Raw genomic sequence first — 72,089 nt, forward strand, 5'->3', positions numbered from 1 at the left:
TAATACTTCAAGCATACTAACTAAGCAATCATGTCTTCTCGAAATAACATGGCTAAAGAAAGCTATCCCTACAAAATCATATAGTATGGCTATGCTCCATCTTCACCACACAAAATATTTAATCATGCACAACCCCGATGACAAGCCAAGCAATTGTTTCATACTTTTGATGTTCTCAAACTTTTTCAATCTTCACGCAATACATGAGCGTGAGCCATGGATATAGCGCTATAGGTGGAATAGAATGGTGTTTGTGGAGAAGACAAAAAGGGAGAAGATAGTCTCACATCGACTAGGCGTATCAACGGGCTATGGAGATGCCCATAAATAGATATCAATGTGAGTGAGTAGGGATTGCCATGCAACGGATGCACTAGAGCTATAAATGTATGAAAGCTCAAAAAGAAACTAAGTGGGTGTGCATCCAACTTGCTTGCTAATGAAGACCTAGGGAAATTTGAGGAAGCCCATCACTGGAATATACAAGCCAAGTTCTATAATGAAAAATTCCCACTAGTATATGAAAGTGATAACATGAGAGACTCTCTACTATGAAGATCATGGTGCTACTTTGAAGCACAAGTGTGGTAAAAGGATAGTAACATTGTCCCTTCTCTCTTTTTCTCTCATTTTTTTATCATTTTTTATTTTTTATATTTGGGCCTTCTCTTTTTTTATGGCCTCTTTTATTTTTTTATTTGGGCTTCTTTGGCCTCTTTTATTTATTTTCGTCCGGAGTCTCATCCCGACTTATGGGGGAATCATAGTCTCCATCATCCTTTCCTCACTGGGACAATGCTCTAATAATGATGATCATCACACTTTTATTTTCTTACAATTCAAGAATTACAACTCGATACTTAGAACAAAATATGACTATATGAATGCCTCCGGTGGTGTACCGGGATGTGCAATGATGCATGAGTGACATGTATGGAAGAATTATGAACGGTGGCTTTGCCACAAATACGATGTCAACTACATGATCATGCAAAGCAATATGACAATGATGAAGCGTGTCATAATAACTGAACTGTGGAAAGATGCATGGCAATATATCTCGAAATGGCTATGGAAATGCCATAATAGGTAGGTATGGTGGCTGTTTTGAGGAAGGTATATGGTGGGTGTATGATACCGGCGAAAGGTGCGCGGTACTAGAGAAGCTAGCAATGGTGGAAGGGTGAGAGTGCATATAATCCATGGACTCAACATTAGTCATAAAGAACTCACATACTTATTGCAAAAATCTATTAGTCATTGAAACAAAAGTACTACGCGCATGCTCCTAGGGGGATAGATTGGTAGGAAAAGACCATTGCTCGTCCCCGACCGCCACTCATCAGGAAGACAATCAATAAATAAATCATGCTCTGACTTCGCCACATAACAGTTCACCATGCGTGCATGCTACGGGAATCACAAACTTCAACACAAGTATCTCTCAAACTCACAACTACTCAACTAGAATGACTCTAATATCGCCATCCTCATATCTCAAAACAATCATCAAGTATCAAACTTCTCTTAGTATTCAACACACTCATAAGAGAATTTTATTATTCTTGAATACCTAGCATATTAGGATTTTAAGCAAATTACCATGCTATTTAAGACTCTCAAAATAATATAAGTGAAGCATGAGAGTTCATCTATTTCTTCAAAATAAAACTACCACCATGCTCTAAAAGATATAAGTGAAGCACTAGAGCAAATGACATACTACTCCGAAAGATATAAGTGAAGATCAATGAGTAGTCGAATAATTATGCAACTATGTGAAGACTCTCTAACATTTAAGAATTTCAGATCTTGGTATTCTATTCAAACAGCAAGAAAAGCAAAAGAAAATGACATCTAAGAATAGCAAACATCATGTGAAGAAGCAAAAACTTAGGATCAACCGATACTAACCGATAGTTGTTGAAGAAGAAAGGTGGGATGCCAACCGGGGCATCCCCAAGCTTAGACGCTTGAGACTTCTTGAAATATTATCTTGGGATGCCTTGGGCATCCCCAAGCTTGACCTTTTGTGTCTCCTTAATTCCTCTCATATCACGGTCTCCCTAAATCTCAAAAGCTTCATCCACACAAAACTCAACAAGGACTCGTGAGATAAGTTAGTATAAAATATTGCAAAAACCTTATCATACTCTACTGTAGCAAATCACTAAAATTATTATGCAACATTGCATAATATATGCCTATGCATATTTAATAGTCCTATCATCAAATAGAATCATTAAAGAAGCAAACATATGCAAACAATGCAAACATAACAGCAATCTGCCTAAACAGGATAGTCTGTAAAGAATGCTGCAACATCCATACTTCCCTAACTCCAAAAATTATGAAAGAAAATTCCAACTGTAGTAAATTTATCATATCTTAATATGCAAAAGGTTTCGACATTTATCACATTCTGACTTTTCTAGGGAATTATTGCAACTGCGGTAAACTTTCTGTTTTCAAACAGCAACATGTATACTTGTAACATAGGCATAGTAAAGGCTATCAATGCTACTTTTATTGAAATAAAAGATGCAAAACATTATTCTAAATAACAGCAATCAAATCCTAACAAAATAAATTGACGCTCCAAGCAAAACACATATCATGTGGCGAATAAAAATATAGCTCCAAGTAAAGTTACTGATGAACGAAGACGAAAGAGGGGATGCCTTCCAGGGCATCCCCAAGCTTAGGCTCTTGGCTATCCTTGAATATTACCTTGGGGTGCCTCGGGAATCCCCAAGCTTAGGCTCTTTCCACTCCTTATTCCATAGACCATCGAATCCTTACCCAAAACATGAAAACTTCACAACACAAAACTTAACAGAAAACTCATAAGCTCCATTAGTACAAGAAAATAAATCACCACATCAAGGTACTGTAATGAACTCATTCTTTATTTATATTGGTGTTAAACCTACTGTATTCCAACTTCTCTATGGTTTATAAACTATTTTACTAGCCATAGATTCATCAAAATAAGTAAACAACGCATGAAAAACAGAATCTGTCAAAAACAGAATAGTCTGTAGTAATCTAGATCAAACATATACTTCTGGAACTCATAAAATTCTCAAATAAATTTGTGTACATGAGTAATTTGTATATTAATCATCTGCAAAAATATTAACTAAATAGCACTCTCCAAATAAAAATGGCAGCAATTCTCGTGAGCGCTAAAGTTTCTGTTTTTGACAGCATGATCAACAAGACTTTCCCCAAGTCTTCCCAAAGGTTCTACTTGGCACAAACACTAATTAAAAGCATAAAACCACATATAAACAGAGGATAGAGGATTTATTTATTACTAAACAGGAAAAAAATAAAATTGGGTTGCCTCCCAACAAGCGCTATCGTTTAACGCCCCTAGCTAGGCATGATGATTTCAACGATGCTCACATAAAGGATAAGAATTGAAACATAAAGAGAGCATCATGAAGAATATGACTAGCACATTTAAGTCTAACTCTCTTCCTATGCATAGGGATTTTGTGAGCAAACAACTTGTGGGAACAAGAATCAACTTGCATAGGAAGGTAAAATAAGCATAACTTCAAAATTTTAAGCACATAGAGAGGAAACTTGATATTATTGTAATTCCTACAAGCATATATTCCTCCCTCATAATAATTTTCAGTAGCATCATGAATGAATTCAACAATATAACCAGCACCTAAAGCATTCTTTTCATGATCTATAAGCATAGAAAATTTATTACTCTCCACATTAGCAAAATTCTTCTCATGAATAATAGTGGGAGCAAACTCAACAAAATAATTATCATGTGAGGCATAATCCAATTGAAAAGTAAAATCATGATGACAAGTTTCATGGATATCATTATTCTTTATAGCATACAAGTCATCACAATAATCATCATAGATAGCAACTTTGTTCTCATAATCAATTGGAACCTCTTACGAAATAGTGGATTCAACACAAAATAAAGTCATGACCTCTCCAATTCCAATTTCATCAATATAATCATCATAAATAGGAGGCATGCTTTCATCATAATAAATTTGCTCATCAAAACTTGGGGGACAAAAAATATCATCTTTATCAAATATAGCTTCCCCAAGCTTGTGGCTTTGCATATCATTAGCATCATAGATATTCAAGGAATTCGTACTAACAACATTGCAATCATGCTCATCATTCAAATATTTAGTGCCAAACATTTTATAGATTTCTTCTTCTAGCACTTGAGTACAATTTTCCTTTCCATCATACTCACGAAAGATATTAAAAAGGTGAAGCATATGAGACAAACTTAATTCCATTTTTGTAATTTTCTTTTATAAACTAAACTAGTGATAAAACAAGAAACTAAAAGACTCGATTGAAAGATCTAAAGATATACCTTCAAGCACTCACCTCCTCGGCAACGGTGCCAGAAAAGAGCTTGATGTCTACTACACAACCTTCTTCTTTTAGACGTTGTTGGGACTCCAAGTGCAGAGGTTTGTAGGACAGTAGCAAATTTCCCTCAAGTGGATGACTTGAGGTTTATCAATCCGTAGGAGGCATAGGATGAAGATGGTCTCTCTCAAGCAACCCTGCAACCAAATAACAAAGAGTCTCTTGTGTCCCCAACACACCCAATACAATGGTAAATTGTATAGGTGCACTAGTTCAGCGAAGAGATGGTGAAACAAGTGGTATGTGGATGGTAGATAATACTTTTTGTAATCTGAAATAATAAAAACAGCAAGGTAGCAAGTGATAAAAGTAAGCGTAAATGGTATTGCAATGATGGTAAACAAGGCCTAGGGTTCATACTTTCGCTAGTGTAAGTTCCCTCAACAATACTAACATAATTGGATCACATAACTATCCCTCAACATGCAACAAAGAGTCACTCCAAAGTCACTAATAGCGGAGAACGAACGAGGAGATTATGGTAGGGTACGAAACCACCTCAAAGTTATTCTTTCCAATCAATCCGTTGGGCTATTCCTATAAGTATCACAAACAGCCCTGGAGTTCATACTAGAATAACACCTTATGACACAAATCAATCAAAACCCTAATGTCACCTAGATACTCAAATGTCACCTCAAGTATCCGTGGGTATGATTATACGATATGCATCACACAATCTCAGATTCATCTATTCAACCAACACAAAGGACCTCAAAGAGTGCCCCAAAGTTCTACCGGAGAATCATGATGAAAACGTGTGCCAACCCCTATGCATAGGTTCATGAACCCGCAAGTTGGTCACCAAAACATACATCAAGTGGCACACGGTATCCCATTGTCACCACAGATATCCACGGCAAGACATACATCAAGTGTTCTCAAGTCTTTAAAGACTCAATCCGATAAGATTACTTCAAGGGGAAAACTCAATCCATTACAAGAGAGTAGAGGGGGAGGAGAAACATAAGATTCAACTATAATAGCAAAGCTCGCGATACATCAAGATCGTGCCAAATCAGGAACACGAGAGAGAGAGAGAGAGAGAGAGATCAAACACATAGCTACTGGTACATACCCTCAGCCCCGAGGGAGAACTACTCCCTCCTCATCATGGAGAGCATCGGGATGATGAAGATGGCCACCGGAGAGGGATTGCCCCCTCCGGCAGGGTGCCGGAACGGGTCTAGATTGGTTTTCGGTGGCTACGGAGGCTTCTGGCGGCGGAACTCCCGATCTATGTCGCGTTCTAGAAGTTTTAGGGTACGTGGATATATATGGGTGCAGGGAGGACGTCAGAGGAGCCACGGGGGCCCCACGAGACAGGGGGCGCGCCCTAGGGGGGTGGGCGTGCCCCCCACCCTCATGAGCACCTCGTTCCTTCCTTGACGTGGGGTCCAAGTCCATCAGGTGTGTTTCCTTCCAAAATTAACTTCTCTAGTTGATTTCGTTCCGTTTCGACTCCGTCTGAAATTCCTTTTCTTCAAAACACTGAAATAGGCATAAAACAGCAAATCTGGGCCGGGCCTCTGGTTAATAGGTTAGTCCCAAAAGTAATATAAAAGTGGATAATAAATCCCAATATTGCCCAAAACAATAGATAATATAGCATGGAGCAATCAAAAATTATAGATACGCTGGAGACGTATCAATGCGCTAGCATTCGTTCATGTCACGCGGCTCAACAGACATGCGTGCAAGTCACCGTTCCCGCGGTCCAATCTGCGTCAACTCGTCAGGACCGCACGAATTGCCCAATAAGCGAGCACAGGCAACCGTCCCCCATAGTCCGGTTTACATCAACATACGGCGGACTCGCCCGTCCATGCCGACTTACAACGCTGGTGCCATCTCTCCCTGTCCGCGTCGGCGTACAATGCCACGGTCGACTCATTTGTTGTCCGGGCGAATCAGGTGTTATCCCTCCTATGCATTTTATCAACACATACTTTGTTTGAGAACAATTACTTTGATATGTGGTACTTCTTCGCAGGATCATTAGTTATTACAAAGGTGTCGCAAAGGGCGTACACCAAGTTATTTTTGCACTAAGCTTGTCCGTACCGTGTTGTTCGACGGATATGTACGCAAGTCGCGGCCTCTACTACATCAGCACACGCGGATAACTCCCGTCTGCGTCGGCTTACACGCTGCTGCTGACTCTCCCCGTCCACACCGGCTTACAACGTCGTGGCCAATTCATCTGTCTGCTCACATGGCCGACTTGCTCATGATTGATTTCAGCCTCACCGTGGTGATCATCAACTCCACGGTGGATATTTTCTGGCCTAATGTATCAGGTGAAATCCATCCATTATATTTTTTATATTATATATTGTTTTTTTTTAAAAAGAGCAATTACTCTGGCTTGCAAGTTTTCCAATGCAGGACAAATTGTCTACTGCAAAAAGGGATTATCATATCACTGAGCTAATAGATAACCCATGCCGGTTTATATCACGGTTAATATGGAGAATCTCAAGCCAACTCCTCGAGTCGTCTTGAGACTCGGGGGCTACAATAACATGACTCGGGAACTCCAGGTCATTGGAGGGAATGATAACCCGGTTCCGGAGGCTACCACCATATTGATGAAAATACAAAGGCCGTTAGAGAATTGCCAGTTCAAAATAAATATTCCGGTTTAAAATCCGGTTCAAGAGACATCTCTCTCCCTTAAAACTTTGAAGCTCTCAAATCCGGTTCAAACATCCGGCTCAAGGTAAATTTGTCTCTTACAAAACTTTAAAGCTCTCAATATCCGGTTTAAGAATTTCCGGTTCAAAAAGAATTAATCTCTCGCAAGTTCGAGTTTTCAGAAAAAAATTACAGGGACCAAAGAGAGTTTGTTGCACAGCACAACTCAAACATAGGCACCCGACGAGCACAACTCGGAAATATATCACTTGGGGGCTTCCGGCTTATTGAGCTAAGCTATGATTACCCTTTGATCTGGCTCATAGCCACAGTTACAGGTCATTTGGGGGCTTCCTGTTCAAACATAGGTCGTATTCGAACCAAAGAGAACATAGCTGCCGTAACCCTTTTGATCGGCGCAAAGCCAAACTCACTAGGGGGCTTCTTGATTGTATCCAAATCATAACTTAACCCCTTTTGGGTCCGACTTGGATCGTATTCGAATCAGGGTCGTTAAAAACCTCTCAAGATCATTTGGGGTCTTCCTGTTCAAACATAGGTCATATTCAAACCAAAGAGAACATAGTTGTCGGTACCCTCTTGATCGGCGCAATGCCAAAGCCACTGGGGGCTACATGATCATATTCGAATCCTAGCTTAACCCCTTTGAAACGGTTTATTGATCGTATTCGAATCAGAAACCTCAATTTTTTATTTGGTTTAAGTTTTTTCAAACAATCTTTTGGGTTTTGATACTTTTTGCTCATATCTGAAGCATATAAGTGTGGTTTCGTTGAAACCCGGCTTGGCTTTGGACGATAAGTCGCCAGCATGTGACAATCATCATATATTTTGAAGTATTGGCTTCTAAGGATTGGGTTATCACCCTTACTACACACAGGTCATGTAAACCGGCAGTACAAATTAAATATCACAATGGTTATATGTGGGATATTATGATCTGCCCTGCGGTAAACCGCCAGGGGATCGTGTGATTTACTTATGTGTAGGATAAGACTACATTTGAGTAGTTACCCGCCCTGGATTTTGACGTTAAGTCGCCAGGGCATACGTTGTTTAAACTCTGTGCAAGATTTCCAGAGCTATGACTTATATAAATGATTAAGTTCCAGCCCATCATCAAAGATTGAAATTGGTGTCTCAAAAGGGTTATCAATTCTTGATTTTCTCAAAGGCTATAAGCCGTCGGGTTATAAAAATTCCAGCTTACAATGGAGGCATATTAAATCGCCATTGGCCAAGAGCCACCGGGTATTTAAACTCCAGATTTACTTGTCAACAGATAAGGTATTCAAAGTCGCTTTGGCGCAATGGCCATTATTTTACCAATGGATATGATTTATTCTACAATGGAAAGGATAGTCCCGAGTTGCTGCAGGCTTACAACCCAACACTTGGGGGCTACCTTATTCAGTTTGAGATTATATCAAATATGCAAGTCCCATGTCACTGCCAGCATGCACCATGGCACTTGGGGGGCTAATGCAAAGACAGTTTTACTGGCCTTAATGAAGACCCGACTCATCACATCATAATGAGCCGGCCCTTGGGGCTACCAATTGCTCCTGTCAACAATTCAAGACTTGGGGGCTACAGGTAATATGGATATAAGGGAGAAAAATCTTCAAATTCTTAGTTTTGAGTAAACCAGATTGACCCGGCATCACCAATAACTATGACCCGGCGTCAGCAACAGTTATGACCCGGTGTTATCAATATTTACAAACCGGATATTTTGGCAATGATAAACCGACAAGTTCTACAAGCCGGCTGAAAGTCAGATGAGTTTTTCAAGACCAATATTTTTTAAGCCGGTGCTTTGGAAGCCGATTCAAGTGGATTATTTATTACAATATTTCTCTATAAGATACCAATGTCTGCAATTTGGCTCCGAAGCTGGCCTAGTGACCCAGATTTCTCAAAAGAAGTATCTGGATTTTTGCATTGGCAAGGTTTGGACATATCTGTTAAAAGAGATTTGCTATAAGATCTTTGAGTATGCATCCAGGAGGAAATGACAAGGACTTAAAGATGATCAGGTGCCGGTTCAGGAAAATATTCTACCCAGAGTACAACCTATCAAGTTTGTTCTTGTGTTTATTTTACAGGATCAGTTTAACATGGATAAATCCAAATTAAACTGGGGGCTAATGTCGGGGATATACCCCGTGGTATGACCCAGCCGGAATCATGACCTAGCCGAACTTGGCAACTCACCAGAGACCTGGTTGGAGCTTGACGATTCACTGGCGATCCACCCGGACATGGCGGTTTACATGTAACCCGTCTGGACATTATGACTCACTGGAGACCCAGCGGGCGGATCAGACGGACGACAAGGCCTAAGGCCCAGCAGGCCGGCTTATACTCTGGTGGGCTAGCTTAAGAGGAAAGGGATGACGAATATTTCCTTTACGAGGAAGCAAGACCCGGACTTGTATTCAACTTGTGAGAAAGGATAGACTAGTCCTAGCCCTACTAGGAGTCCACATGTAACCCGCCCCTTCAACATATATAAGGAGGGGTAGGGCTCCCCAAAGAAGGAGAAAAATAATAATCTTTAGGGCTAGACACAAAGAGCCGGCCTACCGACGACTCCCTCATGATCATAATGAGACCTAGCCACAAACAGCATGTAGGGTTATTACCGGATGATGTTTCCCGGGGCCCGAAGCTGTCTAAACCCTTGTCTTGTGTTGCGTCTCTCGATTCCGCTCGACCCCTCTCAAGCTACCACATAGATGCGTTGGCCTCGCGACTAAGTCCTGACACTAAGGACATCTGCCGTGACAATTCCACGACAAGATTTATCATGTAATCGAGTTAGTTTTGTTAGGGTTTGATCCCTGGTATCCACTATATTCTGAGATTGATGTTGATATGACTTTGCTATGCTTAATGCTTGTCACTAGGGCCCGCGTGCCATGATTTTAGATCTGAACCTATTATGTTTTCATCAATATATGAGTGTTCTTGATCCTATCTTGCAAGTCTATAGTCACCTATTATGTGTTATGATCCGTTAACCCCGAAGTGACAATAATCGGGATACTTACCGGTGATGACCGTAGTTTGAGGAGTTCATGTATTCACTATGTGCTAATGCTTTGTTCCGGTTCTCTATTAAAAGGAGGCCTTAATATCCCTTAGTTTCCATTAGGACCCCGCTGCCACGGGAGGGTAGGACAAAAGATGTCATGCAAGTTCTTTTCCATAAGCACGTATGACTATATTCGGAATACATGCCTACATTACATTGATGAACTGGAGCTAGTTCTGTGTCACCCTATGTTATGACTGTTACATGATGAACCACATCCGGGATAATTACACATCATTGATCTGATGCATACGAGCTTTCCATATACTGGTTTACGCTTATTTACTTTCCTGTTGCTATTGTTACAATCACTACAAAATACCAAAAACATTACTTTGCTTTCGTTACTCTTTTGTAATCGTTACCATCACTATCATATTACTTTGATACTAAACACTTTGCTGCAGATACTAAGTTTCCAGGTGTGGTTGAATTGACAACTCAGCTGCTAATACTTGAGAATATTCTTTGGCTCCCCTTGTGTCGAATCAATAAATTTGGGTTGAATACTCTACCCTCGAAAGCTGTTGCGATCCCCTATACTTGTGGGTTATCACATACTAACTAAGAAATTATGTCTCTTCAAAATAACATGGCCAAAGAAAGTTATCCCTACAAAATCATATAGTCTGGCTATGCTCCATCTTCACCACACAAAGTATTTAAATCATGCACAACCCCGATGACAAGCCAAGCAATTGTTTCATACTTTTAGTGTTCTCAAACTTTTTCAATCTTCACGCAATACATGAGCGTGAGCCATGGATATAGCACTATAGGTGGAACAGAATGGTGGTTGTGGAGAAGACAAAAAGGGAGAAGATAGTCTCACATCAACTAGGCGTATCAACGGGCTATGGATATGCCCATTAATAGATATCAATGTGAGTGAGTAGGGATTGCCATGCAACGGATGCACTAGAGCTATAAGTATATGAAAGCTCAACAAAAAGAACTAAGTGGGTGTGCATCCAACTTGCTTGCTCACGAAGACCTAGGGCATTTTGAGGAAGCCCGTCGTTGCAATATACAAACCAAGTTCTAAAATGAAAAATTACCACTAGTATATGAAAGTGATAGCATAGGAGACTCTCTATCATGAAGATCATGGTGCTACTTCGAAGCACAAGTGTGGAAAAAAGATAGTAGTATTGCCCCTTTTTATTTATTCTTTTTTTGGGGCCTTCTTTTATTTATCTGGCCTTTCTCCCTTTTTATTGGGACAATACTCTATGAATGATGATCATCACACTTCTATTTATTTACAACTCAATGATTACAACTCGATACTAGAACAAAGTATGACTCTATATGAATGCCTCCGGCGGCATACCCGGATAGCAATGATGCATGAGTGACTTATATGAAAGAATTATGAACGGTGGCTTTTCCACGACTAAAATGTCAACAACATGATCATGCAAAGCAATATGACAATGATGGAGCGTGTCATAATAACAGAACTGTGGAAAGTTGCATGGCAATATATCTCGGAATGGCTATGGAAATGCCATGATAGGTAGGTATGGTGGCTGTTTTGAGGAAGGTATATGGTGGGTGTATGATACCGGCGAAAGGTGTGCGGTATTAGAGAGGCTAGCAATGGTGGAAGGGTGAGAGTGTGTATAATCCATGGACTCAACATTAGTCATAAAAAACTCACGTACTTATTGCAAAAATCTATTAGTTATCGAAGCAAAGTACTACGCGCATGCTCCTAGGGGGATAGATTGGTAGGAAAAGACCATCGCTCGTCCCCGACCGCCACTCATAAGGAGGACAATCAATAAATACATCATGCTCCGATTCTTAACATAACGGTTCACCATACGTGCATGCTACAGGAATCACAAACTTCAACACAATCATTTCTCAAATTCACAACTACTCAACTAGCACAACTCTAATATCACCATCTCCATATCTCAAAACAATTATCAAGTTTCAAACTTCGCATAGTATTCAACACACTCATAAGAATATTTTTAATTAATCTTGAATGCCTAAAATGATTAAATCAAATTACCATGCTGTTTTGTAGGACTCTCAAAATAATCTAAGTGAAGCATGAGAGAACAAAAGTTTCTATAAAACAATTCCACCATCGTGCTCTATGTGACTCAAAAGATATAAGTGAAGCACATAGAGTATTCTATCAATTTCTGAATCATGTGTCTCTCTCTCAAAAAAGGTGTGTGCAGCAAGTATGATTGTGGAAACCTAACAAATAAATACTCAAATAATACAAGACGCTCCAAGCAAAACACATATCATGTGGTAAATAAAAATATAGCTCCAAGTAAAGTTATCGATAGAAGTAAACGAAAGAGAGGATGCCTTCCGGGGCATCCCCAAGCTTTCGCTTTAAGGTGTCCTTAGATTATCTTGGGATGCCATGGGCATCCCCAAGCATAGGCTCTTGCCACTCCTTGTTCCATAATCCATCAAATCTTTTAACCAAACCTTGAAAACTTCACAACACAAAACTTAAAGTAGAAAATCTCGTGAGCTCCGTTAGCGAAAGAAAACAAAACACCACTTCAAGGTACTGTAATGAACTTATTATTTATTTATATTGGTTTTAAACCTAATGTATTCCAACTTCTCTATGATTTATAAACTATTTTACTAGCCATAGATTCATCAAAATAAGCAAACAACACACGGAAAATAGAATCTGTCAAAAACAGAACAGTCTGTAGTAATCTGCAGCTAATGCAAGTTTTGGAACCCCAAAAATTCTAAAATAAATTTCTGGACCTGAGGAATTTATATATTAATCATCTGCAAAAATAATTAACTAAATATCACTTTCCAAATAAAAATGGCAGCAGTTCTCGTGAGCGCTAAAGTTTCTGTTTTTTACAGCAAGATTAAAAAGACTTTCCCCAAGTCTTCACGACGGTTCTACTTGGCACAAACACTAATTAAACACAAAAAACAACCAAAACAGTGGCTATATAAATTATTTATTACTAAACAGGAGAAAAAATCAAGGAATAAAAAATAAAATGGGTTGCCTCCCAACAAGCGCTATCGTTTAACGCCCCTAGCTAGGCATAAAAGCAAGGATATATCTAGGTGTTGCCATCCTTGGAAGGCAATCCATAAATGGCTCTCATAATAGATTCATAAGGTAATTTAGTTTTCTTTCTATAGAAGTGTTCCATGCCTTTCCTTAACGTAAATTGGAATCTAATATTCCCTTCCTTCATATCAATACTTGCACCAATCGTTCTAAGGAAAGGTCTACCAAGAATAATAGGACATGAAGGATTGCAATCTATGTCAAGAACAATAAAATCTATGGGCACATAATTCCTATTTGCAACAAAACATCATTAATTCTTCCCATAGGTTTCTTAATAGTGGAATCCGCAAGGTGCAAGTTTAAAGAGCAATCATCAAAATCACGGAAACCTAGCAAATCACACAAAGTCTTTGGAAACGTGGAAACACTAGCACCTAAAACACACAAAGCATAGCATTCATGATCTTTAATCTTAATTTGAATAGTAGTTTCCCACTCGTCATAAAGTTTTCTAGGGACAGAAACTTCCAACTCAAATTTTTCTTCATAAGATTGCATCAAAGCATCAACGATATGTTTGGTAAAGGCTTTATTTTGACTATAAGCATGAGGAGAATTTAGCATGGATTGTAACAAGGAAATACAATCTATTAAAGAGCAATTATCATAATTAAATTCCTTTAAATCCAAAATAGTGGGTTCATTAATATTTAAAGTTTTGACTTCTTCAATCCCACTTTTAACAATTTTAGCATCAAGATCTAAAGACTCCGAATTTTTGGAACGCCTTCTAGGTAAAGGTGGATCATATTCAGTCCCATCATTATCAAGATTCATATTGCAAAACAAATATTTAATAGGGGACACATCAATAACTTTTAGATCTTCATCTTTATTATGATGGAAACTAGAAGAACACGCTTTTATAAAGCAATCTTTCTTAGCACGCATCCTAGCGGTTCTTTCTTTGCACTCATCAATGAAAATTCTCATAGATTTGAGAGACTCATTGATATCATGCTTAGGAGGAATAGATCTAAGTTTCAAAGAATCAACATCAAGAGAAATTCTATCAACGTTCCTAGCCAACTCATCAATCTTAAGCAACTTTTCTTCAATCAAAGCATTGAAATTCTTTTGCGAGGTAATAAATTCTTTAATATTAGATTCAAAATCAGAGGGTATCTTATTAAAATTTCCATAAGAATTGTTGTAAGAATTACCATAATTATTAGAGGAATTACTAGGATACGACCTAGGATTAAAGTTTCCTCTATACGCGTTGTTACCAAAATTATTCCCACCAACAAAATTCACATCCAAAGATTCATTATTATTCTCAATCAAAGTAGACAAAGGCATATCATTAGGATCAGAAGAAACACTTTTATTAGCAAATAATATCATAAGTTCATCCATCTTTCCACTCAAAACATTAATTTCTTCTATCGCATGCACTTTCTTATTAGTAGATCTTTCAATGTGCCATTGAGAATAATTAACCATAATATTATATAAGAGTTTAGTAGCTTCTCCTAAAGTGATTTCCATAAAAGTGCCTGCCGTGGCCGAATCTAAAAGATTTCTAGAAGCAAAATTCAATCCGGCATAAATTTTTTGTACAATCATCCACAAATTCAAACCATGTGTAGGGCAATTACGTATCATTAATTTCATCCTCTCCCAAGCTTGTGCAACATGTTCATGATCAAGTTGCTTAAAGTTCATGATATCGTTTCTAAGAGAGATGATCTTAGCGGGAGGAAAATACTTAGAGATAAAAGCATCTTTGCACTTATTCCATGAATCAATACTATTTTAGGCAAAGACGAAAACCAAGCTTTAGCACGATCTCTAAGCGAAAAAGGAAATAGCTTCAATTTAACAATATCATTATCCATATCTTTCTTCTTTTGCATATTGCACAGATCAACAAAGTTGTTTAGATGGGTAGCGGCATCTTCACTACGAAGGCCGGAAAACGGATCTTTCATGACAAGATTCAGCAAAGCAGCATTAATTTCACAAGATTCAGCATCGGTAAGAGGAGCAATCGGAGTGCTAATAAAATCAATGTTGTTGGTATTGGTAAAGTCACACAATTTGGTATTATCTTGAGCCATCGTGACAAGCAAGCAATCCGACACACAAGCAAACAAGAGACGGGCAAAAGGAGGCAAATAGAGAAAGAGAGGGAGGATGAAGAGAGAGAGGGCGAATAAAATGGCAAGGGTGAAGTGGGGGAGAGGAAAACGAGAGGCAAATGGAAAATAATGTAATGCGGGAGATAAGGGTTTGTGATGGGTACTTGGTATGTTGACTTTTGCATAGACTCACCGGCAACGGCGCCAGAAGTCCTTCTTGCTACCTCTTGAGCACTGCGTTGGTTTTCCCTTGAAGAGGAAGGGGTGATGCAGCAAAGTAGCGTAAGTATTTCCCTTAGTTTTTGAGAACCAAGGTATCAATCCAGTAGGAGGCCATGCACGAGTCCCTCGCACCTACACAAACAAATAAACTCCTCGCAACCAACACGATAAAGGGGTTGTCAATCCCTTCATGGCCACCTACGAGAGTGAGATCTAATAGATATGATAAGATAATATTTTTGGTATTTTTATGATATAGGGAGATAAAGATGTAAGTAAAATAAATGGCAAAGGAAATAACTAAGTATTGGAAGATTAATATGATGGAAGATATACCCGGGGGCCATAGGTTTCACTAGAGGCTTCTCTCGAGAGCATAAGTATTACGGCGGGTAAACAAATTACTGTTGAGCAATTGACAGAATTGAGCATAGTTATGAGAATATCTAGGTATGATCATGTATATAGGCATCACGTCCGAGACAAGTAGACCGACTCCTGCCTGCATCTACTACTATTACTCCACACATCGACCGCTATCCAGCATGCATCTAGAGTATTAAGTTCAAGAGAACAGAGTAACGCTTTAAGCAAGATGACATGATGTAGAGGGATAAACTCATGCAATATGATATAAACCCCATCTTGTTATCCTCGATGGCAACAATACAATATCTGCCTTGCTGCCCCTACTGTCACTGGGAAAGGACACCGCAAGATTGAACCCAAAGCTAAGCACTTCTCCCATTGCAAGAAAGATCAATCTAGTAGGCCAAACCAAACTGATAATTCGAAGAGACTTGCAAAGATAACCAATCATACATAAAAGAATTCAGAGAAGATTCAAATATTGTTCATAGATAAACTTGATCATAAACCCACAATTCATCGATCTCAACAAACACACCGCAAAAGAAGATTACATTGAATAAATCTCCACAAGAGAGGGGGAGAACTTTGTATTGAGATCCAAAAAGAGAGAAGAAGTCATCTAGCTAATAACTATGGACCCGTAGGTCTAAAGTAAACTACTCACACTTCATCGAAGAGTCTATGGTGTTGATGTAGAAGCCCTCCGTGATCGATGCCCCCTCTGGCGGAGCTCCGGGAAAGGCCCCAAGATGGGATCTCGTGGATACAGAAAGTTACGGCGGTGGAATTAGGGTTTTGGCTCTGTATCTGTAAGTTTGGGGGTACATAGGTATATATAGGAGGAAGGAGTACGTCGGTGGAGCAACGTGGGCCCCACGAGGGTGGAGGGCGCGCCTAGAGGGGTAGGTGCGCCCCCTACCTCGTGCCTTCCTGGTTGATGTCTTGATGTAGGGTCCAAGTCCTCTGGATCACGTTTGTTCCGAAAATCACGTTCCCGAAGGTTTCATTCTGTTTGGACTCCGTTTGATATTCTTTTTCTGCAAAACTCTGAAATAGGCAAAAAAAGCAATTCTAAGCTGGGCCTCCGGTTAATAGGTTAGTCCCAAAAATAATATAAAAATGTATAATAAAGCCCAATAATGTCCAAAACGGGATATAATATAGCATGGAACAATCAAAAATTATAGATACGTTGGAGACGTATCAATCTTCAGGAGACCATTGTATTGAGAATCAATTGAGAGAGAGATAGGAAGCCATCTAGCTACTAACTACAGACTCGAAGGTCTACAAAGAACTACTCACGCATCATCGAAGAGGCACCAATGGAAAGTGGTGGACCCCTCCCGGCGGAGCCAGGATTTTGGTATAGGGGGGCCAAGTCAAGTTCATAACTATTTTTCTAGACCGAAAAGATAATTATTGAGATATCAACGGGACAAAAAATATATTAAAAAGACCAAGTTGTGGAGAGTTATTGGGCCCTAGCAGGGCCCGGTAACACTTGGGCGCCCCTAGCTTGTTACGGGCGGTCGAATTGGAGGGGAACTCCCCATCCTCTTAGCGACCCTTCCCCCTTGTGGCACCTCCTCCCTCTTCTCCAACCAATATATACTTGAGGATTTGGCCCTTGGGAGACACAAGTTTTGGAGCCTCCTCTAGTTGTCTACGTCTAGTTTTAGTTGATCCAGTTAGAGCTAGATCTAATCCTCTCTAATCCTCGTAATTATAAGCCCAGTGTGGTTCTAATCTCCCGCTCTAATTCTCTGGCATAGATTAGCTCTGGATAACGAAGCGCTGCCGGATCATGACGACCGTACACTTGTAAACTATGGAGAGGTCGTGCTTTCGGTCTTTAGTTTGAGGGACCGTTCGTGAACGGTTCGAGGGACTTCAAGTATGATCTACACCGACTCTTCTTTCGCTGCAACTCAAAGTTGGTAACGATCAGACCTAAACCGTTATTGCATCTTCATAGTGTTCCTAATTTGATCGTAGGACATTTTTTTGTTTTCTACTACGTTTCCCAACATGAATCATGATGCAAAATGGATGCCACTCCGCCCCTGGCCCCATGCCCCTGCCTCCGCATGGGACTGACCCGCTGGGGCTTCCACTCTGCGGAGGTCAACTAGGCTGAGGGCTACGACTCTGTGCTCCGCTTCCAGCTTGGCGTGGTCATCCAGGGCGAGGACTTTGCCAAGGCTGCATCCCTCATGCATGCACTCCATGGATTCGTGTTGGAGAAGTTGTCCTGCATGAACAAGGACTCCGACTTTGACCCAAAGCGAAGACAGATGGCAGGAGGAGGTTGGAGGTCGAGGAGGTTGGGGGTGGCACCAGAGAAGATTAGGGGTGAATGGGAAGTGGAAGGCGAACAGGGCGGCGACAAGCCGAAGAGAAAGACCGGTCACGCCTGGCGGCGGGAAAGTGTCGTACACGTCCATTTTTCCCTTCTTTGCGTCTACACTCTATGCCTCCCCCTACGTCTCCAAGTCCAATAGAAATGAACGTGTGATACATGTTCAATCTTTCTTTCTTTTAAATCCCAACCATTAGTTTTTATAATTTACATAAAAATTAACGGATATAAAGGTGTGACGAAGGAGAATCAAGAAATCTTCCTTACTTAAAATGGGCAGATACATCACAAGCTAACGCATTCGGACATTGTCCCAGTAAATTATGAAATAAACTATTTCTGAAAGAACAATAATCAGTGGCTGTGTTATTTCACCTCTGGAGCGGCCTGCACCGTCAGATACACTCACTTTAGCAAAAACTTCAACATAGACGGTCTAGATCGAACCCCGACCATTACAGTCGCTCTGGGCCCTACTGATCAGTCCTCGCCGAGTCACCGAAGTCGCTGGACGAAAAGATCCGACCCGTTACCACCGGCCGCAGCACCGCACTCAAACAAAACACCGACCCTTCTCGTGCTCTGGCACTCCCCCCTTCCCTCCCAGATCTGCACGACCACCGCTACTCTTCCCCAGCTCCGGCGATCGCCGGAGCCCAATTGCGGCAGCGGCGCGATGGACCTCCTCATCGCGCAGATCACCACCGATCTCCGCTCCTCGGACGCTCTCCGGCAGTCGTCAGCGCTCCTGCAGGCCCTGCAGCAGTGCGCCGCCGGCCGCGACGTCTCCGCGCTAGCCCGCACCGCCGCCACCGAGATCCTAGCGGCGCCCTCCTCGGCCGTCTGCAAGCGCGTTGCGCTCGACCTTCTCCGTGCGCTGCCCCTGCCCCCCGATCTCCTCGACCCGCTCCTGCTCTCCTCCCTACGCTCCGACCTCTCCTTCCCGGATCCCGACGTCGCCGCCTCCTCCATCGCCTCATTCCCGTCGCTCCCCTCGCACCTACTCCCAACCCTCCTCTCCTCCGCGCACGCCGACATCGCTGCCGCTCTCTCCTCGCCCGCCGAGTCACTCCGCCTTGCCGCCGTTACCTCCCTCTCCTCCCTCCTCCCGCGCGATGACCTCGCGCTCATGTGCTCCACCAACCCCTCGCTCATGGGGCACGCCACCACCTGGTGGGGCCGTCTGACCGAGCTGGCCTTAGACTCCGCAGACGCAGTGGCAGCCGCAGCGTTCGAGGCACTTGCTCGGTTGTTCCAGGAGCTGGACGCGCGGCGTATGAGCCGGCTTGCTGGGGACAAGCTCGTTGATGGAGAGGGCGCGCTCGCTGTGCGTGCCCAGTGGGCAGCTGACGCCATCAACTTCATCTGGTCCCGGCGAAATATGCTCATTGCTCGATCCATGGTTATGCCCGTTGAGAGCTTCCGGGTCACTGTGTACCCTCTTGTGCATGCAGCAAAAATGGTTGCATCTGGCGCGGTGAACACGCTGCGGCAGATTGCCAAACCGGGAGACACTACAATAGCCGATACCGTGGAGGCGAGTGCGGAGAAGTTGGTGGGGGTGTCTGACATTGTCTCGCACTTGCTTCCTTTCCTTAGCTCGCTGGAACCGCCACTGGTGTTTGAGGTGGGGATCAATATGCTCTCGCTCGCAGATGCGCCCGGAGGCAAGCCGGAGTGGGCTTCAGCTGCCATTATTGCAATCCTAACACTATGGGACCGACAAGAGTTCTCATCGATGAGGGAGACGATCGTCAGGGCTGTTGTGGCGAATCTCCATTTGCTGGATCTTGGAATGCAGGTACTAAATCAATCGACTTATAAGAGCAATTCACCTTAGTCTTATCAACTCAATGATTGTTGTTTGCTAATTTCCTGTGGTAAATCTACTGGTTGTGTCTTGTGCCCAATGTCAACGAGGCTACTGGATCAAGGATTCTGGAAGTGGGCATTAGCAGTGGTAGCCAAGTTTGTATGAAGTAATTTAGGAGGCTTCTATTTTCGTGTCAATACATGGATTTATCTGTCATCAATTAGACATGACATAAATTGCAGTTGAAACATGGGTAGCCTTTCAGCCAAATAAGCTATTGTTTTAACCAGAGTCTGTCAAGTAATTCCAGTAACACGCAATTCTACTAGTTAGTGCTGTTTTTAGTGCAAGCCTGAAACCATACTGATCCCAAGTTTTAAAACTACAGTATTATAAATCTTGAGTGTCAGTACCATGAAGAGTTATTAGTTATTAGATTCATAAATTCTGATCTCAAAGCTGACATTCTTGTATGAACCAAACAAATTTAGTCTTATCCCATATGATCTCCTATTTCAGTCTTATGCCAAAAATCCAAAAATCTATTTTCTTGTTGTTAGACCGGTGAATCAAACGGCGCTTTAGTTGGTTGTATTTCCGTGTGCTGATTGTTGTCTGTTTATTTGGACAAAAAGTGATTTTCTGAAATGCTAGTATATGTATTTATTAATTATAATTTTCATCATTTGATGCCATCTCTTAAATGAAGGGGAGCCTTGGCGCAGTGGTAAAGCTGCTGCCTTGTGACCATGAGGTCATGGGTTCAAGTCCTGGAAACAGCCTCTTACAGAAATGTAGGGAAAGGCTGCGTACTATAGACCCAAAGTGGTCGGACCCTTCCCTGGACCCTGCGCAAGCGGGAGCTACATGCACCAGGTTGCCCTTTTTTTTTGATGCCATCTCTTAAATACGGCAAGTAAAAATCTTGCTAGTGTATCACAACTAGTTTGTTGGTGTGTTCCGTAGCATGAGCATTACCTTATGATTTACATCGTTATAGGTACTATATATCACAAATCAAAGTTTATTTATTAACCTTATCGGCTAAGCATTGATTTACATTGTCATGATAGATCAGTTACTAAGCAACTTAAGCCCATAGGTGATACAATATTGTTTGCTCGCTATCCATTCAAATTAAGCAGAGAAGTATTGGGCCTTTGAAAACATTCACATTACTTAGCATATAATCATCAATATTTATAACTCGTGGAGCCAATGTAAAATGGTTATGCATCATTACTTTGATACCTGGTTTAGTAGTATACTATTGGCATCTTGTTTACCAATTAATGCTACTATGTTCGGAATGTAATTCTGGCAACTAGTTGCCCATGCACCCCATATTCTCCGTTTTTCCGGGTTTCTAAAATGTAAAATAATTCATTTGATTGGAGTCATGCCATATCATGTGCTAGCAGATCTGTACCACTTTCTTCCTTCCGTGCATAACTTGTAAAGAAGATAGCGAGAGGGACAATTTCAGTTTAGTGAACAAGTGTTGTGAAAATTTGTGTTCAAGATGGATTTACAAAAGCATGTTCTGTGATGCAGGTGTCTCTGTTCAAAAGGCTGCTTCAGATGCTGAAAAATTTGAGAGCCGAATCAGATAGAATGCATGCATTGGCATGCATTTGCCGAACTGCCCTTTGTGTTGATCTTTTTGCAAAGGAGAGCGTTCGAAGAGGTCAGAAGCCCGTTCCAGGAACAGATGTGATATCTCTTTTTGAGGATGCAAGGGTGAAGGATGATCTAAACAGCATAACAAGCAAAAGCTTGTTCAGAGAAGAGCTAGTTGCCTCACTGGTTGAAAGTTGTTTCCAGCTATCTCTTCCACTACCTGAGCAGAAGAATTCTGGGACAGAGAGTAGAGTTATAGGGGCATTAGCCTATGGAACTGGTTACGGTGCGTTGAATTGGACAGAACCTGCTTTGGATGTGGTGGAAGTTTGCAGGCCTTGTGTTCTCTGGGACTGTGACGGGCGCACCTATGCAATCGATTGCTACCTGAAGTTGCTTGTACGGCTTTGTCATATATATGATACCAGAGGCGGCGTAAAGACAATTAAGACTGGTGCATCTCAAGATCAGATTTTAAATGAGACTAGACTTCGAAATTTGCAGCTACAGCTTATTAGGGATCTTCGCGAGGTTATGATTCATCTCATTATCTGATGTTCAAATACATTTTTTTATGCATTTAAATACCAGTTGGACTGAAGGTGCAATTTTTATTCATTACTACTCCCTCCTTTCCGGTTTATAGGGCTTATCTCAAAATTTTAGTTTTTCCATTTTATAAGGCTCAATTTGGTTGTTCCCCATCACATGTTCAAATTCCAAGATGCATTAAATCATTGCATGCAAGTATTAAGAGAAGATTGACCAGTGCATGTACTTTATGCATGCATGTATTGCAATTAATACATTGGTAAACATAATTTTTGAGAAAAATAAGAGCATTAATTGGGTGTTTTTGCAAACTACAAAAAGTATTCCACCACTCACCATCTACATTGGTTGGTGAGATTTTTGAATTGAGCCCTATAAACTGGAAATGAGGGAGTAATGCACTGTCATAAAAAAAATGTTTTGCCTGATCCCACCTAGTTCTATGCCAATTCTTTTTCATTACTAATTCAGTATAATCGTAGTACTCTTACTTATTACTAACTTAATGGCACCTACTTTGTCAAGGATTTACCTGCGTTTGGATCTCACTATGCCTGCCTTTGTTTGGTTTCCTTGTACACTTTTGTTCATCTTCCACTGCAAATAGGTGTAGCTTAAACTGTGCCATTCTGTAAAGATTGTTTTCTAGTTAGAGATGATTGATAAAAGACCAATGGTGTCATTAATCCCTCAGTTCTTCAGTACCTTTTCTTAAATCCAGATTGGCCTATATTTAAACGTGAATAAATGTTTCAGGTTCATACCTCAAGAATATCATCACGGCTGATATGGGCAATTTCTGAACACTTTGATCTTGAAGGTCTTGATCCTCTTTTAGCTGATGACCCAGAGGATCCTCTGAATATCATCATATCTAACATGCATAAGACTTTATTCAACACCGATTCCTCTGCCACTACATCAAATAGGATACAAGATGTGCAGGCTGTCCTCATATGCGCTCAGCGTTTGGGAACCAGAAATGCAAGAGCCGGCCAGCTCCTCAGTAAAGAATTGGAGGAGTTCAGGTCAAGTACTTCAGCTGATTCTGTCACCAAGCATCAGTCACGTTATGTCTTGCAGATAATAAAGTATGTGACGAATCATCCAGATAACAGGTGAGGGTTGCACTTCAAACTAATTATTTTACATCAGGCTGCACTATTTGCAGAAGTTCTGTATCTAAAAAAAGAAATTCTCTACGAACATGCATTTGAAAAAAAAAATAACTGCCATGTTTAACTTTCCAATATTTCATCCAGGTGGGTTGGTGTAGGTGATGCTACAGGAGATTACCCTTTTAGCCACCACAAGCTTACAGTTCAGTTTTCAGAGGCTGCTGCTGCACAAGATAGGAAATTGGAGGGATTAGTTCACAAGGCCATCCAGGAGCTTTGGAGGCCCAATCCCAGCCAGTTAACGCTCCTACAGACGAAGGGTATCGGTGCTTTGCACAAAGATCTTCCAAAAGCACGCACTCTGACTGGCAGCAGTGATCCATGTTACATCGAAGCATATCATTTGGCGGATCCAACTGATGGCAGAATCACCCTACATTTAAAGGTATAACCTGATCGATGAGATGATGATCTTTTCCGTGTACATTTAACATAATTTCTATTGATCTGTACTGCTGTTTCATGGTTACTGTTGATCACTGGTTAGGTTAGGAACTTTATATCTTTATTTATTGCTCCTGCATAGTTTATGTGCACTTTGCCACCCGGTAAAATGGTGAGAAATTAAAACAAATATTTGTGGCTGCTGACATATGGTTTTGCTGTAAGCCATAGTATTGTTTGACTTTGAGCTGTATGATTGCCCTTTTTAACTAATGTACACTTTTGCAGATTTTGAATTTGACTGAGCTGGAACTCAACAGGGTGGATATCCGAGTTGGGCTCTCTGGAGCACTGTATTATATGGATGGATTTTCCCGCACTGTTCGCCACCTGCGTAATCTTGTTTCCCAGGTGCCTCCACGACTCTTGAAATGCCTTGTTTACATATGCTTTTACTGTGCAGTTTAATTTCAATTATGTATCAGTAATTAAATATTTAAGAATTTGTCATTAGTCAGAATGGGCAGACAAATGTAGGGCCGCAGTTTGTTTGCAAATATATTATTTGAATATAGTTTACAGTGAAAGATTTTCTTCCTTGGCTAGTGAACTTCTCAATCTATTTCCTGGCAAAATTTAAAGACCACCACCTCCCAATGTAGTATACTTGTATAGCCAGTTGAGCTCACATTATATTGCACACCAGATAATGATCATGATGTTAAATATAAGTGATTTTCAAAGAGCCAGGCCATCCAGCATTGCGGCGGCTTTCAAGTAACTTAACTACCAGTGACAGTATCTTGTTTCCAGATGAGTTGCGCTAAAAATGTGGGCTATTGATAAAAATAGAATAGTGATAATAAATACTCCCCCCGTCCGAAAATACTTGTCATCAAAATGGATAGAAAGGGATGTATCTAGAACTAAAAGACGTCTAGATACATCCTCTTTTATTCATTTTGGTGACAAGTATTTCCGGGCGGAGGGAGTATTATATCATTGGGTAAGTACTGCCATCTCAGATTGGCTAATCCATATTTGCATCTAATTTATTTGGAAAATGCTTTGTCAATTCTGCAGGATCCAGTCCAAAGTAGTGTCACTGTGGGAGTTTCACATTTTGAGAGATGCTCTCTCTGGGTTCAAGTCCTGTATTACCCATTCTACGGAAGTGGAGGATCGGCAGACTATGAAGGAGATTATGCAGAAGAGGACTCACAAATGACGAGGCAGAAGCGCGCGCTCCGGCCAGAGCTTGGGGAGCCGGTTGTTTTACGGTGTCAGCCCTACAAGATCCCTCTCGCCGAACTTCTCTTGCCATATGAATGCTCTCCAGTTGAGTATTTCCGTCTATGGCCAGGCTTGCCAGCCATGGTTGAGTGCACTGGCACATACACATATGAAGGTAGCGGTTTCAAGGCCACTGCTGCTCAGCAGTATGATAGCTCTCCTTTCCTCAGTGGGTTGAAGTCAATTTATTCCAAGCCCTTCCATCAAGTCTGCTCTCATTTCATCCGAACAGTTGCTGGGTTCCAGGTAAGCATTTGACTGATAATCACTTAGACGGTGTCATGTCATGGTCTTGATTCTATCCTGTGCAGCGTTACCATTTTTGTAAGGTTATAACACATGTATCTTCCACAGTTGTGTTACGCCGCAAAGACATGGTTTGGTGGGTTTGTGGGCATGATGATCTTCGGTGCAAGTGAGGTGAGCCGAAATGTAGATCTGGGTGACGAGACAACCACGATGATATGCAAGTTTGTCGTGCGTGCATCTGATGAATCGATCACAAGAGAGATCGAGTCGGACCTCCAGGGCTGGCTGGACGACATCACGGACGGCGCTGTTGAATACATGCCCGAAGAGGAGGTGAAGAGCACAGCTGCGGAGCGACTGAAGATATCCATGGAGAGGATAGCGCTACTCAAGGCAGCCAAACCTAAGATGCCGCCCGCGAAAACCGAGCAAGAGGAAGAGGAGAGGAAGCAGAGCGAGGAGTTGGACGGATTTGGGAACCCCAAGGGCCCCTCCACGCTCTCCAAGCTCACAGCGGAGGAAGCCGAGCACCGTGCCCTCCAAGCAGCCGTGCTCCAGGAGTGGCACCAGCTGTGCAAGGAGAAAGCCATGAAGGCACAGTGAGGCCTGGTCTGCGCTCCGCCTGTATAATTTTGTACCTGCCTTTTCCTCGAGCCACATTTTGATTTATTTTTTTCAGCCGTCCGACATTTTGATTTTTGAGTATGTATGATCCTGCCGATTTCCTGATTTTTTCATTGTATTCACAGGTATTGTTGTACCACAAACGATGTTTCGTTCTTTTTGTAACATAGCTCAAAGCATTAGTGTGAATGAGAATGATTTTTTCCTCTCCAATTTGTTGTGAATCTTTCGTACGATAGTTTTTGAAGGAAATCCCATCGATTTTAGGTGCTGAATTAATTCCTTTTCCTGTTATACTCACTGACTGTTGGGTCAGGCGAAATGAACCCTACTTGTCTGACCGTGCCGCCTATGACATGCGTGGCCCACCTGGCCTCTCTCTCTAGTCTGTCCCTCGCTGCGCGGTCTGCGAAGTGCGAACTCCCAACTCCCTCCCGAGCCCCGACCACCCGGCGGCGCCGTCGCCGCCACCAACCTCTCGCCGCCTCCTGCGGCCGGGCGCTTGCCCCATAACAAGGCGCCGGCCTTGCTCGTCGCGAACTCGGCAAGTTGGTCTGGACAGCGAGCGAGCTGTATGGGAGTCGAAGCGAGCCCGGAACCGGAAGATAGTCTCGCGGCGAGGAGGAGGCGGAGGGGGAGCAATGACCTGGGCGCGGACGCGGCTGTCCACGCGGCTCATGAACGTCTGCCTCGCGGCGCTCTGCCGCGGCGGCGGCCTCGCCCGGGCGGAGTCCGTCCTCGTCGACGCCATCCGCCTCGGCATGCCCCCCGACGTCGTCACCTACAACACCCTCCTCGCCGCGCACTGCCGCGCCTCGGGCCTCGACGCGGGGTTTTCCGTCCTGCGCCGGATGCGGGAGGCCGGGGTGAGCCCCGACGCCGTCACCTACAACTCCCTCATCGCCGGCGCCGCGCGGAGGGGGCTCACGATGCGCGCCCTCGACCTGTTCGACGAAATGCTCCAGGCGGGGGTCGCCCCCGACGCCTGGAGCTACAACGCGCTCATGCACTGCTTGTTCCGGTCTGGCCACCCGGAGGATGCCTACCGGGTGTTTGCCGATATGGCCGAGAAAGGCGTCGCGCCGTGCGCCACCACCTACAACACACTCCTGGACGGGCTCTTCAGGTTCGGTCACGCGATCAACGCGTACAGGATGTTCAGGTATCTGCAGAGGACGGGGCTCCCGGTGGGCATTGTGACTTACAACACGATGATCAATGGGCTGTGCAAGTCAGGCAAGGTGGGGTACGCCCGCATGGTCCTCAGGGAGCTTGGGAGGACCAAGCATGCCCCGAACGTCGTCACTTACACGACGGTCATGAAGTGCTGCTTTAAGTACGGCAGGTTTGATCAGGGGCTGGAGACCTTCTTGTCATTGCTGGACGGAGGGTACATTCCAGATCTCTTCCCATACTGCACGGTGATTAGTGCGTTAGTCAAGAAGGGACGGATGGAAGAAGCCAATACCTACAGTGAGCTAATGATACGGAGTGGGTTCAGGCTTGACAGTGCATGCTATAATACGCTGATTTACCTGCGATGCCAGGAAGGGAAGCTGGATGACGCGTTTGAGCTGCTGAGTATGATGGAAGAGGGTGGTCTGGAGAGTGATGAGTACACATTCTCAATTTTGGTCAATGGTTTGTGCAAGATGGGACATTTCGAGGCTGCACATAAGCAGTTATGTTACATGGAGATAAGGGACATGGATTCAAATATTGTTGCTTACAATTGCTTGGTGGACGCACTCTGCAAATCTGATGAGGTGGATGCAGCCATCAAATTACTTCACAACATGAAGCTGAAGGATGATTTTACTTACACATCACTAGTCCATGGTCTATGTAAGGTGGGTAGGTATCATATGGCATCCAAATTCTTGCGGATCTGCTTGCGTGAAGGGAACAGTGTTCTTGCATCTGCAAAGCGTGCTGTCATTGCTGGCCTTCGTAGTGCAGGGTTTCAGAATGACGTGAGGAAAGTTCGGGCAGCGTTACGTATGGCTAGGCTGTTAAACCATAATCCAAGTCCAAGGAAAACAGTCTTCAACTTCACTGGGTGGTCCTGCAGAATCGAGAAGATCAATTGAGCAGACAAATTGAAATTACGTATGGCTAGGCTGTTAAAACTATAATCCAAGTCCAAGGAAAACAGTCTTCAACTTCACTGGGTGGTCCTGCAGAATCGAGAAGATCAATTGAGCAGACAAATTGAAATTTGGAGATGATCCTGCATCGAGATGAATGTCAAACATCCAGTTCTTGTGGCATAAACTGGAGGAAGGAAAGTAGGATCATGGTATTGTTGACGGGTGTTACTAATCTTATACATCAGCTCTTGGAGATACCATATTGTCTGCCAATGTTGCAGTATGTAATCAGCCACCCTTAGAGCCAAGCATCATTTGAAATTATACAGCAGGAGAAGATGCAACATGTGATCACTAGCTGGCAAGTGGTCATGATGCCAGCGCAGTATACACAGGAAGTGATCTTTGCCTGGTCCACGCATCACCTTGGATGTGAATATTATTTGGATGGCGCTGATTAAATCCAAGTGATTATTAGCATTCCAAAGTTTCAATAGAGGTAATTATGGATAATATATTTGCAATCATAGTTTTCGTTTAACGCAGTGAATACCCTATCGTCGTCATGGAGTTCAAATTTTGTGTGAAGCATATTGCTAATTGCCCCCTCTTTTAGGTGATCGGTGTGATGATTTGATCAGGATCCTTTTGCTCCAGACATGATGCGCACACTGCAGTATAAGATCACAAAATGCAAATATTGGTACTTAGTACACAACAGTCCATTTGTTCATCATTTTTGCTTTGTTTAATTCTTGTGAAGCGGCAGAAAAATAATATTTTTTGGGGAAACATCATGTAACAGCATTAACCTGTTTGAGGAAAATATGTATGCCAATGAAAGAAACATTAACAACATAATCGTGTTTCTGCTATGCTGCCTACTCTGTAGATTTGTGTTGAACAGGCATACTGCTGCCTTTTCTTAAGATTTTGATAGTCTAACCTAAACCATCACCAAATTATTTTTGCACAGTATATCGTTTGCTTCTTTTCCATTGACTGCATATGGTCTTCAGATGGTGAAATCATGTGCCTGGAAGTATAAACTAGTCCTGTATGGCACATAGCAATGTCACATTCTTGTTCTTTTTGTTTATTTGCATGCTAATGGCACTTCTACATATCTGAGATCATTGATATGAATTCACTGTGTTCCATTTCATTCACCTGCCTTATATGGTTTCATTTGTTGCTCTGTTTGTCAGCGAGTTTCCACTAGTGTATGTGGTTACATCTAAAATGCGTGCTGTTTGGAACCCGAGACACTTTATTATTATTATTACCAAACCTAAAGGGACAAATCCAAGACAGTATGGAAAAAAGACACATCCCACACAGAGCACCAGTAGCCAAAACACTTCATTATTACTCGGCCCTCCTTATGCTGACGTTGAAGGTGTGCTCGTCGACGAGGTGGAAGACACAGAGGTCCCCGACCTTGATCCTGTGGTGGCCGGAGAAGTGGCCCCACCCGGCCTTCATGCGCGCCTGGTCGCTCGTCAGCGTCAGCTTCACGGGCCACGACCTCCCGCCCGAGTCCTTGAGTATCATCAGCCGGTTCGTCGCGATGCCGTTCATGACACAGAACTTCTTCCCGATGTTCTACACGAGGCCCAAGCCAAAACAAACACTATAAGTTCACAGTGCATATCTATCTGAACTAGAGAGTATAGATTTGATTTTGAACCAGCTAAAGAACTTGCCATGTAGCTGTAGCGAATGTTGCAAGGAGTCGCCGTCTTGGCGTAGAAAGGGAGGGTGCCGGTGTAGTCAGACTCCTTGGCCTCCGTTGCGATGCCGGAGTGGGTGTCCGCTTGGGCGTACTTCTCTGTGGTGGCATCTTGCTCGCCATCATTTTCTTCCATCAGAATCCTGCGAGGTTTGTACTGCTTCTTTGCCTGTATGGCACCATCACCGGTAAGGCTCCTGTCACTGACCTTCCTGGTTTTCTGAGCATGTGTACCACCTGCGAAACATACAAGATAAGCTCCATTATTAATCTTCCTGATTTTTACGCTCGCTATATCTACCTACCCGGTATATATGTGCAGATTTGTTTACACAGAATATTGGAAATGGTGAGCGGTGTTTTATCTGTACGTATGCAGGAGTTGTATTTTCGGGACACGTTGAGGTTTTTTTTTTTTGGGTATGTAGTTGAATGGGGAACATCACCTATTCACAATGATTGTGATTTATTTGACATTCGCCATATTCTCACACAAATATTCACTATGAGTTATAGTGTAGCTGTTTTTTTTTCTGTGACATAAGTTTGGGTGTAGTTGATGAGTGAAAGTATACTTCTATCCATCAAAAGGAAAAAAAACATTCTATATATTTTTAATATTTTTGGTCTCCACAAGTAAGCGTAAAGGGTCTGTATCAAAAATAAATAAATCTTAGTAATATTTTTGAGAGGGTAAAAAAAGATATGTTTATAAGAATTGAGAATGTCAAACATCAACACTTCCAAGCTATTGTAACTCAGTTAGTGAAATTAACATCCCAAGTAGACATTTATAAGAACTGAGAATATGGAACATTATTAGGGCCTCCTTTAATTCGAAGGAATTGCATAGGAATTTTGGAGGATTGTGATCCTTTGGAATATTTCCTACGTATGTTGTTTCATTTGCAATTGCAATCCATAGGATATTTTTTAGGATTTGTTTGTAGTCTCTCCGATCCATATTAGTTGTCGCTCAAACGGATGTATCTAGACATGCGACAACCAATATGGATCGGAGGGAGTACTAGGTTCTGTAGGAAATCATGTGAACAATCCAGTAGTTTTCAATATGGATCCTACGCTTTTTTGTGCACAACCAAATGACCATATAATCCAGTAGTTTTCAATATGCCACGACACTCGTTTTACAAATAATGTGAATCAAAGAAGTCCTAAAAGGCTAAAATGCAGATTCTACATGATCTTGGTTTCCTTTAATTTTTTCATGAGGTGTACTTCTGTTGAGAACAAAGAAGTTTGTTGTTTTCCATCGTGTGATCATACTTCATATATAGTCACACTGTTAATTTCTTAAAGATAATATAGACTTGACAATTGTGACGTGATATCTTTGCAGGAAAAACACATTCACACATAAACTCATTCTGAGAAGAAGAAGCGAGACGTACCATGGCCCTTGGAGGTAGGCTGCGATCCACAGCCAGTGCTGGACCGCTTCCTCGGTGCTGCCTGCTCTAACAATGCGCCGGCGACGACAAGGTCGTCGTAGTTCTTGATGCACCCGGACGTCTCGAACACCTTCACGGTGAACACCATGTTCCCTTCGTACTTGAACACCAGGAAGTTCTCCTCCTCCAGCCTGTTGGCCCTCACGAACTCGGCCCAGCCGCCGGCGAAGTAGACGTCGCTGTCGTCGCCGTGGCCGTCTCGGACCACGTCGACATGCCAGAACTTGCCCAACGGGCTCATCAGGGTGGCCGGCCGAAGCCCGGGCTCCGCTGCCAGGTGCCGCCGCATGAACTTGGCCGGGATCGGCATCTTCTCCATGAAGTCCGTGAAGAGCACCTTGAGGAACTGAGGCTTGCCGCAGGGAGCCTTCCGGTTGCTGTCGGAAGCCATTTTTCTGTCGTGTGGACCGCGCAGCAAGTTTTTCCAGAGCACACACCGGAGGAGGAAGAGGAAGAATAGCAAGGGAACAGTTATTATAGGCGTTACTGTAGATTTGGGGCCAATATGTTTAGCATTGAGCATGGGAATTTAATCTGGCGGTCATGGAATGGCTTCATTTCTCTTTGGTGAATTGGCATCTTTAGCTGGAGCTTTTAGAGCAGCCGGTGCAATTACAGAGCACGGGTAACATATTTTGCTAGTAAATGTGAAGGATTGAGGGGCCTCTCTGATTGGAAGATTTTTACAAGTCGCAGGATTGCATTGACACGTCCTCACATGGTTGAAACTTGAAAACGATAAAATTTGGTAGCAAAGCGATTACACAGCACAGTTAGACTCTTTGATTATTTGGAGGATTCAATTTCTTTTACATGTTCTTTTTACAGGGATATGAGTTGTTTGGTTTATATGAATCATAAGTATTCTTTTGCATCCACTCAAAACGCCCGATTCACCATTTCCCTCGTCGGCAGATCTCCCTCATATTCGGCATCTAGAGCGTTCTATTCTTTAGCATTGAAATGCTATGAGCAACATTTTTTTTCTACACATGTAACATCATCTCAACATTGGGAACTAACTTGTGGTGGTGGTTAGGAGGACAATAGTATGCCCACAGCCCAACAGAGTTCCAGACCTAGACTTGACACTGGCGCTCGTATTTTTCTGAATTTATTTCAGTCCTTCCGGCAATGTACATTTAGTGCGAGGGGATGTTTCTATCAACTACGAAGGCGTTGTGTCGACTTCCCAATCTCAAGATGATGTGTTGATTCAGTCTTTCAGAGGTGCTCATATGGGTAGTGCGTGCATTCATAGAGGTATGTGTATGTATGAGCGTCCATGTCTGTATTGTGTTAAAGAAATAACGAAAAAGTTAACTTGCGGTGGCGAGCGAACCCTTTTTGATAACAGTTGTCACTGTGAAGAAACTGTCATTCCCTCAAATTAAAAATGCCATCAAAATCGTTCACAAATGCCACCCTTCCCGGAGGCTGTCAGCTAAGGGGGGTCCAAAAATAAACACGTCGCAACATTTTTTCCTCGTATTTTAAAAACATGCAAAAATGTTTGAACATATAGAACACACCATGGAATATTTCTTATCTATGCGACAAACTCATTGGTTGCAAATAGTCGGTAAGGGAATCCTCGCACTGATGTACCATAGAACTAATCCAACGCATGCAACAGCATGAAAACAACTTTGCAGCATGAACATGACAATTACAAAAGATATCCATGACCACTGCAACATGCCATCCATTTGTACAGTAAAAACGTACACATGGTTGCAAATTGGCAACGCAACCTATGCAACCTAAAAATTCTCCTTACTATAACATGCATTTTAAAGCAACGAACTCACCGCCTTAGGCTAGCCGACGAGGAATATGGACAAGGGTTCAAAGGGTGCAATGCTTATTGTACAAATTAAAGGCGCTTTTGAAATGCTAAAATAACTGTACAAATTAAAAGACCACTGAACTGAAGAACTGAATCCTAACTGTTTTTCTGTCGAAGAATTTTTGTAGGCGCTTTTGAAATGCAAAAATAATTGCAAAATTTGGCCATCATCTCAAACGCACTGTATTTGAAATTGGGCGTACAATGCTAACTTTCTCTCGAGGGGTCAACGACATGGCCGGCGAAGACGACGGCGCCGGTCTCCTCCTCCACGATGAAGTAGGCAAACGGATGATCAGCGACGAAATCCACCCGCCGCGGCGGACTGTACCTGGCCGCGCAGCCATATCGGTCAGTAACCATGGTGACGGCCGCGGCCTCCGTGCCCTCCTCGTTCACCTCGATCACCGCCTTGTGGACGACTTCGTCCACGACCATTCCGAAGCCGGAGTCGTCGGGCCCCGTCATGTCGGACAGGTCGCCCAGCGGGCTGAACGGCAGGCTGAGGCCCAACTCCTTGAGGACGTCGACCACGCTGTCGTGGAAGGACAGCTTGAACCTGGGCACCCGGAACTCGCCGACCTCGACCTTCCGGCGAGGCAGGTGGTCGTGCAGGAAGCCCGGCCGTGAAGCGATCGCGTCGACCAGGCTGCGCAGGCCGTCGTCGGCGTCCGGGAGGAAGATGCACAAGGAGAACTGTGTGGAGCTGGAGGACGCGGTTGAATACGTGTTAATGTCGCCGTACGGGTCGGCGAGGCTGGAAGATGCGTTTGGATGTCCGCTGGAGTACGGATACGGACCGGCGCGGCCGTAGGAACCATGGCGGGAAGGTGAAGCGGCATGAGAGAATCGATCAGGACGGAGGAGCGGAGCACTCTTCGGAAAGAATGGGGCGGGCTTCCTGGGATCACGCGTCAGGAACGCGTCCACCATCTTGTACCGAAGCTTGAGCACCTTGAACCCGTCGTGCACGGCCACGAACTGGTCATCCCAGCTCTGCATGAAGGGCACGTCGACGGGGAGGGCGCCGCCGACCCGGCGGAACGGCGCGTCGGCGGTGTTCCTCTCGTCGAAGGGCTGGTCCTACTTGCCCTTGAAGTACACGGCGTTGCCGAGCACGACGCGGGTGGACTCGGTCACCGACCCAGGGCCGAGGACGGAGTCGATCAGGCTGTTCGTGGCGCGCGCCGCCCACGTGTTGATCAGCTGGCGCGAGCCGTCGGGGTCGCCGCGGAAGTCGACGGTGGAGGCCTCGGCCCTGTACCCGCCGCCGGCGACGGCCTTGAGGAACCCGGGCTTGAGCGGGCACGCCAGGTCGCTCCAGACGCCGCATGCGAACGCCACGCGCGGGCCGCCGGAGTCCGTCCGGTCTTGCAACGCGCCACCCACCGCACGCGCGACGAACTCGTCGAGCTCGCCGCGGGACCGTGCGCCGAGGACGCGAAGGATCTCGTCCAGGGTGGCGCCATGGGCGCCGGCGGCCACGAGCAACAGCGCGGTGTAGATGGAGAGCGGCGAGAAGACCAGATTGCTGTCCACGGGGTTGCCGGCGATGCCCCGCGCGAGGCTGGCGGATAGCGCCACCAGCCCCTCGGAGCCGGCAGACTGTGGCGGATCCTTCCTCATCGTCGTCTCAGCTGCTCGGAAGCCCATCGTATCGATGATCGCCGGTTTAGAGATCACGACCGCTGTGATTCGATGACCGCTAACGTATGTGATTATGTTGCTTGGGTTGCTGCTACCGCGTTGCTAAGGTTTTGGAGTATTTGTATTACAAGTTGATGAATCAATCCGTGATCGTTACATATACTTTCTCGAATTTGTAATAACTCTCCTAATGTGATTTCCTCCTCTATTTTTCCTTCCAATTTTTTCCTTTCTTATTAATTCCCTCTTCACGCAGTGCATGCACTTAATAAGCAAAAAAAAAAAAAAAAACTCTCCGCAGCTATATTTCTGATTTTGTCAATTTTGTCGTGTCCTCTCTGTGAGCAATATGTTTTTTCGTCAGCGTCAAGTGGGTGTTCTCGGCCAATTCAATATTGAGTTCTTTGTAAAAGCATCTCTAGCAGAGTCATTATATTGGCCCAATCATTATAATAATTGCATTACGGTTATTTTATGCTAAAATGACACTGATATAGTCGTTATATGCCCTGCGAGCTTCATAATTTATGGAGGAGTCCTGGGGGCAGCTTTTTGAAGCACGCTATGACAGTTGCATCTTGCATGTGATCTGTGTGACGGAAAGGAGAGTTCACGCGGACCCCACCTCACATGAGATCTTTATTTTAATTAAGAAAAAAGGAAGTCTCATTGACACATGGGTCCCACAAATATGAAAGCAACCATATGGCGACTGTGTTTGCGCATCACCTCGGCAACCTCCATAATTCATATGAAGGGCGCTAAATATGACTAAGGATGTTGTCAATATGAGTACATGACTACTCTGTAGAGTTGCTCTAAGTTCTATATCTTTAAAAACTCCAACAATAAATAACTATGTTTTTTTACACTAGATAAACAAATTGTGACCACAAACTAAACATTTATTTTAGATGTAAACAAATTCTGAAAACCGCTGGACAATTTGTTAAATTCTTAATCAACTATGGCAATACTATATCTTTTATTTTTGAAGCACAAACCGTAGAACAATATCTTTTCTAATTGACTATGGCAATACTATATCTTTTCTACCGTATTTTTCATTAATCGGGGAAAACGTAATATGAAAGAAAATTAAATCCTGAAGCCAACTTAACCAATCCCTGCTCGTGGTATCATCAGATTACCAATGTAGTGCTCCTGTCACAACACTCATACTACATGAAAGTTTATTCACCGCCTTAAGAAGTTTAAGTACTTGGACTTTCATGTGCTCCAGCAGCAATAGATCAGCTTTGAGCCTGAATTTCCAGCAACTAACACTTGGTACTTCTCGCCTGAATAATTTCTCATTCCTTTGCAACCAAATATTCCATCTTCCTTGGATAATTATATCCATTGCAATCTTATTAGGAGGAAGTAGGCTTTGAGCAAGAAGGATGCCATCAAAAATTGAAAGTCCCAGCCTCATGTTTGGGATGATACTGCTCCAACAGTCTTGTGCAAAACACCAGGCCTGAAAATGGTGTCTTAACACCTCCTATGCATTCTCATTGCAAAAGACATAGTTATAACAATCCATGGAAAAACTTTTCTTCCTTAAGAGGTTTCTTGTATTGGCTCTATCATGTAGGAGAAGCCAGAAAAAGAACTTGTGCCTGGGTCTAGTAGAAATTTGGCGGTACATCTTAATGGATGAGTATTTGTCATTTCGACTCTCTGCAATCTAGTGATCATTTCTTTGAGGACTTTTGTGCAGATCTAGCAACCCCAATACTATATCTTTTCGTACTAGGTTAGTAGTATATGTTTGGATCTATGGGAACAAATGTTAGAAGCGACGGAAACTAAGTTAATTCCGAGTTGATTGAGAACGATTTTTTTGTTAGTTTTGCTCGAAAAAGCCCTTAGTTCTAGCTTATTAGAGTTATTAGGGTTTTGGTTGGCTCGTTTTCCGGTTTCACCGTTTTATGATTTTGGTTGCTTTGTTTTATAGCTGGATGTATCTAGTATTATTTTCATGTTTTGTTTTGTGTACAAAATGATATGCGGTGGATTGTGTGTTCAATAAATAAGAAGGCACCCCGTCCACACGAGAACACGCCTGGCTAGTGGGGAAAACACGCATAGTTTTAGAAACTCGGTCAATATTCATCTCTTGAAAGATTAGACCTTGGTGATCCAACAGATAGGACATGCATCAACAATCAGAGCGCACTTGAGACAACCCATTTTAACCTATTCATTCATTCTCGTTTTATGAACCTTCTGGTACCTGTCTATTTTTTTTTCTGTTTTGGGAACCTTCTAGAAGATTCATGAAGTGATTTTTTTTCTTTTACTGGTTTTTCCTATTTCTTTTTCTTTATTTTTTGTTTTTATTTTAATTTTTTTAATTACCTGTTTCTTCCACTCTCTTGTTTGCTTTTATGTTTCTTTTTCTTTTCCAAAAATTATCATTTTTCAAAAAAAAAAATCAAATCTTCAAAATTTGTTCCGAATTTTAAAAAATTGTTCATTTTTCCACATTTTTCGAAATTTCAAAATAAATAAATCATGTTTTCTCAAAAATGTTCACTTGTTCCCAAAAATTGTTCAAATCTTCAAAAAAAAATTCGAAATAACCAAAAAATGTTCTAATTTCAATTTTTTATTCATGCTTTTAGAAAGCATTCAGAATTCAAGTTTTGTTCACCATTTTCAAAAAATGTTCAAATTTTCAATTTTTTGTTTAAAAAATGGTTTCGTGTTCAAACTTTTCACAGTTTTTTTAAATGATCGTAATTTCATAAAAATGTTCACAATTTTAGTTTCTTTTTATCGTTTTGATATATTGCTCACAAATTAGAAACAATGTTCACGTTTTTGAAAAATTGTTCAGGTGCTTCCAAATATCCTATTTTAAAATATTTCAAAAATTGATCATGTTTTAAAATTTTACTAAAAAATCCTATTTTTAAAAATTGTTCATAAATTCAGAAAATGTTCATGTTTTCAAATTTTGTTAGAATTTCAAAAATACTTCTATTTAAAAAATCATAGATTTTTAAAAAAAATTATATTTATAAAAAATGTTTGAGTTTTTAAGAAATCATTTAGATAATTGATAAGAATTCAAGCTCCAAAAAACATTTATTTTTGAAAAACATATTTCCGTTTGAAACTGATGAAAAATAAATCGGATCTGCAGCTGCCATTGGTTCTTAAAGCATCTCACTGCTTTGTAAACAGTAAGCCTCAATGTTCCCGTGGCTAGCAGGACGCAACATGATCTTGTGTTTTTGTGTATTTTTTCACTATATTTATCCGTACGTGCTGCTGGGCGGCCCAGTCGGTCGCTGCTATGCGAAAGGTCGACTATTTGAGGCACAGCGCGTCAAATAGGACCTCCATTAGGATAGCCTCAAATCCTACGTTGTCCAGTATTTTTCAGGAACAACAACATGGGCATCCGGCCTTGGGCGCGTGGACCTAATAATTTATACTTCAAGTATAAAAACAAATAATGTACAAAATATACTTTGTGACAAATTCACTAGTATTTTTGCACTACAGTATCCATACAGGCTACTGGGCCGGCCCAGTAGGTCGCTGCTATGCGAAAGGTCCACTATATTCGAAAAATGTTCAATATTTACTTTTTTTCGCAAGTTGTAAAAAAATATACGAATTCGAAATATATTCATAATTTGAAAAATGTTCACAAATTTTAAAAAATATTCATGATTTCAGAAAATGCTGACAAATTTGGAAGATATTCGTAAAAATGAAAAATAAAGAATAAAAAGAGAAAAGAAACAAAAAATGATAAAAGAAAAAAATGAAAGAAAAAACGAAGAAATTGGTTCAAGGGCTGCCCAAAAATTGGATCGGGCATTCTAGGGGATGCGCCCTATGTCGCCGGCTGAATAGCCTCAAATCCTATGTAGTACTCCCTCCGTTCCTAAATATTTGTCTTTCTAGAGATTTTAACAAATGACTACATACGAAGCAAAATGAGTGAATCTAGAGCATAATTGGTTTGCTACCAATATTTGGCTTGCCAAATGTTGGCACTGCCAACTATTGGCAATATCGAGACTTGCCAACTATTGGCAACCTTATGTGAGAGAGGCAAAACAACTCATAGCCAACCAAGTAGTTGCCAATATTTGGCACAATGCCAAACATTAGCATGCCAATTTTTGGTAGCAAACCAATTATGCTCCTACACTCCAAAATATGTCTATATACGTTCGTATGTGGTAGTCCATTTGAAATCTCTAAAAAGACAAATATTTAGGAAGGGAGGGAGTATATATTTTCATGAACAACAACATGGGCTCCGGCCTTGGGGGCACGGACCTAGAAATTTATACTCCTAGTATAAAAACAAATAATGTACAAAATATACTTCGTGGTAAATTTACTAGTGTCAGGTGTGGGTAGTGAAATGAATTTGATATCCCGATGAAAAGTATATATGTAAAAGTCACACATTTTATCTAGTAACTACATGACATGTTCGGAAATACGCAACCGAGAGATATCACGCAGGGAGAGTAGTGCTTATACCCTTCTTTCATTTCTCCTTTGTCAAACTCCTCAATAAATGGATGATACAGTTCTTTTGTCAAAGAAGACATGTGCAGTTGAACGGTTGTACATTCCTAAACTAGTTTTCTCAAAATAAATAAATTATAAACTAGTGTTAGTTGCACATAAGTTCGAGCTTAGATAAAATTGTATTTGACAGAGAAATTAGCACGTCCACAGTAGCTAGCTGTTACAGTCCACAAGTTGTCAAGTTCCTTCGAGCATTCAGCAAACTTTCCCGCCCTCAAAAAGAAAAAAGAAAAAAGAAACTTTCCCGCCCTTGGATTTCCTTTGCTTGCATGTAGAAAAATGAAACGGGCGTCAGTGTGCGTAGGTCCGCGTAGGTCCGTGACTCTGTAATCTGTGTATGCATGTCCCGCCGCACGTGCCAACATTTTTACTCGGTCGTTACTGACCGGCCGCACGCACGTTTCCTGGATCGATCTCCCAGCTGCTGACTCAATGGACCATACACGTTGGCTTGAGTGTCAGTAGCAAACACACCGGCGTTGAGTTAGTATTTTCATAAAATTATAAAGGTTGCAATATTCGGCTTTTATTATGTTTTAGAAACGTAAGGGGGTGCCGCTGGATGGCGGTCAATGAACAATGTATGTTAGGGCATCTCCAGCCGTTGGCCCCTTAGGAGGGGCAAAAAATCGCCCCCTGGGGGCGCACCGGCGCTAAACCGCGCACTGGGGGCGTGATGTCCCCCAGTTGCGGCCCCCCACGGATTTTTAAAAAAGTCAAATACAGCGCAAACACAACTCAAATTTAACGCAAACATCGGCGAGTTCGTTCAAATTTAAACATACTTTATAAAAAAAAGGAAAAACTACCGCCGTCTCCCTCGCCGCCCGCCTCGCCGCCCGCCCACGCGGTTTTACATGCCGCGGAGGCGGTAGAACCGCGTGTAGTCACCGCCGTCGTCGTTGTCGTCGTCGCCCCGCCGACGCCTTCGCCGTCCCTGCTGCATCCCTCCCCCGGTTGGCGCGGCGGGTTGGACGGTCCGGGGGCGTCGTCGTCGTCGTCGCTGTCGAGGACCACGACGCCGTGCTCGTCCTCGCGCCCACGCTTGCGGGCCGCGATCTCCTCCAGGGCCCGGCGCTGCCGGACCATCTCGTCGTGGAGGTAGTCGTCCCGCGCCCATCGCAGGGCGTTCTCGTCGGAGAAGCCACGCCGGGCTATCTCCTCGTACTCCACGAGGAGGCTGGGTTCCGGCTTGGGCTCCGGCTTGGGCTCGACGAGGACGAAGCGGCCAGTGGGGGAGGCGTTGTCGCCGATGCGGACGCCGGAGCTGCGGGTGCGCGCGCTGACAGGTGCGCCCTGGGGCTCCGGCTTGACGGGGCGGAGGTGGAGGTAGGGGGAGCCGCCGGACGAGGAGGACCCCCCCGGTCTCCATGCGCCTCGGGGTCCAGGAGCTTCCCCGGCGGCGTGTGAAGGACGGGGGAGCGGGGTACTCGAGGCGCGGCGTGTTGCCGCCCTCAATTTACTCGAGGACGGCCTCCAACGTGCGCCCGGGCATGCCCCACCACCGACGCCGGCCGACGACGTTGAGCATGCTGGAGGGCTCGACGCCGTTGGTGGCCTCGAGCTGCTCGGCGTGACGGCGGCGAAAGTAGGGCTCCTAGAGCGGGCTGTCGGGGACGTACAGTGGCCCCTCCGTCGCCGCACGCGGCAGGGACGAGCGGATGCGTGCGATCTCCGCACGCCGCGCCGTGCCGGCGGGTATCGAGGGCACCGGCACGCCGCCGGCGCTGATCCTCCACGCCCCGGGCACCCGCATGTCCGGCGGGACCGGGTACTCGGCCTCGAAAAGGAGGCGAGCCTCGCTCTCGTGAAGATGGCGGCGACCGAAGCCGTTCGCCGCCGCGCCGTTGCCTGGGAAGCGCTCGGCCATGGGTGCTGGAGACGGCGAGAGAGAAGAGAGGGAGGAACGACGACGGCGAGAGAGTACGAGTCGCCGAGTGCGCTGGGGCGCGTCTTATATAGGCCGAGGCGTCGCCCGTGCGCAAGCCGCCGTGAGTACGCGTGGCGGGTGAGGGAGGGCGAGGGACGCGCGTCATCCGGTTTTCACTGCGCCGCCCGTGAGGCATCAATGGCGCAGGCTGACCGGCGCGGCAGCGCGACAGCTTTGGCATTGATTCGCCGCGGGAAACGAGGCGATGGGGACGACGAAGGGGCGAGAAGAGGGTAGAGTCGCTGACGCGGCGGGCCCGCGGCTATTTCGCGCCAAAACAGTTCGCCCCGGCGCCCCGGGCGCCCCCCAGCGCGCCGGGTTCGGCCTGGGTCCGCCGACGCTATTTTCGGCCCAAACCGGCGAAAATCGGGCTCCTGGGGGCGCGAGTGGGCCGAATTTTCAGCGCCGGCGCAAAAAAACGCCTGGAGAGGCCTTCCTGGGGGCGCGGCTGGAGATGCCCTTAGAGACTGGCAAGGACGTACCCCTTCGCTCCTGCCTTGTGCGAACTCTCATCTATTTAGACCATCCAAGCACGGTGAATCCCGGCCCTTTTCGACGGGAGGACTCCGTTTTTAGGTATTTTTCAGAGTTTTTTCATGTTTCTAGCATCGTCGCAGGGCGTGTAGACGTGTCTATGACGGATCTTGTGGGATCCAGTGGGCATTTGTCTTTGGTGGATGCGCCTGTATCTGATCTTCATTGTAGGTTGGATCCTTCTTATGCACTCTTCTCTTTATTGACGGCGGTTGTTTTTCTGATGTATTGGTTCTATGGGGCCTTAGCACATCGACTTTTCAGTTGTATACTACAACAATGTTTGCTCGACTCTGATGTGGGAGGTGAGATGACAATGGCGCGCTTTCAATTCGCTCCAGTACTTGTAGTTGTCGCTAGGTAGTCTACGGACTTGGATGTAAATTTTACTCTAGTGTTCTTTGTACTACCTTGACAGCTGATGATTAGATAGGAAGTTTTTTCAAAAAAAAAGAAGTATATTAGCCATTTTTTTTCTTCTTTCATTATTCTTCGTACGGCTAGCTGGCCGGCCTTGTCAGTGTATATCATATCTACACTAAATATAACTCAATTTCTCTTTCTATCGAAAGTGGCGCTTGTCGCCACCTTACCCAAAAAAGAGAGGGGAAAACTCTATTTATCATGTGTATCGCCTTAGTTTAGAATTAGTGAGAAATCTACCGCTATTTAACCATCAAATTTTTATATTATTAATGGAGAATATTCACGCCTCCTATCAGTTATTTGCCATCATTTTTCTGCTTCAATTTACTCTTGCGGTCTTGCTAATATTATTTGGAAAACATAAACCACATATCTTCCAAAAAAGAAAACTTGCGGGAACACATCTTCATTCATGTGTTCATTTCTTGAACATGTAAATTAAGGGTAAGAGACAGAGTTAGTTCCCTACTTTGATAATTAACTTACGAAGTGAAAGCCATACGCAATATGCCTGTCATCAACGGTATATATTCCCTCTTTTTTGGTTTATAGGGCTTAATTTGAAAATCTCTTCAACCAAGGTTAGATGATGAATGGTGAAATTAATTTTGTAGTTTGCAAAAATACTTAATTAGTACTCTCATTTTTCTCAAAAAATTATGTATACCGATGCATTAATTACATCACATGCATGCATAACCACTTAATGACCAAGAACTTCTACATGTATTGGTGAATTTTTTTTTCATCCTTGCATGCAGTGATTTAATACACCTTGAAATCTGAATATGTGATGGTAACTAGTAATAGAATTGAGACTTATAAAATGAAAAAAAAAACATTTTGAGATGAGCCCTATAAAGAGTAGTGCTGTATGATCTAGTAGGTGTTGTGCTGATTTAACGCCTTTTGCTCGATCCAATGTGCATCTTTATTCCCCAATCCAAGAGCATTTTAAAACATTTCATACAGTAGTAATTCAGTCGAGCTAATCATGCAGATTGGCACCTCTTTCAAAACCTTTGGAGACTGCGCAAAGTATACCGAGAGAGAGAAAAGAAAACTTAAAGCAGATACGAATTGAAAGGAACAAAAAGGAGGCCCTGCCGGCTGAATAATACGCTGTAAAAACGGAAAGGGGAAAAAGTAAAAGATGGCAAAAGACAAGATAAAAGATACGCCATGTGTAGACACTGAATTGCGCAGCAGCTTGTGCTCGTGCCACTACACTACACGCATGTAAAGGAGAATGTAATCACCGATGCGGTGGTGAATGGTGATGATGATGAAGGAAATGATCAACACTGCTGGCTCTTTTGTTTTTTCGGGTAAATCAGGCATGGGGTCCGCAGCAAGTCAAATTATGAACCAAAGTTTTGTGATTAGGATCTGGATGCTCAATGGGTATCCCACGCATGTCCAAATCCCCGACTATTTCTTGGTCCACGTCCACGACTTGGAGAGTTATTTCTGAACCACTGTCCGTGTCCATTCGATCAAGATCTTTTTCTATCTCTTCCAGAGATCTAAGTGTGTAGACTGGAGAAATGGTTCTTAATTAGTGTCAAATGAGAGAACAGACGTCTGAGAAATATCAAAACCGTTTAAATACTCCAGCCTCCAGGTAAGAAAACGCCAGTGTGAGATAAAAGTCGTGCTAGGGCTAGTGTTCAAATGCCCTTTCAGTTTTGCCAGATTAGTGTCTACATGACATGTACCTTGATCTTCATTATATGAATGGGACACATACTACCATAAGAACAAAGTAACACTACAACCTACTATCAGAACCCAACACATCATCCATGGCTAAATAAAACCTCGCGACAAGCAATCATTTCTAGCCCAAGCGGCAAACTCATACTAACAAACTCCATGTTTTTTGCTTGAAATATTAATTCGCATAAAAAATTAAAATGCTCTATCAAATTAACTACCAGCACATGACAACATTTCCATAGCCCTAGCAGCAAGTTACTCAAGATTGGCAAAATGTTACACGATGCATCTGCCCTAGGCAGATTCAGCACCGAAACACACCATGTGTTGTTAGCTAGCGCATGCAGGCGTAGACACACGATACAGGCAACCCCCTGAGACTAGAAATCTACCACCACTGCATCCACACATGTAATAGCCAGCCACTGCATGCGCATTCATTCCCCAGCTATATTGCTGCAAGGGGCCATGCACTGCATGCATGAGACCGGCCGACTGACCCGCACGTGAACACTTGAAGAGCTAGAGCCTAGCCACCACATGTTGCATTAACTCTCTCGACATGCATGCATGGCGACGAGCAGTTTGGTGAAAGGCTTTTTACCTCCAGAAAAAAAAATCCCTGCCAGCTCGTGCAGCACGCCGCTGTACAGATGGAGCATGGCATGGCGGCATACTGTATGCGTGCATGTACACTTGCACAGTATGGTACGTGACTGCGTGCAGCGTCAGGTGGTTCGTATTTACTTGTCTGATTGGTGAAATCTGTACACACGCGCGCGCGGGGGGGGGGGGGGGGGGGGGGGGGAGATGGAGAGATTTGTTGAGGAAAGGAGGTCATGTGCCACTTGAGGGAAAGATGCCTTTGTCAGCAAAGCTGCAGGGCCAACAGCTGTGGTGCACGTACGTACCAGCGTCTTTGATTGTGCCAATCAGTAGGAAAGACGCCGACGTGACTGTCACCTTGGATGTAGATCATTCTCTTCCGTAAATTTTGAAAAATGCACATGGGAAAGACTTGCCCGCTCTTCCGGCGTGCGTCCATTCGTGCTCTTGTATACGTGGCATGATTTAATTGGAATAAAATAAGGTCCGGCCTCATCTTTTAAAATCAGGGGGAATATGATTAAATTAGAAAAAAAAAGAAAAAAAACAGCCGTATGATGGAGTGAGAGCATAGTGGGAGTATGAGAAGGGAGCAGGCAAGCCGGATCCCTTGCGGCCTGAAACTCGGTTGACATGAGGAATTAGTTAGGTTGGCAGTCCGGGGAAACGGCGAGTTTTGGCGGGCAAGTAAAGTGGTCAAGGACTCAAGGTGACAAGCCTGTCGTCTCGTCACTCGTTTCAGGGCATGGTTTAAAAATTCGTTAAAATTTTAACTATCTTATCCAGTAACAATTTACTCAACCATGTCCAGGTTTGGAACCGAAGGTTGCCTGGGCCACACTGACTCCTTTTGGTAGAAGATCCTTGCAAGCTAGCTACAGGTAGCTAGCGCTATAGGATCTAGAAAAGAGTGGTCGGAGGCGCGCGCATGCATGGCTGCATGATAAGGTTTGACTAGTCGACTCGACTCGTCAGGGTCAACAAAAGCATGCATGCATCCATGTGTGCTTCAGACTTTGAGACACTACCCGCGGTGGAGTGGAGTGGTAGAAGAGAGTATTCAGGGTTGAGATTCTCTCTGCCTTTTCATCCAGTACGTACGTATGCTCAAAAGGGTGCCCAGCTAGTTTTTCAATGCTTTCAAAACTTTGGATGGCACTCCAACGCGGAGCATCAAATAGATGATCATCCATCAAGCATTAAGAGCAACTCCAACTCTAACGGCGACCCATTTCATCAGCGTGTGTTCGTTTGGGTTGGCGCAGATAAAAAATGAAGGCCCAACGCGTTGACCCAAATTTAAATTGTGTCCGCTTCGCGTTCGCGCCGATGCATTTGTGACCTAAATTTGCGTCTGAAATGCGTCGGCGCGGAAGTGAAGCGGACGCCACACACGTCTTCTCGGTGTCTGCCGCGTCCCCACCTGGCGGTCGTCCAACCACCTAGCGGCCAGTTTGGTCAGCTTAATTTATGACGACCGGCCATCTCAGGCCCACGCGTCAGCGACGAAGGTCGTCCTTTTTTAAGCCGGCCGTGGGGGGGGGGGGGGGGGGGAGCTGTCCCCATCCGCTTCTAGAAAGCTCCCCGTCCCCATATTGCTCCCCCGTCGGCGGCAACCGTAGCCACCCTAGTCAAGCCAGATAGGGCTCTTCTCCGGCGTCGGTAGCAGCAAAGCCAAGGGCAAGGCCACCGCCATCCCTTTTCCCCCTGAGCCCCCCCCCCCCCCCCCCCCGCCTCCACCGGCGCCAGCTCGCCGGCCAAGGTAGCGCGTCAACGTGCCAGTGCACCAGGCGGAGTGGCACTGGCAGCACTGCATGCCTCTCCTGTACCCCGACGTCACCCCGTCGCACGACTGGCATCTGGATCCGGAGAGGATCCCAGTGCCGACGGCGCTGCTGTCGGCTAGGGCGCACGCGGAGGAGGTGCGGCGCCGGCGGGCGCAGCTGACGCCGAAGCAGTGCAGCGACGCCGCGTACGCCATCGACTCGCCCAACTGGGCTCGTTGGTTCGCCTTGAAGAATGAGGAGGCCAAGCGGCACGGTGTCCGGGAAGTCGGCCGCAAGTCGGCGTCGCCCCTCCCCCCTCGTCGCCCGCGACGAGGACCAGGAGGCGGAGGCCGCCTACCCGTCGACCATGGCGGCCGTCCTCTGGGAGAGCGAGGAGGAGGAGCGTCGCCGGGAGGAAGAGGAGGCGGCGTACCAGGCGGCCATGGCGGAAGGCGGAGGCCGTGGCCCTCTCCACGGTGGGCGACTGCATCGTGCCGGCGGTGGCCCCGCATTTCCCCATCAAGGCCGAGCCGGAGCCGACCCCCATCAAGCGCTACTCATGGAATGGGCGAGTGTGCGAGTGGGTCAGCACTCAGCCGGTCTGGATGGGGGCGACGCTGGCACAGGAGGCGGTCTACCTCGAACAATGGCGCTAGCGATGGCTAGCCGAGGAGAGCCGCCATGGCGAATATCGCTCGAGATGCTCGAGTGCGACGCTGAGGAGGAGCGGCGCGAGGCCGAGGAAGCGGCGGCACAGCCCGTGCCCGACATCAACGTCGTCTAGAACACGACGTTCCCCTGGGCCAGCCCTGCGCCGACGCTCATCGACCTCACCGGCCCCGACGACGACGGCGAGGACGCCTAGGGCAGCACGCTGCCTCGTAGTTAGCTTTTTTATATTAGATGTGGACGGGTGAAAGTGCAACTAATCCCCGAGTGGTTTTGGTAATTCATAACAACATATAGCTCATTGAACTAATATCCATTCAAGTTGAATATTTTAGAAATTTTAGTGATTGGCATGGCATGAACTAGAGATGTGGACCCCACAAAATGCTAAGGACAAATATTGACAAAATCTCAAGACTCTACATTTCTATTTTAGTGATCCAAGATCACATTGAGTCCATAGGAAAAGCCAATACTATTAAAAGGGGATGAGGTGTTGTTTAATGATCTACTTGCTCAAAATGCTTAGTGATATGCTCCAAATCTCTCAACCACTTTCTCAAATCCAAATATGTCCTAAACCTGAAGTCAAACTCGGCCTTACCGATTTGATCTATCTGGTGCCGCCGAGTTTCTTTGACATAGCCATAGCCAGAAACCCTCAGTTCAGCTTCACCGATAGGGATTTCGGTCTCACCCAGATGGGATTGCAAACTCTCCATTTCCCTCCATAATGTTTCTGTCTTACCGAAATGAGCGACCGGTCCTACCAAGTTCGCAATGCAAACTGTCTATTTCCCTTTTGTAACATTTCGATCTTGCCAAAATGAGCGATCGGTCCCACCGAGTTTGCCATACCAACTCTTTGTTTGCTCATTGCTGAAATCGGTCCCACCAAGTTCATGCGATCGGTCACACCGAGATGAGGTTTTGCCCTAACCCTAGCGCATCGGTCCCACTGAGTTGATCGTGTCGGTCCCATCTAGAATCCCAACGTTCACATTTTGAACTGAATCGGTCTCACCGAGTTCACCTATTCGGTCTGACTGAGTTGGGTCAAATATGTGGAACGGTTAGATTTTATGTGGAGGCTATATATACCCCCTCCACCCCCTTCTCCATTCAAGAGAGATCCATCAGAACATGCCTACACTTCCACTACTCAATTTCCGAGAAAGAACCACCTACTCATGTGTTGAGACCAAGACATTCCAATGCAACCACAAGAATCTTGATCTCTAGCCTTCCCCAAGTTGCTTTCCACTCAAATCATCTTTCCACCATAGCTAAATCTATGAGAGAGAGTTGAATGTTGGGGAGACTATCATTTGAAGCACAAGAGCAAGGAGTTCATGCATCATTATCACACCATCTATTACCTTTTGAAGAGTGGTGTCTCCTAGATTGGTTAGGTGTCACTTGGGAGCCTCCGTCAAGATTGTGGAGTTGAACCAAGGAGTTTGTAAGGGCAAGGAGATCGCCTACTTCATGAAGATCTCCCCAAGTGAGGCAAGTCCTTCGTGGACGATTGATACATCTCCAACATATCTACAATTTATGAAGTATTCATGTTGTTATATTATCATTCTTGGATGTTTTACAATCATTTTATAGAAAATTATATAATTTTTTGGGACTAACCTATTGACCCAGTGCCCAGTGCAAGTTGTTGTTTTTTTGCTTGTTTTTTACATAGCAGGAAATCAATATCAAACGGAGTCCAAACACCGCGAAACTTTTTGTGGATTTTTTATGGAACAGAAGACATCCAGTGGGCCAGAGAAGCACCTGGGGGTGCCCCGAGGGGGGCACAACCCACCAGGGCACGCCTGGGGGCCTAGGCACGTCCAAGTGGGCTGTGTCCACCTCGGTGGCCTCCCGTACCCCCTCTTCGCCCTATAAATAGTCAAATATTCCAAAAACCCTCGGGGAGACCCTAGATCAGAAGTTCCACTGCCGCAGACCTCTGGCCACGGAAAACCAATCTAGACCCCATTCCGGCACTCCGCCAGAGGGGGAAATCATCACCGGTGGCCATCTACATCATCCTGGCGGCTACCATGATGAGGAGGGAGTAGTCCACCATCGGGGCTGAGGGTTTGTACTAGTGGCTATGTGTTTAATCTCTCTCTCTCTCTTCTCTCTCATGTTCTTGAGATGTAACGATCTTGATGTATCACGGGCTTTGTTAATATAGTCGGATCATATGGTGTTTCCCCCTATCTATCTTGTTGTGATGAATTGAGTTTTCCCTTTGATATTTCGTTTTGTCAGATTGAATACTTTTATGGATTTGAGAGCACTTGATATATGTTTTTCATATGAATACCCATGGTGATAATGGGGTATCATATTGATTCACTTGATATGTGTTTTGGCACTCAACTCGCGGATTTCCGATTGGGGTAATCTACACATAGGGGTTGATGCACGTTCTTGTCTTTGTTTCTCCGATAGAAATCTTGGGGCACTCTTTGAGGTTCTTTGTGTTGGATTGAGTATTATGAATCTGAAGTTATTTGGTGTTATTTTAGTACGAACTCATGGATAGATCGATCGGAAAGAATAGCTTTGAGGTGGTTTTGTACCCTACAAACGATTTCTTCTTATGTTCTCCGCTAGATAGGAACTTTGGAGTGATTCTTTGTTGCACTTTGAGGGATGGTTATATGATCCAATTATATTAGCACTGTTGAGAGATTGCACTAGCGAAAGTACGAACCCTAGGTCTCATTTTCAAGCATTGCAATACCATTTGTGCTCCATTTTATCAATTGCTACCCTGCTATTTTTTATTGTTACTATTACAAAAATCAATATCTACTATCGTTACTACACTTGTATCACCATCTCTTCGCTGAACTAGTGCACCTATACAATTTGCCATTGTATTTGGTGTGTTGGGGACACAAGAGACTTTTTATTATTTGGTTGCAGGGTTGTTTGAGAGAGACCATATTCATCCTACGCCTCCCACAGATTGATAAACCTTAGGTCATTCACTTGAGGGAAACTTGCTACTGTCCTACAAAACTCTGCGCTTGGAGGCCTAACACATGTCTACAAGAACAAGTTGCGTAGTAGACATCAAGCTCTTTTCTGGCGCCGTTGCCGGGGAGGTGAGTGCTTGAAGGTATATCTTTAGATCTTGTAATCAAATCTTTTAGTTTCTCATTTTATCACTAGTTTGGTTTATAAAAAGAAAACTACAAAAAAATGGAATTGAGGTTGCATCATATTATTCATCTTTATAATGTCTTTCGTGAAAATGATGGATCGAAAAATTGTGCTCAATTGTTAAAAGAAGTAGTCAATAAAATGTTTGGCACAAAATATTTGAATGATGAGCATGATTGCAATGTTGTTAGTATGAACTCTTTGAATATCCATGATGCTAATGATATGCAAAGCCACAAGCTTGGGGATGCTATATTTGATGAAGATGATATTTTTAGTCCCCCAATATTTGATGTGCATTTTTTTATAATGATTTTATACCTTCTATTTATGATGATTATATTGATGAAAGTGGGTTTGGAAGAGTGTCAAATTTATGTAATGATGATCTCACTCTTTTGTAGGGTGTTGAATCTTATGATAATAATTATGAAAGTGGATTTGGAGGGGTCATGACTTTATTTGGTGATGAATCCACTATTTCGGAAGATGTTTCAATTGATTATGATGAGAACAAAGTTGCTATTTATGATGATTATGGTGATGACATGTATGCTATAAAGAATAATGATAACCATGAAACTTGCCATCATGATTTTAATTTTCAATCACATGATAGTTATTTTGTTGAGTTTGCTCCCACTACTATTCATGAGAATAAATTTGCTTATGTGGAGAGTAACAAAATTTCTATGCTTATGTATCATGAAAAGAATGCTTTATGTGATAGTTATATTGTTGAATTCATTCATGATGCTACTGAAAATTATTATGAGAGAGGAACATATGCTTCTATATATCTCAATAATATTAAGTTTCCTCTCTTTACGTTGAAAATTTTGAGGTTGCACTTCTTTTGCCTTCCTATGCTAGTTGATTCTTATTCCCATAAGTTGTTTGCTCGTAAAATCCCTATACATAGGAAATGGATTAGGCTTAAATGTGCATGCCATGTGTTTCATGATGCTCTTGTTATATTTCAATTCTTATCATTTATGCGTGCATCATTGAAATCATCATGCCTAACTAGAAAGGCATTAAAGAAAAGCGCTTGTTGGGAGACAACCCAATACTTTTACCTACTGTTTTTGTGTGTTCACACGATTAAGCTACTGTAGTAATCATGTTTTATTGCTTTTGTTCCAATAAAGTGCCAAGTAAGACCCTTGGGATGGTCTATGGTGATAGTTGATTTGATCTTGCTGAAAAACAGAAACTTTTGCGCTCAGGAAAATAATTCTCATTTTTGACAGAAGAGCAATAAAATACTGATTCTTTCCGCAGAAGATTAATAGACAAATTTCCCAGGTTGTCCTAATGTTTCATAATTTTTGGAATAGCAGAAGTATGGTTGGAGTACAGATTACTACAGATTGTTCTGTTTTTGACAGATTCTGTTTTCAATGCATACTTTGCATGTTTTCTAGTTTCTATGGCTTATATTTCTCAATATAAATTGTGTAAATGATATGCTTGTGTGGAAACAATTATGAATATTGTCTTTGACGGTACCAAAAGTGAATGGTTTGCTCTTTATCATACTAACCTATCTCACGAAGTTCCGTTAAGTTTTGTGTGATTGAAGTTTTCAAGTTTTGGGTGAGACATCGATATGAGGAGAATAAGGAGTGACAAGACCCTAAGCTTGGGGATGCCCAATGCACCCCAAGTTAATATCCAAGGAAGATCCAAGACACTAAGCTTGGGGATGCCCCGGAAGGCATCCCCTCTTTCGTCTCCAACAATATCAGTAATCTCACTTGAAGCTATATTTTTATTCGTCACATGATATGAGTTTTACTTGGAGCATCATTTTATTTTGCTAGGATTTGCTTTCTCTTATTTAGAAATATTTTTCATCTTTCTTTTCAATAAAAGTGTCAAGGATAGCCTTTGCTATGCTTATTTTGCAAGTCTATAAGTTGTTGTTTCAAAACAGAAAGTTTATCGCCGTTGCAAAAATTCAATAGAAAAGTCATAATGTGATAAAATTCTGAAACTTTTTGCACAATAAGCTCTGATAAAATTTCTACAGTGTGTTAAGTTTTCAGAATTTTTGGAGTTAAATAAGTATTGATACTCTTGTATTCTTTACAGACTGTACTGTTTTGGCAGATTGCTGTTATGTTTGCATTGTTTGCATGTGTTTGCTTGTTTAATGATTCTATTTGAGGATAGGAGTATTACATATGCAAAGACATTTAGTATTCAATGTTGAATAATAATTTTGGTGATTTGCTATAGTAGAGAATGATAAGGTTTTGCATTGATTTATACTAACTTATCTCACGAGTTCTTGTTGAGTTTTGTGTGGATGGAGTTTTTGAGATTTAGGAAAACCGTGATATGAGAGGAATTAAGGAGACACAAAAGCTCAAGCTTGGGGATGCCCAAGGCACCCCAAGATAATATTTCAAGAAGTCTCAAGCATCTAAGCTTGGGGATGCCCCGGTAGGCATCTCACCTTTCTTCTTCAACAATTATCGGTTAGTATCGGTTGAGCCTAAGTTTTTGCTTCTTCACATGATGTGTGCTATTCTTGGATTGCCATTTTATTTTGTTTTGCTTTTTGCTTGCTGATTTAATAAAACACTTAGATCTGAAAGTTTTTAAATAAAAGAGAATCCTCAAATAGCTACCCATTTACATAACTACTCACTTGATCTTCACTTGTATCTTTTTGGAGTAGTTTGTCATTTACTCTTGTGCTTCGCTTATATCCTTTGAGTAAATTGTTGAATGAATTTAATATCATGAAGTTGAAATAATATGTTCATATCATGCCTAGTAGTAGCTTCACATTGGGTTGAGTAAGTGAAATCTTTTGAAGCTTGACAATCACAACATTGGTCATACAAACAATTCCTGAATGGTTACTATAAGGAAAAGAACTTTGACATGCAAATATACTATCTTGGAAATCTTTTGTGATTGTGAGCCCCCATCAAAATATAATGTGCCAAAATTGTTGACGTTGGACAAGGAAGACAACATAATGGTTTATGTTTGTTCATATTCACATAGAAGTTATATTGTCATAGATCCTTTAACATGTGGTGCTTGCCCCCCATCTTTGCTAGCCAAAAATTCTGCACCAAGCAGAGTTACTACTTGTGCATCCGAAAACCCTTAAACCCAATCTTATTTTCAAGAGTCCACCATACCTACCTAAGGATTGAGCAAGATCCTTCAAGTAAGTTGTCATCGGTGCAATAAGGCAATAAAAATTGCTTCTAAAAGTGTTAGATCATTTAGTGTAAGAGAAAATTGAGCGTTGTATGAACTTGTGATGACAAAGAATAAAAGCGACAGACTGCATAATAAAGGTTGCTATCATAAGGGGCAATATAACATGATGTTCTTTTGCACTAAGGGATTGAGCATTCCTATCTTATTCTGGTGTTTTTCCTATCCCTGCGTTTTTAGAATCATGCAAGCCAAATGAGCCCTTACAGAATTAATTCAGTTACAGGTAGGTGTCGAAGGAAACTTTGTGTGGTTTGTCCCGCTCCTTCCGCGACGTCGTCCACCTCAGCTGAGCTGCTCCATCGATAGAAGAATCCACCAAACCAGACATCACGACTCCTGACTATCTTTTGCCGCCTCAGATCTCCTTCCCTACTGCCGGCACCCACCAAAACGTCATCATCATCATCAACTCAACAGATGAACCCGAGGAGTACACGGGTCCACAAGAGAGGTCGCACTCTTTTTTCTGCTTATGTTATGCATTGCTTAAAATTACCTGCTACTTTAGCGTCATGTTCACCTCTTAGACCCCAAGTCAGGTCCAAATTAATGTTCAAACTTGAGTTCTAAATTAGTTGTGGGGCACATATTGAGGCAACAATGAATAGTATCTCTGTCTAATATCTGGTTCACCTAGGGTATGCCTATGTTGTTCATCTTGGGTGAGAAACAAATAGTAAAGCAATCATCATCTGTCTTTTTTATTAAATTAAAGGAATCATCAGCCCGCTATCATTATTTTTGGATCCATCCACTGGTTATTACCACCACTCTAGATTATTGCATGCTCTCCTCACACAATCTCACCATATTCTTTTCGTATGCATGTCAGATATTGTACACAGTCATGCTGAACATGTAGAGAAAAAGAGAAGAGTTTTGCGCGGCAATACAATGTCATGCATACATCGCTCCATGGTGGGTTCAATGGCAACCCCCCCCCTCGCCAGATTGTAATCCAGAGGAAGATATCTGTTCTGAGGCGGATCTAGACGTAGCTGACCACTCCTATTTACCCCCCAAGGTGTTTGCTTTACCTTGGCATGATGATGTTAGTCATATCATGCATATGTCTAACATCCCAAATTTTCAATTTGGAATGTTATACATTAGATCATCATGCATATCATATTTTATTTTGCAGTTTGGTTGATCCTAGAAACTTTACGCAACTCAATGACCCACGGAGAGAGTTGGGGATTTCGTTATTTTCATATTTGAGTTTTCTCAAATTTTGAGAATAGGATCATTTGATTTTATTTATTTTATCATCAATTATTTCTATTACAAAAATATGAGAGAGGGAATAAAATGACTTTCCCAAAATAAAGAAATATTGAGGATTTAATAATAAAATCAAATAAAATTTTATTTCGGAGTTTTTCGGTGTTTTATTTCAATTTAGGAAAAATGTGCGTTTTTCAAAATTGCATTTAGGTCCCAAATAAATGTTCACCTTGTGCGGCTTGATTTTAGAAGCCCGTGAAAATTTATTTCGAAATTTTTGGAGTCCGTTTAGTATTTCTTTTTATTTTTCTTCTTCCGAGCGGAATAATTAAAAAAAAAACGAACCGACCTAACGGGCCGTGTCTGACTAGGACTCTGGCCCGACTAGGCAATATAAGCCGGCCCAGCCCCCGGGAGAAACCCTAGCCGCCAGCCCCGCCCGCCCTCGAGCCCCGCGCCACCGCCGCTCGCCCCACGCGCCGCGCCGCCGCTGGCCGCCGAGGTTTGCCGCCGCCTCGACTTCCGTGCCAACGTTTTTTTGAAAAATAAAAAAAATCGGTTTTCGTTGGTTTTTTAGTTTCGGTTTTTTTAAATAGATCAGTTTTTCCGGTTTATTTAAATAGCGAGCGTTCATCCGTTCGTTCGTTCTAGCGAGCGTTCGTCGTTTTTCTTTTTTCAGATTAAATCCGCGATTTTTCTGATCGCGATTCCTGATCCGATTTTCGTTTTAGTATAACTTTGCGCTTGTTTATCGGAATCAGGCGATTCAAGCGCCTAGAGTTTCGTCTCGAAACCCTCTATCCGTTTAACCAACTTAAACAAGGTTTTGCTACTGTAAAATTTGCCCTAGATCTAGATTACTAGAACGAAGTTGTTTTCTTTCGCCGTTTGACTTTCGTTGCTTCGTTCAATTTGATTCTTTTTGCCAACCGGAGTTCTTAAGATGAACCTTATGGTTAGATCTCTTATTTGAGTTTTACCCGTGCATTAGATGAGTACTTATTATATGCTTGTTTGTTTGTTTGCGATAGAGTACCCGGAGTGCGCCGCGTGTTACTTCGAATCGTTAGGTTTCCCGGATCACCAGCAAGGCAAGTAACACTTTGATCATACCTTTTCTACTACCCAGTTTTATTGCATTAGATCAATCCTCACACATTGCATGATTAGAATCTAATTAAATTGTGGGATGGGAAGTAGATGAGGTAGTACCTATTACCTGTTATTATCAAACCTTTGGGAGTTACTTCTACGTTCACTTATTATGCCATGCTATGCTAGTAGACGTGGATTGGGTGAGTGATATCCATGACAGATGTGAGATTGTTAATTAATGGTTTATCTAAGGTGGCAACTTAAACACACATCTGGGTGGACTGAGGCACCTGGGTATTCCAGGACTTGCCTGTTTTCTTTTGGACCGCCACCTAGGCTCAAGGGGATCATGAGACTATTCATACTAGAAACTTCCGTGTGCAGCCACAAGCTATTATGGGCTCTAGAATAGTTGACTAAGTCGTGCGAACTCTTACAGTGGTAGACTAGCAGATGTAGGGGATGTAGGTGGTACGGTCTACCCGATCGTAAGGTGCTAGCGCTTCTGAAAGACTATGTCTCGGTCATCCGTCTTCTCAAACACCATGTAGTGCGAGAAACCAAACGGAGGCGATCGAGTCTTGTGGGGAAAAGTGCGCAAACCTCTGCAGAGTGTAATAAACTAATCATGGTTAGCCGTGTCCCCGGGTATGGACATCTTGAGTATCTAGTACTTGGATTTTCATGTGAATCTCAACATGTTACTCTAAATTAATTTTGTTGGGTTATGTTTAATGATGATGCTTAATTGGGATTGAGAATGCTGTCAACCATTCTCAATGTTTAACAACCACCATGATAGTAATTAAATTTTATTCCTTTGAAGTAGGGAAAATTTGGCTTTACGCAAAACTGTAACCATAGAGCTTTCCACCAGCCAAATATGCATATAGTATAGCTGTTTCATTCCATTACCCTCTATGTGTTATATTGCCAGCATATTCCATGTGCTGACCCATTTCGGGCTGCAACGTTAATGTTGCAGACTTTTCAGATGATGATTAAGGAGTTTTTGGTCGTGGTTCTATACTCAGTGATGCCGTTGGAGTTGATGGACTCACTTATCTTCCAAGCCTTCCGCTGTTATCGTTATTAGATGGCCTTAAGCCATATTTATTGTAATAAGTTCTCTTATGAGACACTCGATGTAATAAGTGTGTGATTGCTACTCTGCTATAAATCCTCCGAGTACTGTGTGTTGTCAGCATTACTGATCCAGGGATGACACTGGAGCACAGAGATCAGACAGTTTGAGGTCTGGTCGCTATAGAGATGGTATCAGAGCACACGCTGACTGTAGGATACGACCACTAAGCACAAGACCTAGATCACTATTCACTCTCTTCTCTTCTGACCTCTCATCTTTTCTACTCTTTAGGATGGCGGATGCAAGGAACAAATTCACACAACCGGATGAAGATACACCCTTTGGACGACACTTGAAGGAAGTCACTAGATACCTGAACATAGGAGTACCAAGCTTCACGGGAACCTACAACGCCACTTTACCTGAAGAAGAGCGCTGGATGATTCAAGTTCAAGTTCCAGGAAGGACGTTCATGCTAGTCACTAAGCCCATAGAGTTTTCTTTTGACGCACCAACTTGGAGTCTAGGAAAGAGCATGGCAGCTCACATCACCATGGGACGCATTGGAGAAGTCTACCACAAGGATCTCAAGGATACTATTTACCAGATTTGTGGGCGCCGAGATGAGCACTGGGAGATGATCAGCACCAGGAAGGATAGATCAATTGCAGCTTTTATCCAGGAGTTAAACCAGCACATTCGATGACAGGAGAACCAGATGTGCGTCGACATGATAGATATGAAGAAGGCTAAGACAAGAATCAAGAAACTGGAGGAAGAACTAAAGGCTACACATGAAGATTATGAAGAGGAAATTGAAGTATTGGTGGAGAAGAATGCCGACCTAACTATGAAGCTAGCAGTATTTATGGGAGACCCTACGCCAGTAGATGAAGACGAAGAACCCCAGGAAATTAGCCCGGAAGACTACATCATCATCGACGGCACCGACTCGGAACCAGATAGTAGCAATGATGACTATGTTGATGAAGCTGGAGCAGATATCATGGAGTCTGCAACTGAAGAATATTTCTAGTAGACCACCCCATTAGTAGTAGTAGTCCACCATGTAAATATGGTAGTCCGAGCACTTTTGCGATAGTTAGATCGATTGTATGCCTTTGTTTGATTGATTGAAGTGAATTGTTTGCTTTTGCCTCATGTGCATATGGGTAGTGTTTTCTCTTTAGACCCCCCTCTATTCTTATATCCCATCTTTTCTAAACCCTCAGATGCCTCCGAGACGTGACCCCGGATTTGCCTTTCCATCGGAGCTCACCCAGCTGATCCAGCAGCAAAACACATTGATGCAGTTGCTAGTACAGAATAATAATCAGGGGAACAACAACAACAACCCACCACCACCACCACCACCACCCGTTGACCACTTAGCCCGTTTTCTTAGGCTGAATCCGCCGGTGTTTTCCAGTAGCATCAAGTCGATAGTAGTAGATGATTGGCTCCGTAAGACAGCTAGGGAGTTGACCACAACAGAAGGCACAGATGCGGAGAAGGTGAAGTTTGCCGCACATCAGTTAGAAGGACCCGCAGCATCATGGTGGGAGAATTTCATAGACACTTTCCCAGTTGACACTGTCACATGGGACCAGTTTCAGTAGGCTTTTCGTACTACACACGTTTCAGCAGGAGCTATGGCCATGAAGAAGCGTGAGTTTCGCAACTTGCACCAAGGAGGACGGACAGTTGGCCAGTATGTGGAGGAATTTAGTAAGCTAGCACGTTATGCCCCAGATGACATCGCTACGGATGCAGCAAAGCAGGAGAAGTTTCTGGAAGGACTGAATGATGAGTTGAGTATGCAGTTGATGGTAGCAACCTTCAACAACTACCAGGAGTTGGTAGACCATGCTCTTATGATTGAAGGGAAGCAGCAGCAAATTGAGAATCGCAGGAGGAAGTATGGACAAGGAAAGTACAATTTAGGAGCTCAACAAAAGCCACGTTTTACCCCTAGACTGAGAGGACAATTTCAGCATACCCATGGAGGAGGTAGCTCGCACAATCACAATGGCACCAAGAATGGTAATGGCAATGGAGGAAGCAACGGCCAGAACCGCACCAACCCATCAACCCCAGCCAAAAAGGACCTAAGCCAAGTCACTTGTTTTAAGTGTCAGAAGACTGGACATTATGCCAATGAATGTCCTGAAGGCGAAAATGGCAATGGAAGTTCTGGGAAGAAGCCGAACCCTTTCAACAGGGGACAGGTGAACCACGTTAACGTGGAGGAGGTTGAAGCTCAGCCCGATGCAGTAATAGGTAAGTTTTTGGTTAAGTCATTTACTGCACTCGTTCTTTTTGATACTGGCGCATCGCATTCATACATCTCAAGGGGATTTGTGGATAAGTATAACCTACCAACCCAAGCCCTTAGGTCACCCATGTTAGTAACCTCGCTCGGAGCAGAGTATGTGGCTAGTCTATGGTATGATCGGTTACCATTAAGGATTGGTAACTATGTTTTTCCCTCAGACCTAATAGTATTGGAATCCCAAGGATTGGATGTGATATTAGGCATGGATTGGTTATCAAAGTATGAAGGGAATATTGAATGTGCTAGTAAGTCAATTTTACTTACCACCCCAGAAGGAAGAAGGATCAAGTATGTATCCCGACATGTGCCAAAGAGGACTCAAGTAAATTGCCTAACAGGAGTTGTGTAGGAGGAAGTACCAGTGGTAAGGGATTTCCCCGATGTATTTCCAGAAGAGTTGCCAGGCATGCCACCGGATAGAGATATTGAGTTTTTGATTGAGCTATTGCCAGGCACAGGGCCAATATCAAAGAGACCATATAGGATGCCAGCAAAGGATTTGGTGGAAATTAAGAAATAGATTAAGGAGTTACTGGATAAGGGATATATTCGCCCAAGTTCTTCACCTTGGGGATCGCCAGTACTACTAGTGGAGAAGAAGGATGGATCGTTAAGGATGGTTGTTGATTATCGAGGATTGAATGAAGTAACGATCAAGAACAAGTACCCACTACCAATGATCAACGATCTGTTTGATCGATTGCAAGGAGCTAAGGTATTTTCCAAGATCGATCTGCGATCAGGATACCACCAGTTGAAGATTCGAGAACAGGATATTCCAAAGACAGCTTTTACCACCAGGTATGGGCTGTATGAGTATACCGTTATGTCATTTGGTCTGACTAACGCACCTGCCTATTTTATGAACATGATGAACAAAGTGTTTATGGAGTTCTTGGATAAGTTCGTCGTAGTGTTCATTGATGATATCCTGGTTTATTCTAAGAATGAAGAGAAGCATAAGGAACATTTACGTTTGGTACTTGGAAAGCTCAGAGAACATCAGTTATATGCCAAGTTCAGCAAATGTGAGTTTTGGTTGAAAGAAGTAGGATTCCTCGGACACGTTATATCCGGAGAAGGTATAACAGTTGATCCCACTAAAGTGGAAACCGTGACCAAGTGGGAAGCCCCAACAACAGTTGGAGAGATCCGAAGTTTTCTTGGACTCGTAGGATACTACCGGAGATTTATTGAGAATTTCTTAAAGATTGCGAAGCCTATGACAGAGTTGTTGAAGAAAGATACCAAGTTCATATGGACAGAGGAATGTGAGGCTAGTTTCCAAGAGTTGAAGAAACATTTGGTTACCTCACCAGTGTTGATTTTGCCAGACCAGACTAAAGATTATGAGGTGTATTGCGACGCTTCACGTCAAGGACTTGGAGCAGTGCTTATGCAGGAAGGGAGAGTTGTTTCATATGCCTCAAGACAACTGAAGCCTCATGAGTTGAATTATGCTACGCATGATTTGGAGTTAGCAGCCGTAGTGCATGCATTGAAGACATGGAGACATTTCCTCATTGGAAATCATTGTGAGGTGTACACGGATCATAAGAGTTTGAAGTACATTTTCACACAGAAGGAGTTGAATCTCAGACAAAGAAGATGGTTGGAGCTTATCAAGGATTATGATATAAAATTGCATTATCACCCCGGAAAGGCTAATGTAGTAGCTGACGCATTAAGCTGTAAGAGCCATGTCAATACGTTAATGATGGGAGAAATACCCAAGGAGTTAGCAGAAAATCTTCGTGAACTATGTTTGGAAATAGTTCCGAGAGGCTATGTAGCAGCATTGGAGATTCAGTCAACTTTGATGGATAAAATCAGGGAAGCTCAGAAAACTGACAAAGAGATTGCCGCTATAAAGGAGAAACTGAGCAAAGGAAAAGCTAAAGGATTTCGTGAGGATGAGCACGACACCCTATGGTTTGAAGACCGCGTTTATGTGCCCAATGACCCGGAGATTAGGAAGTTGATTTTGCAAGAGGCACACGATTCACCGTATTCAATTCACCCAGGAAATACCAAGATGTATCTGGATTTGAAGGATATTTTCTGGTGGACCGGAATGAAGAAGGATATTGCGGAGTATGTAGCAGTTTGTGATGTATGTCAGAGAGTAAAGGCAGAGCATCAGAAGCCAGCATGATTGCTACAACCATTGCCGATACCAGAATGGAAGTGGGATAAGTTAGGCATGGATTTTATCACGGGATTGCCCAGGACTCGTTCAGGCTATGACTCGATTTGGGTTGTAGTCGATCGATTGACGAAAGTAGCTCATTTCATCCCAGTAAAGACCACTTATACCAGTGCTAAGTTGGCAAAGATATACATGACCAGGATCGTATATTTGCATGGAGTTCCAAGGAGTATCGTATCAAATAGAGGAACCCAGTTTACCTCAAAGTTCTAGAAGCAGTTGCACAAAACTTTGGGAACCATGCTAGAATTCAGTACAACTTTTCATCCACAGACAGATGGACAAACCGAGAGAGTCAATCAGATTTTGGAGGATATGCTGAGAGCTTGTGCGCTAGATTGCGGATCTAGTTGGGACGATAATTTGCCATATGCAGAGTTCTCTTACAACAACAGTTACCAAACCAGTTTGAAGATGGCCCCTTTCGAAGCTTTGTACAGAAGGAGGTGCATGACACCGTTGTCATGGGACGAAGTTGGAGACCGCCAGTTGTTTAGACCTGACTTGATTAAAGAGTCTGAACAGAAGGTGAAGTTGATTCGTGATAGGCTCAAGGTAGCCCAGTCTAGACAGAAGAGTTATGCAGATTCTAAATGCAAGGAGACAGTTTACGAAGTCGGAGATAGAGCTTATCTTCGAGTATCTCCACTTCGAGGAACAAAGCGTTTTGGAGTTAAAGGGAAGTTAGCACCACAATTTGTAGGACCATATCGAGTTTTGGAGCGTATGGGAGAAGTGGCCTACAAGTTGGAATTGCCCGAAGGATTGTCAGGAGTACATGATGTGTTCCACATTTCTCAGTTAAAGAAATGTCACGCGGAGATGGCTGACATACCGTTGAGAGACACAGTGCCTTTGGAAACGATTCAGTTGGATAACGATTTGACGTACGAGGAGAAACTAGTTAAAATTCTCGAGTTTGCCAGTCGGGTCACTCGCAGCAAGGTTATCAAGTTTTGCAAAGTTCAGTGGAGCCACCACACAGAGGATGAAGCCACTTGGGAGCGAGAGGAAGATTTGCTCAAAGACCACCCTCACCTATTTTCTAGCCAACCCGAATCTCGAGGGCGAGATTCATCTTAAGGGGGGTAGGTTTGTAACATCCCAAATTTTCAATTTAGAATGTTATAAATTAGATCATCATGCATATCATATTTTATTTTGCATTTTGGTTGATCCTAGAAATTCTACGCAACTCAATGACCCACGGAGAGAGTTGGGGATTTCGTTATTTTCATATTTGAGTTTTCTCAAATTTTGAGAATATGATCATTTGATTTTATTTATTTTATCATCAATTATTTCTATTACAAAAATATGAGAGAGGGAATAAAATGACTTTCCCAAAATAAAGAAATATTGAGGATTTAATAATAAAATCAAATAAGATTTTATTTCGGAGTTTTTCAGTGTTTTATTTGAATTTAGGAAAAATGTGCGTTTTTCAAAATTGCATTTAGGTGCCAAATAAATGTTCACCTTGTGCGGCTTGATTTTAGAAGCCCGTGAAAATTTATTTTGGAATTTTTGGAGTCCGTTTAGTATTTCTTTTTATATTTTTTTCTTCCGAGCGGAATAATTTTAAAAAAATGAACCAACCTAACGGGTCGTGTCCGACTAGGACTCTGGCCCGACTAGGCAATATAAGCCGGCCCAGCCCCCGGGAGAAACCCTAGCCGCCAGCCCCGCCCGCCCTCGAGCCCGGCGCCGCCGCTGCTGCCGCCGAGGTTCGCCGCCGCCTCGACTTCCGTGCCAACGTTTTTTTTAAAAAGAAAAAAAATCGGTTTTCGTCGGTTTTTTTAGTTTCGTTTTTTTAAATAGATCGGTTTTTCCGGTTTATTTAAATAGCGAGCGTTCATCCGTTCGTTCGTTCTAGCGAGCGTTCGTCATTTTTCTTTTTCTCGGATTAAATCCGCGATTTTTCTGATCGCGATTCCTGATCCGATTTTCGTTTTAGTATAACTTTTCGCTCGTTTATCGGAATCAGGCGATTCAAGCGCCTAGAGTTTCATCTCGAAACCCTCTATCCGTTTAACCAACTTAAATAAGGTTTTGCTACTGTAAAATTTGCCCTAGATCTAGATTACTAGAACGAAGTTGTTTTCTTTCGCCGTTTGACTTTCGTTGCTTCGTTCGATTTGATTCTTTTTGCCAACCAGAGTTCTTAAGATGAACCTTCTGGTTAGATCTCTTATTTGAGTTTTACCCGTGCATTAGATGAGTACTTATTGTATGCTTGTTTGTTTGTTTGCGATAGAGTACCCGGATCATCAGCAAGGCAAGTAACACTTTGATCATACCTTTTCTACTACCCAGTTTTATTGCATTAGATCAATCCTCACACATTGCATGATTAGGATCTAATTAAATTGTGGGACGGGAAGTAGATGAGGTAGTACCTATTACTTATTATTATCAAACCTTTGGGAGTTACTTCTACGTTTACTTATTATGCCATGCTATGCTAGTAGACGTGGATTGGGTGAGTGATATCCATGACAGATGTGAGATTGTTAATTAATGGTTTATCTAAGGTGGCAACTTAAACACACATCTGGGTGGACTGAGGCACCTGGGTATTCCAGGACTTGCCTGTTTTCTTTTGGACCGCCACCCAGGCTCAAGGGGATCATGAGACTATTCATACTAGAAACTTCCGTGTGCAGCCACAAGCTATTATGGGCTCTAGAATAGTTGACTAAGTCGTGCGAACTCTTACAGTGGTAGACTAGCAGATGTAGGGGATGTAGGTGATACGGTCTACCCGATCGTAAGGTGCTAGCGCTTCTGAAAGACTATGTCTCGGTCATCCGTCTTCTCAAACACCATGTAGTGCGAGAAACCAAATGGAGGCGATCGAGTCTTGTGGGGAAAAGTGCGCAAACCTCTGCAGAGTGTAATAAACTAATCATGGTTAGCCGTGTCCCCGGGTATGGACATCTTGAGTATCTAGTACTTGGATTTTCATGTGAATCTCAACATGTTACTCTAAATTAATTTTGTTAGGTTATGTTTAATGATGATGCTTAATTGGGATTGAGAATGCTGTCAACCATTCTCAATGTTTAACAACCACCATGATAGTAATTAAATTTTATTCCTTTGATGTTGGGAAAAATTGGCTTTACGCAAAACTATAACCATAGAGCTTTCCACCAGCCAAATATGCATATAGTATAGCTGTTTCATTCCATTACCCTCTATGTGTTACATTGCCAGCATATTCCATGTGCTGACCCGTTTCGGGCTGCAACATTAATGTTGCAGACTTTTCAGACGATGATTAAGGAGTTTTTAGGTCTTGGTTCTATACTCAGTGATGCCGTTGGAGTTGATGGACTCACTTATCTTCCAAGCCTTCCGCTGTTATCGTTATTAGATGGCCTTAAGCCATATTTACTGTAATAAGTTCTCTTATGAGACACTCGATGTAATAAGTGTGTGATTGCTACTATGCTATAAATCCTCCGAGTACTGTGTGGTGTTAGCATTACTGATCCAGGGATGACACCGGAGCACAGAGATCAGACTATTTGAGGTCTGGTCGCTACAATATGTTGCCTTGCAGTGCCTACTTTTGACATCATATATGTCATCTGCTTAGTTCAGACATGTTCTGTAATGCCACCTGTTTAGTTTCTATATCATATATGGGAATTATGCAGTCTCATGTCTTTTAGCCAGCCATAATATATGTGAAATGTGCAATGCCATACTGTTTAACCATGCACCATATATTTGAATGATATCTTGCCCATCCTTTTCTTCATTACATTTCCATTTGTTGATAATGTTTGTACATTAAACTACTCTTCCCGTGAATCAGCCATTTGGGTGGGAGATGGAAAAATCTGGAATGAAAACAAGGCCTTCAGAGCAGATAGTGCTACCTGTCGAAGCAGATCTCTTGTTGGATCCCGATAGCTCCTAAGAGATGGATTTAGAGATAGATGACCAATTCTATTCCCCCACCGAGGTGTATGCTCTAACTTGGCATGGTTATACTGCTCATATCATGCATATGGTGTCTTGCAATGCATAGTTTAGACATCATATACACAATATTCAACACCATGTTCTTAGTTCAGACATCATATACGCGAATGCTCTCTGCTTAGCATATAAATCACATATGTGAATTAAATCATGCGATCCTGATTACTTAGATAACATGTATGTGAATTATGTCATGCAATCTTGTTTAGTTATTCATCATATCTTTGAATTATGTTATGCTATGCTATCCACTTTAGATAGACATCATATATGTGAAATTATGTCATGCTATCCATTTTAGTTAAACAATATACATGTCAACTATTTATGCCCTCTTTTTTCACACTATCTATTGCATCTGTCTCTCATACAATGTTTGTACATTCAACTATGTTTTCTGTTTATCAACCATTTGAATTGGAGTGGGTGATGCCAGTATCTAGCGGACTAAAAACACAGTCTTCAAATAAAATAGTGCTACCTCTTGGTGAAGATAGCACCCTGGTTGTACATGCACGAGAACCAGCCCTACCACACATAACCCAGACTCTCGCAGATTGTACCCCTACTGCGATGGACAGAGAACCAGCTTCACCCAATCTAATCCCAACCCTAGCAGATAGTAACCCAGTTCCTATTGACACAACACCATCTCCACCACAGAGCTCCCAAACAAGAGCAGTTAGTAAGGAAGCTCCAGTGCCCAAAGGGCCAGTACTACCATGGCGAACCCCAACTCCACCAGTTAGTACGCCTATTCCTGTGGAGGAAGCACAACCAGCTAGTCGTAGTTTAGCATCTATCGCATTTGATGTTGTTAAATCGTATGTGCGTATCTTCCCATCTTGGAAATATTATACTGAAGATGAAGGAAAATGCCAGTTGCAGGTGTTTGTCCAGGAGTTATGTGTAAGTAATGTTATTCATGGCAATTACTTTGCTTCGTCCCATACATCCTACCTCCATGATGATTATAATACAGCAAATTTTCCCATTTTTCTCTATAGAGAAGGACCGATTTGGAAACTCAGGATGAGGTAACCTGTGCTAATACCTCTGCTATCTTCAAGAATGCTTGGTGGAAGTATCGGAATTACCTGAAGAAAACGTACTTCACTGGCAAAGAAACTCACCAAATTCCCTTACGTTCTCCTGAGACACATTTACTAGACGATGACCGGGAACGCCTTGTTCTGTACTGGTCCCAAACCAAGAATGTGGTAAGGTCTATGAGCTCATTTTCTATTTTTAAGTACTATATTCTTGCATCTTACTGTACTCTATTCATGTAGAACACATGCTTAAACCTGAAGAACAACTATAATTTAAGATTCCATTGCTATCGTGCATACTGCTTTGCACTTGTATCACTATATTTACTCATACAAACTTATTTTTAAATTGAAGGATCCAATCGAAACTCAAATGGCACAGCAGGTATGTTCACACATGTTTCTTTAACAAGTTTGCTCTTATCAATAGCTCTGTTGATTTCAATTTCAATTGTGTATACAGTTGACTTCTCATATCATGCACATTACTAGCATCACAACAGAGCCAATAGTGTTGTTGTACATGTAGACCTGTGGTACCCATCTGAAATCTTGTTGTGCCATGTAGTTTCCCACGCTTTGTATTCTTTCAGTGCTGCTTTGTCTTGAACTGATATGATTTGAACCGTGTCTCTATTTTGATTTGGCAAGATTATGCAGTGACCATAGGACATAGATATATGTTTGTTTGATGCCTTTATTATGTACTACTTGGTAATAGAAGACTTTGTAGTTTAATCATGTCCACCTTACTAATGAACTGGTTCACCGAAATGAGTTTCATATACTAGTACATGCTAAACATGTTATGTGTCTGCTTGTTTCTTCTTTTAGAATGCTGACAGAATATTGGGGAAGAGTGCCTTATTAAGAAATGGTAAAGGAAGTAATGCAAATAAGGTTTAGGATAGTGAGACATCCTTGTTGGTCTCCAACAAAGCTGATAAAACAACTAAGCAAAACTATCTTGAAGACAGTGAGACAACCCCAAAGTCCTGTCTTGGTTTAGTGTTCGAGTTACTAGCCACTACCGCTTGCACAAGCTATTCGAACTCACTGTCTAAATCGGTTCGGTTTCTTGAGTCTCAACTACAAGCTGAAAGACATCGATCAGCTGTGCTGCGACAAGAAGCGGAAGGACTGCAGAAGTCCCTGGAGCATTCAAATGCATACTTTCTGGTGCAACAACAAGCGTTGGAGGATTTTAGCGCCAAACAGGACAAAGCTAATAAGATTGCTAAGCTTATTGCCAGCATGGTGGATACCCAGGATAACGTTTCTTGAGATCTTCTAAAGTTGTTTCAGTTATGGACTTGTTTTGCTGCTGCATTTATTTGCACTGGTGGCCAATTTAGAAGGCCAGTGTATGTAATATGCTGCTTTGTTCCCTATATTTGCACTGGTGGCGAACTTTGATGCCCAGTGGATGTAATATGTGTAATAGCTGTAATAGCCTAGCGTTAGTTCCTTGCTTATTTATTTCCTTATTGTCTTGTTTAGTTGTTTGCTTGTAGTCACTGTAGTTCTTTTTCCATGTTTTTCAAGTGGCCACAATAACCATGGCAACACACGGACTGTTGTGACCATGGTCCTGCTACCTACATAGTGACCATGGCCCTCCACGGCTGTACGATCCATCGGCCTTCCACGGGCCGTGGGATCCATGGGCCTTCTACGGGCCGTAGGATCCATGGGCCTTCTACGGGCCGTCTCATCTATGGGCCTTCTACGGGCCATATAATCATTTCGCCAAACATGGGCCGTACTATTCGTGGACCAATGACGGACCACAAAATGGGCCGTAAATGGGCTAGAGTGAAAATTGTTTGTTTTATGGCCTGACCACAACGGGCCGTTAATAGGCCATAATTGATGACGCTACGAAAACAGCCCAACATCTTAATGGGCCACAAGAAGGCCGACTGTAACCACGGGTTGAATTTGGCCCACAAGTTGAACAAGCCAGTAACGGACCGTAAGTAATCGAATTCTAGAAATGAGCCCAAGAATAAATGGGCCCTTAGAAGGCCGAAAGTAACACGGGTTGGAAACGACTGACAGACTAATGGGCCGTTAATGGGTATAAAGCAATACACTATTCATTACAAGCCAGTTTCACCATGGGCCGTTAATGGGCCAAGATTTACAAAGGGCCTCATATGGGCAGAAAGATGTCATGGGCCAGACATGGGCCAGAAGTTACAACGGGATGGAATCATACTGGACGGCCCATATGACGGTACTAGGCCTAATTCGGGTAAGCCATAAGAGGCCGTGACCTAGCGGGCTGTATATGGGCTATATGGTAACATGTCGTTAACAAGCTTTTTGTGGGCCGGCCCACTACCTCTTTGACCAAGTCAAATGGGCTGGCCTTTTCCGCGGAATGTGCCTCTGTTGGGCCGTGCCACGTGTCGACGTATCATAGGCGCCTCCTGTCCAGTGAGTGGATGACATCTGCCCCAACGGTGAGCTAACACGTGTTTCCACCGGCCAATGAGAATTTTACACGTGGAAAATCGCCATTGGTCCAGGCTGTTAATGGGTTATCGAATCCAAAACCGGACCCGATAGCTTAACGGCGACCCGTTATGGTGGATGCCACGTGTCGGTCACCCTTTATGAAAGCACTTCCATGACGCGCCATTTATCGTCATGGAAGTGGACACTTCCGTGATGATAATTTTGGTAATGTCATGGAACACTTCTACGATAGCACAAGTATGACTATCTTGATTCTATCATAAAATCTTCATGGATGTACATGCATGACAGAAAATGTGATCTACTGTGACAAACACGTATCATCACGGAAGTGTATTTTTTTGTAGTGTCTTCGCCTCTCCGGGAAGTCGAGCAATAATGGTAGTGCAGTATATATCGTTCTGGCTATCTGAGACCGAATGGATTGCTGCACGTCCACCACGTGGGCGAGGGTCGAGCGAGGGTCGAGGGGCGAGGGAGAGTGTGTACTATTATGTCCGTTTCAATATGGACTACATACGGAGAAAAATGAGTGAATCTACACTCTAAAATACGTCTATATACATCAGTGTTTGGAGTATGTACTAGTAATTCATATTGAAATATACTAAAGGACATATATGTCAAACAATATGATAATCTCTCTAACCAAGGTAGGGACGAGGAGTAAGCAGAGGGAGTAGTAAAATTTTCTCCTCGTCATGCGAGCCACCACACGCATGGGCGAGGGAGCGGGCTTAAGGCGTAGTAAGCAAGCTTCACCTTGTCCCGTAGCCACCGCGCCCGTGGTTGGGGGAGATGGCGTACTAAGCAAGCTTCTCCTGCTTCTGCGAGTTGATGGGACACATCAAAAGTAGTACGTATAGAGCATCTCCAGTGTATAGAGCCTTGCCTCTAAGGTAGGCCCCACATGGTTTTCCTGTTTTTTAACATAACGCGTCAAGTCGTAATGTGTTTGTTCACCCGTGGTACACAATCCTCCATCAAGTGGACAACCAGTACACGTGTCAAATTACCACGTGGTCTGCCTTTCCGTACATAAATGAGCTCCACTGTGTACCCGCGCGGGTGTGGTTGGGAAAGAGACAGGAGTACGTGCGCCGTGTGTGCACCTCTTCTCTTCGTGCACGTCCCCCACCTATAAGTGGGGGTGTGTGTGAGAGATATACAAACCTAGATAGATGGTGTGTGCGTTCGTGAGTGTTTTTTTGTTGGGGGGGGGGTGATCTCGTGAATGTATTTGTGGGAATATGTGTCGATGATATCTCAAACAAAAATTTGACACATGCAATGTGTGTGAAATAGAGGCCTGTCTATATCATATATAGAGGGGGCAATCCAAGAGAAGAGAGGGAGGGGTCATAGATATCAATTGAGTCGAAGAGAGGATCAAGTGGGTGGGTGCGAGATCGATGAAGAGAGCCATCGAAATTGTGTGTGTGCAAGTCAAAGATATAGGGCGACTGACCTACCGGGATGTCAGAGGGCACAAGGCAAGTTTGTGTGTGGCAGGGAGACATGACTAGAGTGCTCGATATATCGATGTGTGTGTGTGTGGGGGGGGGGAGGCAGAGACCTAACTAGAGAGGTAGAACGACTTGTATATGTGTTGAGAAGGAGGGACCCAGTTATGTCTTGAGGGAGATTGGTCGACACCCATACATAAGTGAAGGACGGGAAATAGGTTGGGACAGAGAGAGAGAGAGGATAGAGAGAGGGAGGGATAGGGGTAGAGTGTTGGATGGGTGATGGAGTTGCTTCTCGAAGATGGTGGAAGAGGCCTACTAGACAAACTAAGGGTAGAACTGCAATATTATCAATAAGAGTGGGGATGTGTTTCTGTGTGTGCGTGTGCGTCATAGATCTGTCGTGACGCATGCATGGATTATGAAGGGGGACCATGTGTTTGGCAATCCAACCTAACTAGATCGGTAGATCAATTATTGTTTGTCGGAGGAAGGGAGAGACATAACTAATGAGGTAGATCGATCGACGCGTGGGAAAAAACGAGTTATAACGACCTAGCTAGCTATATGTATAGCGGGAGATAGGTCGGTGTACATCCATTTGTTAGAGGCAAATAAGGCCCAGTAAGACGGATAGACAGAGAGAATGGAACTAGGAGGCGGTGCGAGAGGCCTAGCTACTAGCTAGATATGGGGAGGAGTGTGCGATTGTGAGATCGATGAAAATAGGGGTGAGAGTTTACACGTGTGTGGGACCATATGAGAGACACGAGGCATGGACATAGAAAGGAGGAGATGGAAGGTGCATGTGCATGCTGTAAGCAGACATTGCTGGAGAGGTTTATCGATCGGTGTGTGTCGGAAAGGAGTTGTGGACACTGTGGGAGAACGACCTACAGAAAAAATGAATGTGCGTGATGGATAGAATGCTGAGGGAGGGGGAGGGCGAAGAGGGCGTGTGGATGCATGTGAGAAAGTTAGTGCTAGCTACAAAGGTTAGATGATTGTGTGGGTGTAAGAGACTAACAAAGATCATAATTCGATATGAAAGTGGATTCATATATTTGAATAGGAGATCATAGTGGTATAAACATATGCATGCATAAATATAGTGGTGATACGCATGCTGTGGTTTTGGACATGTTATACCATAATATGATAATGCATGGTGTTTGCAACTCACGGCTAAATATCGAACAATCTAAACCATACTATACATCGAACAATCTCACATTTTATTTGAATTTGTGATAATGTGTGGCGTTTGCAGCTCACAACTAAATATCGAACAATCTAAACCATACTATATATCGAACAATCTCACATTGAATTTGAATTTGTGGTAATGTGTGGCATTTGCAACTCACATCCAAATACATGTAGGCGTAGGGGGCGGGGCACCATACATTATGTGATAAACACATTATACATATGAGACATGGTTTATATTATGAAAATCTAGCTAGCTCTTGAAATGTACTCTGATTTGAAATCGACATAAAATGGATTCAAAAAATCGAGTTCGAGTTCATATAGTACACATAGTTCATATCTAACTCGACAGTAATCATGTGGTGTTCTGTGAAGATAATACACAAACAATGGTTTAACTTGACAATAATGATGATTGTAGATCCTATTAAAATAGAGAAACGAATTCAAATGGT

The 72,089-nt window shown here is 43.2% G+C and overlaps 3 protein-coding genes and 1 pseudogene across 4 annotated transcripts; 2 read left to right on the plus strand and 2 right to left on the minus strand.

Moving 5' to 3' along the window:
* Nucleotides 1-18,867: 18,867 nt before the first annotated feature.
* Nucleotides 18,868-26,249, plus strand: LOC123086714 (protein TPLATE). Its single transcript, XM_044508484.1, has 7 exons — nucleotides 18,868-20,124; nucleotides 21,691-22,287; nucleotides 23,065-23,426; nucleotides 23,571-23,871; nucleotides 24,159-24,281; nucleotides 24,954-25,409; nucleotides 25,518-26,249. Exons 1-7 carry the CDS (start codon nucleotides 19,000-19,002, stop codon nucleotides 26,013-26,015), a joined length of 3,462 nt encoding a protein of 1,153 aa, XP_044364419.1. The 5' UTR covers nucleotides 18,868-18,999; the 3' UTR covers nucleotides 26,016-26,249.
* Nucleotides 26,250-26,410: 161 nt separating this feature from the next.
* Nucleotides 26,411-31,401, plus strand: LOC123086715 (putative pentatricopeptide repeat-containing protein At4g17915). Of its 2 annotated transcripts, XM_044508486.1 has the most exons (3): nucleotides 26,411-28,625; nucleotides 28,743-28,829; nucleotides 31,219-31,401. In XM_044508486.1, the coding sequence occupies exon 1, from the start codon at nucleotides 26,678-26,680 to the stop codon at nucleotides 28,124-28,126; it is 1,449 nt and encodes a 482-aa protein (XP_044364421.1). In that variant the 5' UTR covers nucleotides 26,411-26,677; the 3' UTR covers nucleotides 28,127-28,625; nucleotides 28,743-28,829; nucleotides 31,219-31,401. The 2 variants fall into 2 exon arrangements, with proteins under 2 accessions (XP_044364421.1, XP_044364420.1); XM_044508485.1 differs by lacking the exon at nucleotides 31,219-31,401 and having other exon boundaries at nucleotides 28,743-28,918.
* On the minus strand, nucleotides 29,495-31,721 carry LOC123086716 (putative B3 domain-containing protein Os04g0347400). The gene is made up of 3 exons (XM_044508487.1): nucleotides 31,271-31,721; nucleotides 29,761-30,095; nucleotides 29,495-29,719 (listed from the first exon to the last, which is right to left on the minus strand). The coding sequence occupies exons 1-3, from the start codon at nucleotides 31,719-31,721 to the stop codon at nucleotides 29,495-29,497; spliced, it is 1,011 nt and encodes a 336-aa protein (XP_044364422.1).
* Nucleotides 31,722-33,384: 1,663 nt separating this feature from the next.
* LOC123082208 (serpin-Z6B-like) lies at nucleotides 33,385-34,892 on the minus strand (annotated as a pseudogene).
* Nucleotides 34,893-72,089: the final 37,197 nt, after the last annotated feature.

Source organism: Triticum aestivum, chromosome 4A (genome assembly GCF_018294505.1).
Source record: "Triticum aestivum cultivar Chinese Spring chromosome 4A, IWGSC CS RefSeq v2.1, whole genome shotgun sequence".
In the NCBI taxonomy this organism is placed as follows: Eukaryota; Viridiplantae; Streptophyta; class Magnoliopsida; order Poales; family Poaceae; genus Triticum; species Triticum aestivum.

Bases quoted from the DNA above. Each gene is read 5' to 3' on its own strand.
- LOC123086715 (XM_044508486.1), top strand. From the start codon at position 26,678: ATGACCTGGGCGCGGACGCGGCTGTCCACGCGGCTCATGAACGTCTGC.
- LOC123086716 (XM_044508487.1), bottom strand. From the start codon at position 31,721: ATGGCTTCCGACAGCAACCGGAAGGCTCCCTGCGGCAAGCCTCAGTTC. The intron at 30,096-31,270 runs GTACGTCTCGCT...TATGTTTCGCAG, and splicing joins GCCTACCTCCAAGGGCCATG to GTGGTACACATGCTCAGAAA. The intron at 29,720-29,760 runs GTGTTTGTTTTG...AACATCGGGAAG, and splicing joins ATATGCACTGTGAACTTATA to AAGTTCTGTGTCATGAACGG.
- LOC123086714 (XM_044508484.1), top strand. From the start codon at position 19,000: ATGGACCTCCTCATCGCGCAGATCACCACCGATCTCCGCTCCTCGGAC. The intron at 22,288-23,064 runs GTTATGATTCAT...TAAATGTTTCAG, and splicing joins TTATTAGGGATCTTCGCGAG to GTTCATACCTCAAGAATATC. The intron at 23,872-24,158 runs GTATAACCTGAT...ACACTTTTGCAG, and splicing joins GAATCACCCTACATTTAAAG to ATTTTGAATTTGACTGAGCT.